The sequence below is a fragment of the Engystomops pustulosus genome, chromosome 6 (assembly GCF_040894005.1).
Source record: "Engystomops pustulosus chromosome 6, aEngPut4.maternal, whole genome shotgun sequence".
NCBI classification, from domain to species: Eukaryota; Metazoa; Chordata; class Amphibia; order Anura; family Leptodactylidae; genus Engystomops; species Engystomops pustulosus.
Window position 1 is genome coordinate 145,588,190 of NC_092416.1, and position 67,983 is coordinate 145,656,172.

Genomic DNA, 67,983 nt, shown 5'->3' on the forward strand with positions numbered 1-67,983 from the left:
TTCTGACAAGTATGCGGCAGTTACACATTGCAGTATAATATTCTGACAAGTATGCGGCAGTTACACAATCAGTATAATATTCTGACAAGTATGCGAGGGTTACACATTGCTGTATAATATTCTGACAAGTATGCGGCAGTTACACATTGCAGTGTAATATTCTGACAAGTATGCGGGGGTTACACATTACTGTATTAATATTCTGACAAGTATGCGGTAGTTACACATTTCAGTGTAGTATTCTGACAAGTATGCGGCAGTTACAAATTATTGTATAATATTCTGACAAGTATGTGGCATTTACACATTGCAGTATAATATTCTGACAAGTATGCGGCAGTTACACATTGCAGTATAATATTCTGACAAGTATGCGGCAGTTACACATTGCTGTATAATATTCTGACAAGTATGCGGCAGTTACACATTGCAGTATAATATTCTGAAAAGTATGCGGCGTTACACATTACTGTATAATATTCTGACAAGTATGCGGCAGTTACACATTGCAGAATAATATTCTGACAAGTATGCGGCAGTTACACATTGCTGTATAATCTGACAAGTATGCGGCGGTTACACATTGCAGTATAATATTCTGACAAGTATGCGGCGGTTACACATTGCAGTATAATATTCTGACAAGTATGCGGCAGTTTCACATTGCAATATGATATTCTGACAAGTATGCAGCCTTACACATTGCTGTATAATATTCTGACAAGTATGTGGCAGTTACACATTGCAGTATAAGATTCTGACAAGTATGTGGCAGTTACACATTGCAGTGTAATATTCTGACAAGTATGCAACGGTTACACATTGCTGTATAATATTCTGACAAGTATGCGGAAGTTACACATTGCAGTGTAATATTCTGACAAGTATGCAGCTGTTACACATTGCTGTATAATATTCTGACAAGTATGCGGCAGTTACACATTGCTGTATAATATTCTGACAAGTATGCAGCATTTACACATTGCAGTCTAATATTCTGACAAGTATGCAGCATTTACACATTGCAGTATAATATTCTGACAAGTATGCGGCGGTTACACATTGCAGTATAATATTCTGACAAGTATGCGGCAGTTACACATTGCAGTGTAATATTCTGACAAGTATGCGGGGGTTACACATTACTGTATTAATATTCTGACAAGTATGCGGTAGTTACACATTTCAGTGTAGTATTCTGACAAGTATGCGGCAGTTACAAATTATTGTATAATATTCTGACAAGTATGTGGCATTTACACATTGCAGTATAATATTCTGACAAGTATGCGGCAGTTACACATTGCAGTATAATATTCTGACAAGTATGCGGCAGTTACACATTGCTGTATAATATTCTGACAAGTATGCGGCAGTTACACATTGCAGTATAATATTCTGACAAGTATGCGGCGTTACACATTACTGTATAATATTCTGACAAGTATGCGGCAGTTACACATTGCAGAATAATATTCTGACAAGTATGCGGCAGTTACACATTGCTGTATAATCTGACAAGTATGCGGCGGTTACACATTGCAGTATAATATTCTGACAAGTATGCGGCGGTTACACATTGCAGTATAATATTCTGACAAGTATGCGGCAGTTTCACATTGCAATATGATATTCTGACAAGTATGCAGCCTTACACATTGCTGTATAATATTCTGACAAGTATGTGGCAGTTACACATTGCAGTATAAGATTCTGACAAGTATGTGGCAGTTACACATTGCAGTGTAATATTCTGACAAGTATGCAACGGTTACACATTGCTGTATAATATTCTGACAAGTATGCGGAAGTTACACATTGCAGTGTAATATTCTGACAAGTATGCAGCTGTTACACATTGCTGTATAATATTCTGACAAGTATGCGGCAGTTACACATTGCTGTATAATATTCTGACAAGTATGCAGCATTTACACATTGCAGTATAATATTCTGACAAGTATGCGGCAGTTACACATTGCAGTATAATATTCTGACAAGTATGCGGCAGTTACACAATCAGTATAATATTCTGACAAGTATGCGAGGGTTACACATTGCTGTATAATATTCTGACAAGTATGCGGCAGTTACACATTGCAGTGTAATATTCTGACAAGTATGCGGGGGTTACACATTACTGTATTAATATTCTGACAAGTATGCGGTAGTTACACATTTCAGTGTAGTATTCTGACAAGTATGCGGCAGTTACAAATTATTGTATAATATTCTGACAAGTATGTGGCATTTACACATTGCAGTATAATATTCTGACAAGTATGCGGCAGTTACACATTGCAGTATAATATTCTGACAAGTATGCGGCAGTTACACATTGCTGTATAATATTCTGACAAGTATGCGGCAGTTACACATTGCAGTATAATATTCTGACAAGTATGCGGCGTTACACATTACTGTATAATATTCTGACAAGTATGCGGCAGTTACACATTGCAGAATAATATTCTGACAAGTATGCGGCAGTTACACATTGCTGTATAATCTGACAAGTATGCGGCGGTTACACATTGCAGTATAATATTCTGACAAGTATGCGGCGGTTACACATTGCAGTATAATATTCTGACAAGTATGCGGCAGTTTCACATTGCAATATGATATTCTGACAAGTATGCAGCCTTACACATTGCTGTATAATATTCTGACAAGTATGTGGCAGTTACACATTGCAGTATAAGATTCTGACAAGTATGTGGCAGTTACACATTGCAGTGTAATATTCTGACAAGTATGCAACGGTTACACATTGCTGTATAATATTCTGACAAGTATGCGGAAGTTACACATTGCAGTGTAATATTCTGACAAGTATGCAGCTGTTACACATTGCTGTATAATATTCTGACAAGTATGCGGCAGTTACACATTGCTGTATAATATTCTGACAAGTATGCAGCATTTACACATTGCAGTCTAATATTCTGACAAGTATGCAGCATTTACACATTGCAGTATAATATTCTGACAAGTATGCGGCGGTTACACATTGCAGTATAATATTCTGACAAGTATGCGGCAGTTACAAATTATTGTATAATATTCTGACAAGTATGGGCATTTACACATTGCAGTATAATATTCTGTCAAGTATGCGGCAGTTACACATTGCAATATGATATTCTGACAAGTATGCGGCCTTACACATTGCTGTATAATATTCTGACAAGTATGCGGCCTTACACATTGCTGTATAATATTCTGACAAGTATGCGGCAGTTACACATTGCTGTATAATATTCTGACAAGTATGCGGCGGTTACACATTGCTGTATATTATACTGACAAGTATGCAACGGTTACACATTGAAGTATAATATTCTGACAAGTATGCGGCTTTTACACATTGCAGTATAATATTCTGACAAGTATGCAACGGTTACACAATGCAGTAAAATATTCTGACAAGTATGCGGTGGTTACACATTGCAGTATACTATTCTGACAAGTATGGGATGGTTACACATTGCTGTATAATATTCTGACAAGTATGCGGCAGTTACACATTGCAGTGTAATATTCTGACAAGTATGCGGCAGTTACACATTGCTGTATAATATTCTGACAAGTATGCAGCATTTACACATTGCAGTCTAATATTCTGACAAGTATGCAGCATTTACACATTGCAGTCTAATATTCTGACAAGTATGCAGCATTTACACATTGCTGTATAATATTCTGACAAGTATGCGGCAGTTATACATTGCAGTATAATATTCTGACAAGTAAGTGGCAGTTACACACTGCAGTATAATATTCTGACAAGTATGCGGCAGTTACACATTGTAGTATAATATTCTGACAAGTATGCGTCAGTTACACATTGTAGTATAATATTCTGACAAGTATGTGGCAGTTACACATTGCAGTATAATATTCTGACAAGTATGCAGCATTTACACATTGCTGTATAATATTCTGACAAGTATGCAGCGGTTACACATTGCTGTATAATATTCTGACAAGTATGCGGCAGTTATACATTGCTGTATAATATTCTGACAAGTATACAGTGGTGCACATCCTCCATTCTTTAGTGTGTCTGGTCAGATGATGGGGCCAAGCTGTCATGGCTGCTACCACTGTAATTATTCCCCCGATCTAAGCTCATTGTCAGCACACAGCATCTCATAGTACTACAGGGATCATGAAGTGTCTGCTTAAAGAGAAACACACTCTGGAATCTTACACTGACCATCACTAAGTGATAAGAGCTACAACAACAATAAAACTGAGTAAAATTGTAAAGTAAGGGGTTAAAAATTATCTTTATTGTGTAAACATTACTAAGGGATTAAAATTTAAAAACTTTCCTTTATGGGCAAACCCCTTTAACATGTCTGATCTTTTAAGAAATAAAAATAATTATACCATACGGTGAACATCGTAACAGAAAAACAGCCAAATATCAGCATTGTCACTTTTTCAACATTTTGACACCCATAATGTTTTAATAAACAATGTTTAAACTGTTCTGGAAGTCCCAAATTGCCATCAATAAAATTGTCAACAGGTCCTGCAAAAAATTACCCAGTTCCGTACAACAAAGTATAAAAAAAAATGAAAGAATAACGTGAACAACATGCAAAATCCCATAATTGTATTTGCTTTAGTATCAGACGCCTGGCACTAATCACCGCCCACTCCAGGGCACTGCATTCTGCCTCCTGAGGAGTGATCTTCATCCCACCCAATGGCAGATGCAGCCCTGCCCTTGGCAATATTTCTTTCAGTCTCTATGTTTGCTGTCTATATGTTTTATACAGGATTTATTTTTTGCTCTATAATCCTGTACAGCCTCATGTTTTCCTGTTTTAGCAACTTAACCCCTAAACGACCAGGCCCTTTTTTGTTTTTTCATTTCCATTTTTAACTCCCCACCTTCAAAAATCTATAACTTTTTATTTTTACATGTAAAGAGCTCTGTAATGGCTTGTTTTCTGCGTAACAAATTGTACTTCATAGTGATAGTATTTAATTTTCCATGTCGTGTACTGGGAAGTGGGCAAAAAATTCCAAATGCAGTGAAAATGTTAAAAAAACCTTGCTACGTTTTTTTGAGGGTTTGGATTTTACAGCTTTCTTTATGCGCCCCAAATGGCATGTTTACTTTATTCTTTGGGTCGATGCGATCACGGGTATAACAAATTTGTAAAAGTTTTATAATGTTTTCATACATTTACAAAAATTAAAACCTCCTGTACAAATTTTTTTTTTTGTATTTGCCATCTTCTGGCGCTAATTACTTTTTCATACTTCAATGTACTGAGCTGTAGGTGGTGTCAATTTTTGCGGCTTTTGATGCCGTTTTCAATTATACCAATTTTAGGACTGTACATGATTGGGTCAAATACACCAGTGTGGTATTGTTCCAATTGTCAGAGCAAATAGGTGAAGGTTGGGAATAAGGTCAAACAAGAATTTATACTGTGATAAAAGTAATGATTTATTGCTTCAATGTTAAATGTTACATATAGTCCAAAGTGGACTAAAGCAGAGTATAAAATCCTGTCTTTGTGACATTTCAGTTTCTGCAAATTACTCACCCTCCAACTGTGCTTTACTGCCACGTGGCAACAGATATTAAGAATTGTTTGGAGGTTGGACATGAGAGTAGCAATATGGGGTGCAGGTTGGATGGCACTCAAAGATTTAAAGGGCCAGCGCACCACTGATTGGCGCTGGCACTTCCGGGTTTCCTTATAGGCCAGTTGTTCCCAGGATTCCCTGCCGGATATTTGAGCTATATGGTGAGAAAAGAAAGCTTCTTGTGCCCTGTGTTTGTTCCTATCCCGTTCCTTGTTTCCATTTCTGATGATCTCCTGTTGCTGACCTTGGACCTTGACCTTGCTTCCCTGCTGCCTGCCCAACTACGTGCCTGTATTCTGCTACCAGACTGCCCGCTGTATCCTTACCTTGACCTTGGCTGCCACCGCGGGTTAGTCCCACCTGTGGAACGACCTGGTGGCACCCTGCCGCAGAGAGTCCATCCCGCTTTGCGGCAGGCTCTGGTGAAGACCAGGTGCCACTTAGATTCCGGTCCCAGGTGTCGGCTAGTACCATCTCCCGAGGTGGTCCAGAGGGTCCACTGACCCTGAACCCTGACAGGAAGATCCGGCAGTGGACCCCACCGAGGTGCCGCTTCCGATACTGGCTGATATTACCAGGGTTGTCTGGGTTTGGCTAACTATTATCGGCACTTTTTTCCCCTCGTGGCAGTCTCCCATCGTGGCACTTACCAAGAATGGTGCCAATCCCCATGCCTGGCCCCCTGCGGCTAAAGAGTCGTTCTGCAGGTTGAAGTCCACTTTTGCCTCGGCTCCTATTCTCACTAGGCCTGACACAGAGAAACCCTTTCATCTTGAGGTGGATGCATCCTACATAGGAGCTGGATGTGCTCACCCAGAAAGGGCCTAAGGGCTGAACCCTCACATTGCGGCTTCTTTTCTAGGAATTTTTTCTCCTGTGGAGAGAAATTATTCCATTGGTAACAGAAAACTGTAAGTGATCAAACTGGCTCAGGAGGAATGGCGGTATCTACCTGAGGGAGCTCTCCATCCCGTGTGTGTACGCAGACCACAAAAACCTCTTGTACCTCCAGGCAAGCCCGTTGGTTTTTCTTACACTTTAACCTGTTGATTCACTTCTGTCCTGCGGACAAGAATGTCAAGGCTGCTGCGCTGTCCCAGAGTTGGAGAGGAGCCAGCCCCTCGGCATATCATCTCTCCTGAACAACTTGTTGTTGAAGCTCTGGTGGATATTTGGTAGCTACCTCCTGGAAGACTTAGGTCAGACCTGTTCTCCAGAAGAGGATTCTGTCTTGAGGACATTCTTCGCATTTGGCTGGGCACCCAGGGGTGCAACGTTCCGTGTCCCTCATCTCCTGCTACTACTGGTGGCCAGATCTGGTCAAAGAAGTCCAGGATTTCGTGGGATCCTGCTCCTCCTGTGCCCGTAACAAAGCCTCTTGTCTCAAACTGGCTGGACTGTTACTTTCCGTTGCCGATACTCAGTCGCCAGGGGCGGACTGGCCATAAGACCCACCGGGAGAAATCCCGGTGGGCCGACTCGTTTGGGGCCGGTCCAGGGCCGGTCTGACATCTGTGGGGCCGGAGAAAAAAAAACAAAACATTAACTCACCTTGGTAAGGATGGACGGACACCGCGCTGAGGACCACAGGAATGGGAGGCCGGGCGCAGCGCGGCAGGGACTTCCCCCTGCTGTGCTTCTGCTGTCTGATGCCAGTGTCATCACGTGACCCGCCTCATGACGTCCCCCGCGCGGGCCGGCATCTCTCCCTGCTAGATTTGGAGGCCTGAGCACTGCAGTCAGCTCACAGAGACCACACAGCCCCCCGCCCCCCCCCCCGCGATCGCGCCCCCCCCCCCCCGCGATTGCCCCCTTCCCTGGTTTGCAAGCAGGAGAAGGATGCAGGATGAAGATGGCAATGAGAAGAGAACTTACAGGGTAAGTGGCTGTATACATGGGAATGTATGGCTGGTGTGTATGCTACGTGGGAATGTATGGCTGGTGTGTATGCTACATGGGAATGTATGGCTAGTGTGTATGCTACGTGGGACCGTATGGCTGGTGTGTATGCTACGTGGGAATGTATGGCTGGTGTGTATGCTACGTGGGACCGTATGGCTGGTGTGTATGCTACGTGGGACCATATGGCTGGTATGTATGCTACGTGGGAATGTATGGCTGGTGTGTTTGCTACATGGGAATGTATGGCTGGTGTGTATGCTACGTGGGAATGTATGGCTGGTGTGTATGCTACATGGGAATGTATGGCTAGTGTGTATGCTACGTGGGACCGTATGGCTGGTGTGTATGCTACGTGGGAATGTATGGCTGGTGTGTATGCTACGTGGGACCGTATGGCTGGTGTGTATGCTACGTGGGAATGTATGGCTGGTGTATATGCTACGTGGGAATGTATGGCTAGTGTATATGCTACGTGGGAATGTATGGCTAGTGTGTATGCTACGTGGGAATGTATGGTTGGTGTGTATGCTACGTGGGAATGTATGGTTGGTGTGTATACTACATGGGAATGTATGGCTAGTGTGTATGCTACGTGGGAATGTATGGCTAGTGTGTATGCTACGTGGGAATGTATGGTTGGTGTGTATGCTACGTGGGAATGTATGGCTAGTGTGTATGCTACGTGGGAATGTATGGCTGGTGTGTATGCTACGTGGGACCGTATGTCTGGTGTATATGCTACGTGGGACCGTATGGCTGGTGTGTATGCTACGTGGGAATGTATGGCTGGTGTGTATGCTACGTGGGAATGTATGGCTGGTGTGTATGCTACGTGGGAATGTATGGCTGGTGTGTATGCTACGTGGGAATGTATGGCTGGTGTGTATGCTACGTGGGAATGTATGGCTGGTGTGTATGCTACGTGGGAATGTATGGCTGGTGTGTATGCTACGTGGGAATGTATGGCTGGTGTGTATGCTACGTGGGAATGTATGGCTGGTGTGTATGCTACGTGGGAATGTATGGCTGGTGTGTATGCTACGTGGGAATGTATGGCTGGTGTGTATGCCACGTGGGACCATATGGCTTTTGTGTATGTTGCATGGGACTGCGTGGCTGGTGTGACTGAGGTGTATGTTACATGCGAAACTGGGGCGAGGCGGCTGTATGTAGCTGTGTTGTTTAGTAGTTTATAATAGTTATATTCTTGTACATAGGGGGCAGTATTATAGTAGTAATATTCTTGTACGTAGGGGGCAGTATTATAGTAGTTATATTCCTGTACATAGGGGGCAGTATTATAGTAGTTATATTCCTGTACATAGGAGGCAGTATTATAGTAGTTATATTCTTGTACATAGGGGCAGTATTATAGTAGTTATATTCTTGTACATAGGGGGCAGTATTATAGTAGTTATATTCCTGTACATAGGGGGCAGTATTATAGTAATTATATTCTTGTACATAGGGGGCAGTATTATAGCAGTTATATTCTTGTACATAGGGGGCAGTATTATAGTAGTTACATCGGAAAGTAGTTGTTTATCGGAAAAGGTAGTGTAGTATTAAGTTGTGTTCTCTTAAAAAAAGAAGCTTTATTCCTGTATAAGGAAGGTAGTATGAATTTCTTTCTCTGTGCTGTACATGTTTATTTAGACCATCTATAAACAGTTTGTAACTCCACCCACATCACATGGCCATGCCTACTTGATTTGACCCCGCCCACAGAATGGGGCCGCTTTAACAGTTTTTTCCAGGGCCACTTTAAATTCCCAGTCCGCCCCTGTCAGTCGCCCATGGTCCCACATGGCAATGGACTTTATTATTGATCTGCCTCTCTCCCTCCTAAGTTCAGTTGATCTTTCTAGGGCACTTAGGGTGTTTGAGGGTGCCTGTTCCCAGACCAGCCCGACTTGTGGGGCTCTGTCGCTTACCTATGGTCTCTTCATTGCTCCTCCAGAGTATTTTGTTTCTCCATGCTTGCCCAAGTGAAAAAGATATTTGAATCTATCTTTGTATTCAGACCAGAGAGTGAAGATTGCTATCAAGAAAATAAATACAAACTGTTCCCTAGGTGGAATAGAGTCCCTCATGTCCTTCATAAAATGTACCTAAAAGTTTCTCTGCTATGTTGGAGATGTGCAGTACTCAAACCTTTCTATTGTGGTAATGAGGGAGCTGACGGACAGATCATTGGGCCAGGGTGCTACTGCACCGTTATGACATTAACCTGGGTGGATATAAGCGGTCCCTCCTTTAACACCTGATTAATGCCGGAAATGCATGTATTCCAGCATTACGGTGATCCTGTGAACCCCCAACCCTATTTCAGCGGCTATGAAATCTATCATATGTAAAATCTCTTACATTCTGTTCCTGATTAAACCCAATGCTTTAAAAAAAAAAAACTGGACGAGGGATTGAGGAGAAGACTATTCGAAATTCGAAATCTCCTCCCAGGACTCACCACACCCTGGCCAGGTAATCTAAAGTAAACTGTTAACTAAAGCTCAAGCTTAATATATATTGCGGAAAAAGACATTTGTGTAATGAACATGCCTATGCTGTTGGAACCTCCCTGATGACAGGTTCCCTTTAAGAAAAAGTTAAATGCAAAAAAATTGTTATTTCAGTTATCATAGTGACCCAAAGAATAAAGGGGATATATCAACTACACCACAATACGAAAGCCCTTAAAAGAAGACCCAAAGGAGAATTGTGCAGTTACATATTTTTGCCAAATCTACATGGCACAAAATATTAAATGGTGCCAGTAGGAAGTACAATTTATCCCGCAGATTATATGACATCCTATAAATCTGTAAACTGAAAAATCTAAAAGATATGGCTTGTGGAAGGAGGGAAGTGAATAACAGAACGGGCTTTACTAAACTTGTAGCATGCAGATAAACTAAGCGTGATACAATTTATATGTTTTGCAAATAATCTGGCGTCCATTTCCTTTAAACTCCATTGACCTTGCCTAGAGACTGTCTAAGGGGTGTGGCTTATTTCAAGGGGTGGGGCTTGGTTTCTTGTCTCTTACTGAAACCAGAACTGCTGTGATATGCGGAGACACATATTGAGGTGCTGTGATTGGTCGGATGAGAATTACTTTTAGCAACATTAGGTAGCTCTAGCTTTTAGTATATTTGACACTTAGGCTACATTCACACTGCCATTGCCCGACACGTAGCACGACAGGCACACGGCAGTTCCAAGGAGAGGAGGAGGGGGAAAGCGCTCACCTCCGCTCCCTCCATAGGAATATATGCCCCACCGTGCCATATTCCATAGAAAGATAGGACATGTCCTATCTTAATATGGGGTGTGGAGTGGTGCTGTGCCGCACGTTGCGAGCACCGTACCGCTCCCGTTGGGCTCCGTGCGGCCTTTGCTGTCTATGGGGGACGTATGTTGGCCGTATATACGTCCCCCATAAAGCAATGTGAATGTAGCCTTAGTGTAGCTGTGTTAATATGTCTTAATATATAAATTATTGAGCTAAACTTGATTCAGTTGATGGGGTAGGTTGTTACTGACATCTGGTGAGAATTTCATGTTAATAGCTTACTCTAGAAATAATATTTACCGTACTTAGAAATCTGTGACATGCTCAATCCTTATTTCACCTGCAGCTCTCTGTGGAGTAGTTCTTCCTCTGTAGCTTTAAGATGTTTGCACACAGGGTAGCGGTGACAGCTGAGAGGAGTGGAGGGGGGTAAGGCTCCAGCGGGAACCAGTCCAGAAGCTTCCTGTATAAATTATCAGGCAGTATCTTTCACTTTCATTTCAGGCTAAGACTTACGCAGCTCCTAATCCTTATCTGGTTTCTCGACTAATTTCTCTAAGATTTTGGATTTCTGCTGGTAAGTTGACTGTTTATTGGTAGCTCTGTGTATTGTGTGCTAGTAGATCTGTTTGTTTAGAAACTTTATATCTATAAGTTGTACCTATTGTCTTATTTCCTTGGGTACAGGCCCAGGTGACATATTCCAGGCTTTGATGTTCATCTGATTATGGATTTTGAGACCGAGAAACCACCCACTTCTATTATTTCCCCTGAAGAAAGCAACTTTTCAAAGGTCATCTTTATAAATGTGAAACAATCCTATCCCCCCAATACTGATGTTCGGTGCAAATTTTGTAAAGATGAAAGCTTTACCTGCAACCCAAAAGACTGGATTGGAATATTTAAGGTAAGTGTGAATGTATCATACACTACACTTCAGGACACATGCCTTTGTATCTCCAACAGATGTATATTGTTGAACTGCATAGGGCAGCATGGTGGCTGATGGGTAGCACTACAGCCTTGCAGTGCTGGGGTCCTGGGTTCAAGTCCTACCCAGTTCAACATCTGCAAAGAGTTTGTATGCTCTCTCCGTGTTTGCGTGGGTTTCCTCCCACACTCCAAAACATACTGGTAGGTTGATTATATTGTGAGCCCCACTGGGGACAGGGACAGATTTAGCAAAACACTTCGTAGTGCTGCGTAATCTGAGTGTGCTATATAAATAAATTATTATAGAGGGAAAGGATATAAGTTACATCTGGCAGTGCTCGTCTTTAGGATAAGTTACATACATACAAGTAAGAATCTGAGTTGAATCATATGATCTCCTGTGATGGACCTGTTGACAAGGTTGGGTTCCCTCTGGATGCACACAAAATGGATTAGCCACTGTAGTCTGTATCTAACCTTGATCCAATCAGAATCATTCACTTTATCTAGATCTTCAGAATACAAAATTGTGGCTGAAGTATGAATTTTTTGAGATTGAGTAACCTCCACGCATGTTAAGTGTGGAGGGGTGTGACCATGTGTGGAGTGGGCCACGGTGCCTGCACAATTTCTAAAAGCCTGTGAGTTTTAAGAAAAAAAAACTGTTTTGCCCAGCAATGTGACCGCCAAACACAGCTCTAACCATCTTGATTCATCCACCGGGACAGGGGGCGTTGGCCTCTATCAAACATCAGCGTTCGTATGTTAACTTCCTCCCTATATTTTTATGTCATGCAAGATAATTTACCGTATATACTCGAGTATAAGCCGACCCAAGTATAAGCCGAGACCCCTAATTTTACCACCAAAAACTGGGAAAAACCTATTGACTCGAGTATAAGCCGAGGGTGTAGTATACAGCCAGCCCCATGAGGTATATAGCCAGCCCCCATGACCAGCCCCCATGAGGTATACAGCCAGCCCCCATGAGGTATACAGCCAGCCCCCATGAGGTATACAGCCAGCCCCCATGAGGTATACAGCCAGCCCCCATGAGGTATACGCTACCCATTTTATTATAGGTTGGTCAAAATGATGTATGCTTAATAATATCTGTATGACATGCTGTGATACTCATGCAGGTCCTGGGGCCCACCAAGCTCAGGGGCCCACCAGTGGATGCACCTGTGAGCCAGTCATAACCTTTCATGTATGGTACTGCGTTGGTAGTCATCAGCCACTAGGGTTACAGGTGGCCTGTAAAGTTGTGATGACAACTAATAAGGAAATGCTTGCCTATTGGTACATTTTTCTTTTTATGCAACATAGAAATTGCTAAATTATTGGCAGCAAATCACTATAGGTAATATAACATACCCCTAGGTAAAGGTATGTTAAGGTGGTCAAAATGACCATTTTAAAGGGTTATTATTTTTCTCCTTAAAGGAAACCTAAGAAAACTGGTGTACAAGACCTGACACAGACTGGTTGCCCACAAGTGAGTTTGTTCTGACAAGCCAACTACAAAGCTTGAAGCTACAGCACAGAACTGATATGCTGAGTTCAGTGCAGCAGTTGTAGGTTCGGTCCCGTCATCTTGTACTCGCACTTGTGGGAACAAACTCGCTTGTGAGTAGCTGGCCTAAGAGAGAAAGTGCTGCTAATGAAACACTCTAGCGAGACTGCCCGAGGGCTGACTAAACCGGTAGCGTGTGGGGTTATTCCCACCAAGGAAGTAGAGACTGCTGAGACTAAGGTGTAAATAACATGCTGTAGTTACTGTCAGTGTGAACAAAGGTGAAATTAAAGTAATCCAAAATCAAAGGCAAAGGCAGCTCTCCTGTAACAGTGGGAATTTTACAGCCAGATTCTTGGCATTGATATCTCCAGAGTAATCAACATGAGCAGCGAGGAAAATATCCAGCAAAAAAAACCTTTTATAACATAATATTAAAAACCTACCATAGCATGACATGAAGATTATAGCTGATTGAGGTCAAAGCAACACCCAAGCATTAGATCTCTCCATGTCTATCCTGGATGTTATTTGGTGAATTGTATTTAATATGTTTTCCAGTCAAAGTCATAGGGGCACATTTACTTACCTGTCTGATGAATTTCACAGAAAATGTATTGTCCGACGATAATGCACTGTGCCGCGATTCACTATATATCCTGCATGTGTCGCTTCCTCGCTCAGGTCCACTGGCGTCCACCTTCTTCTTCCTGGTGCATGTAAGTGCATTGTCTTGCAACACAACTTGAAAGTTAAATCCCGCGCTCATTCCGAATCAGTCGGATCATCCAACAGCACGCCTCCCAATTTGTGTCGCATGGAAGCCAGGGCAACTGCGCCAAAAAACGATCGCGTGCAACACAATCCCAGTGCAGACCTGTTAAGTACCTGTCAAAATGGTGCAATCCCAGAAAAAAGCAAAAAGTCAGATGAAACTGCCATCCGCAACCCTTAATAAATAAGCCCCACAGTGTCGCCTTTCCCCATCACACTATTCCGAAATAATAAGGTGTACTATTATGTAATATATTTTAGCATCTCCTCATCTGCTCATCATGTGACGTCCAAAGAAGAATACATTTGGGGTAACATCCTAAGAATTCTTTGCAGTGAAAGGGTAATGGGTAGACACTGGGGAACAGCCCTATTGTACTAATTACATCCAGGTTACTATATACTTTTGTCTATACCAAATGTAGGTTCCATATATTTTGGCTTTCCACTCATAGGGAACATGGACGGGTAAAGTCTCTACCTTTGTTTGATTACATGTATTTTTATCTTCATTCATATCTTGTGAACTTTGTTACTAGAAGTTACCAGGTATATAAAACAGAAAGGTCAGCAGATTTCTGTAATCCTGTTACACTACAATTTTCGAGAAGTGACAATTGTGCAATAAGGTGTAAAAACTGATATGGCTTATAACCAGCTCTCATTTTATATAAGATCTGTCTTGTGCCTTTCAGTTGAAGGGAACCTGTAATCAGAAATTTGTCTAATAAACCACTAGCAGTATGTTGTAAACCAAATGAACACCTTCTAGATAATGTTCCTTTCATGGCCCAGTGTATTTGTATCATCTAGAAAATCAACTTCAAAGTGAGAGGTAAATTGGTTGTATAAAGTCAAGGAGGTGGAGAATTGAATGCTGAAGTCAAGCTTTCCTTGCCTCAGAACAGCCCTTTCATTCTAATGCTAACCATATCTCCTGAAGTCTGCCAAATGATGTCAATCACAGGGGAAAAAGGGGTAAAAGGTGGGGAAAGCTTGACTTTAGTGTTAAAGTCTCCGCCTTCTTGACTGCATACAACTGCAACATCCCCCACTGGGGCCTAGCCTTTTCTTGGGGCCTGGAGGAAGTCGGAATACCACAGTGGCTGGCAGTTGCGGCCTAGAGAGAAGAGGAGCCGCCGGGACCTACCCCGAAGATCGGAGCCTCGCGCTAAAGATCGGGACCTGCGCCAACAATCCGGACACCGGAGGGTGAGTATTACGTTTTTTATTTTTTTGGGCAGGAGACTGGCTGTATGCTCGAGTCAATAGGTTTTCCCAGTTTTTGGTGGTAAAATTAGGCTTATACGGTATACAGTATATACTGTATATATATTCCAGAAGGAACAAATTCCAAACTATATACAGCGCTGTTTCGACATCATGTGATTAGGCTTCCATGATGATAAGGGGGCTGCCTTAACAAGAGCAAAGTGTTTTCCTTAGCCCATCCTGGAAAACTTATTTGCATATTTCCCAAGTGGAGGAGATTAATGGGAGATTTCACATAAAAGAGGAAAAATTCTAGAAAAGACCTTTCATACCCTACCGGAGGGGGCAATTAGTTTAATGGGATAAAATATGGTGAAAGTGTTCTTTTAACTAGAATAGTTCCCTACTGTTTTGATATTTGCAGGTGTCGCTTGGTGATGTTTGCTTTGGTGTTGAGTGTAGACTATGCCAAATTCCTTAACAGGGTGTGTTGCTAGATCCGATGCAAGAGAAGTTAATGGAGGTTTTACTGTATTAGTGTATTGTAATGTATTAGTATTAGTGTAGTGTATGGTGTATAAGTGTTAAAAGAAACTAAAACAACTTCCAAAATGTAATAAAACCTCTACTTTTCTGAAATGAGACGGCATGGCATTCTGGTCTGGACATTGCCTTGTACATTGTAGAGGGCAAAACTATAGATGCAAATCCATAATAACAAATGATGGGATAATATTACCCAACCCTGTCCCAGCATCTGATGGAAATAGAATGAAATGTCTCTGTGCTCACATGGGCTTATGTCTCTGGCTTAAAACCGAGTCAGCTGCCACCATGAGGAGGAACCCAGGCGCCTGACATGTCTGCTATTAACAACAGTATTTTTATATCAACTGCTTGAAAGAGTTTATTCTTTGGATTCCCCTCCCTAAAAATAGTCACAGACTATCAGATCCACAATTGACCCATTCAATAAAAAAATCCATTAAAACAATTAAAGATGTACAGGCAGTCCCCGGGTTACATACAAGATAGGGACTGTAGGTTTGTTCTTAAGTTGAATTTGTATGTAAGTCGAAACTGTATACTTTATAATTGTAGTTCCCGACAATTTTTTTTTTTTGCCCCAGTGACAATTGGAGTTTCAAATTTTTTTGCTGTAATTGACCAAGAATTATCAATAAAGCTTCATTGCAGACAATTTTAAGCTGATTATTGCAATCTGGGACTATTTTAAAGCATCCAGAGAGCTTCACCAGAGGTCACAGTGGGCAGAGGGGTCCGTCTGTAACTATGGGTTGTCTGTAAGTCGGGTGTCCTTAAGTAGGGGACCGCCTGTACACATAATTAAAGATGTTAATGTCATGTTACATTTAGCATAGAGTGATCTCTATAGGAAACTAAAAATGGTTGGTCCTTAAACTTGCAGAATAGCGATGGATATGCTCCTTAGTTTTACGTAAATTGGGTCACAAGATGTCTTATTGAAGTCACTTCAGGGTAAATCTGACACATGGTAGAGTGTGGATATGAGAACTGGGAGAAGTGTGGAGAATGGGATTAACATTTGGCTGATACATTTCCTGGAGTGGAAAAGATGAAGAAATCACGCAATAAAAGCTACATTGTAAAAGTTGTAGTGTAAGCCTGCATGTTTTGACAAGTGCTAGCTGTTGTTTCAATGGCTATAAAAGGGAACCTGTCATCGTGATGGTTATTTTAGCTGGTGATAGGTTCCAAGAGCTATGTTATGCTGATTTTAAAAATACCTCTGTCATCATTTTGAATCATTACAGTAATTTATATAAGTTTAGTTCACATTACCTGGTTCCCTGCCAGCGGCCTGTAATGAGTCCCAGGGCAGCTGCAGCCTGTGTCAGTCTCCTTTACTCCAGACTCGTGCAACTCCCCCTTCCCACTTTCTGTCATGTGCATTAAGCAGGCAGGGGAGAGAGGGGGATGGCATGGAAGAGAGGAAGAATGCATGAGGATACAGGGGCACACACGGCCTGCAGTTGCCCCTCCCTTGGGAATCACCACATGCTGCTGGCAGGGAGCCAGGTAATGTAATATAAACTATTTTAAACTAACGAAATGATTCAGAATGCTAACAAAGGTGTTTTTAATAACAGCATAGCATAGGCTCTTGGAATCTGTCAACAGTTAAAAATGACATTCATGGTGACTGTTGCGCTTGGGGCTCCTCTGCCATGAGGCAGGATGAAGGTCCCACCTCAGGCGGCAAATGTAAAGCCCTGAAGGGGGCGGCTGAACAGCTGTGGGTGATTTGGACAGACACCCCAATCACCCACCAGCAGTATAGACCTGCCACTGGCATAGTATGTCTTCACACATTTCTGTAAATGGAAAAATAAAAAAGTTATAGCCTTTTGAATGAGGGGAGAAAAAACAGAAACACAAAAACATAGAAAAGTGTCCTGAGTCCTGAAAGGGTAAAACCAGTTGCATGGTACTGAAAAAAATGTATTTAAAGTTTATTAACAAAAATGAAACACATTTAACTACAAAAATTAAACCTATTTTTAAATAAAAAAAGTAAGTGAAACCAAAACTAAGTGAAACAATTCACGTGAAACAAAAACTAAACATACGGTACTGATGTTTGGTATTGCCACAAATGCAATGACCTTCAACATAAAATGTCACAAACTGTACAGTAAAGATAGTGGAAAAAAAGGACACAAAAAGTGAGAAAAATTTAATATAGAAAATTAGAATAAATAAAAACACACCCTGCTAACATAAGCCATAATTTGGTACCTTGACACATATAAAAAGTTAAGATCCTTAAAAAGTAGCAACACAAAATCAAATTATTTCTCAGAAAAAAAGTTTTGGTCCAAATGTCATAAAACATCTTAAATCCAGAGATATATACACACATTTGACTTCACGATATAGGTTATTCAATAAGCTTTATGTCAGACAAATATGAAGCAATTCAAAAACACAGCAGGTCCTGCAAAAAAAAAAAAAAATGTAAAGCAATGCTTGACTATTAAGGTGAAAAATACTTGTACAATGTAACTAAATCCATAATAAATAGAACATATTTCGAATGACCTTGAAACCACCTTCCTGTCCACTATCGTAAAGTGAGGTCTGATTTGTGCTTGTTTTCTATATCTCACTGAAGGTTGGATGGAAAACTACCAGAGAATATTTCACCTGGATCTCAACGCGGAACAGCGTGGAGAACACTGTGCTATTCACAGGTAAGAGACGGGTGTATATCCAGAGTCATAGCAGAGGCTTGTATACAGCAACACAGGTCTGTCACTTTATGTCAGCAGTATGTGTTATCTAGTGCCCCACAGAGTATAAAAAGGTCACAATTTACTCATCAGGGAGTAGCGTCTCCCAATCTACAACAAGGAAATAATAATCTGCTTACGTTTTAGCAGACTCATTCCAAGGTATTTTTTCACATCAGATGCAATCTGCTGAACATTCAATTTTTGTTATTAAAGGCTCAATGTACCATTACCCTTAAAGGGAACCTGTCAGCAGAGTTTACCCCACAACCCCCTCATGAAATGTATGAAATGTCCTTTCTAGATTTTTTTTTCTCTTATGCGAAATCTCTTGTGAAGTCTTTCATATAAAACGTATGGTTCTGTGATGTACATAAACAGAGATACAGGCAGATAAAGGGAACCTGTCAGGGCAGTTAGGGACACTGAACTACCCACTTGTCAATTAGTTTTTCCATTTTTACATGAATTTTGGGAGATTTTCTTTCTAGATAAATGGGTCAAATTTGACATAAAACAGGAAATTCTAGAAAGGACATTTCATACAATAGTATGGTAGTTTATTAATACAGTCAAATTTGGTAAAATTTTTACCAACATTTTAATGCACCTATTTCTTGTAAAGCATGAAAACACTGGCGGGCTATGGAGCTATACAGCATATAGTTGCACAAAAATCCTGCTCTATAAATAGGAGCCAGTCCTGTTAAAGACACTGGATCAGAACTCAGGAGCTCCATCCCACAGTAGTCATAACTCTACCAGATTTAGAGATAAGCTCAAGGGGCTTTAGCTGATTTCGAGAACTTTGCTAAGAAATTGCAGGATATATATCTATTTTTTTTTTTTACTAAATGTTGACCAAAGTTATAAATTGCTCAACACTTACTCATAGATCCAGGCACTGTGACTGTGGTTATCTTTTTAGGTTTGTTATCCATGGCCTTCTTCCTTCTAAAATCAAGTTACCTAACCCTAACTATGCTAATGAGCCTGGGGGACTACCCTGGCTTTACAGGCTGTTATACCGGTTCTCGCCCAGAGCTCTGAAAATGCAGCAGGAAGTGCTAAGGGAGCAGGGTAGAGGGTTAGTCAGTATAAGAGTCTATGAAGTCAGGTAGCCCCTTAAGCTAATTAGCATAATTTAAAAGAGGATTTTAGAAGGAAGGAGGCCATGGATAACAAATAAAATGTTATCACTAAAGTCATGGTATATGGATCTATGAGTTTATCATGCTTGATTTTAGATGGTATATTTCATTTTAAAGAAGACCTGTCACTCTACCTTAATTTTTCTGATATGCAAACTAGCTTACTTGACTCTTTTATTCAAGATATGACTCTTGTTTTCTCCCTGGCTGCCAGTGAACCACACCCCCTTATTTTGACTGACAGCTGTGTGTCTCTTCCAATCACTGCCCTGCCTCCTTGTTCCTGATTAACAGGAACTAGTAGTTAGGGACTGTCTGCCAATATTCAACTACAGACATATACAGCTCTGTTTACTTAAATGACTTATAATTGCATACATTTTATTACACAGTGCCTTACATGGACCAGGGTGATGTCATCTAAGGTTATTTACCCTTTACATTTCCAAAATTTACCCAATATATGTATGTGATTAAGTGAAATCACAGCATGAGTGCATGGAGGATGGGGAGGAGTAGAGGTCTATGGTGGCATGCTACCTGTCTACTCAAGTGAGAAGACATGTGATACATTTGGCAAATGTAAAGGATATAGGACTTTAGATGACACCCTGGTCACATGAAGTGTTGAATAGTAAGGAAGCATAAGAGATTGTGAGGAATAGATGGGAGGGGCTGGTCAAAAAGGACACGCCCGCTCTGATGTCAGGCAATCTACTATAAAGTTGATTTTATGGGGATGTAAGTCAGTCATTAGGGCTCTATGGGAACCCGCCACTAGCTGTATTGGTGCAAATTTGGTGAGAGGTTCCTTTTAAGGAGCAGATTCTACTTTATACTTTTGTGTGCAGTGTATGGGAGATATGATAGCATCTGGCATATTACCTTTAAAAATATGTTTAACATATTTAACAAAAAAGTAGCATTTTCTGCAGACACCTCCCAAATGCAGATGCCTATTTTCAGATGGGGTTTACCCCTTTCAGGCAGAGACCAGAAAATATAGAAAATCCTAGTTCATTTTGGATTATTGTCAAGGTGCTTTTTGTATTGCCTAATAATTTTTTGCTTTATATGTAGGGTACTTGAAAATTAGGTTTCTAAACAAAGAGAGGAATTTTAATCCATGGCCACTAGAAAAAAAATGTTTATACTTGGGGATAAATGGATATTGCACATGGAATCATCTCTGTGATCTCGGCACCTACACTCGTGGCAGTAAATCCAGTTTAGTAGGTGCATCCATAGTAAAGTAAGCGTGTACTACATCGGCTTCACTAATGACTGCACATGGTTGAGAGCTCCGGACTGAGGTAAGTATATCTTCTTTTAAATTGGGGCCACAAACAGAAATAATAAAGTGATTTGAAACACTAAACATCCAGGCCATAAGGACCTTGCGGGGTTTTAAATGGATACTTATTTTAGACATGAGTTTTTCAGTATTACATTAAATATGTAACATGAGTCATGCGTAGTGAGGAGCAGGAACGACCCTTAGGGTTAGGGTCCGTGCAGAACATTGGAGGTTTAGGGTCCTTAACACCTGCAGTTGGAGCTGGCAGCGAGCGCTGATGTTAACTCTTAAATGCCACTTTGCTGGCAGTATATAAAAGGGGAATACCCTCGATCTATGGATGCAACAATCACAGGTATTACTAGTGGGGGTGAGTGTTGGTTACCCAAACCAAACCTTCAGGCTCAGCTGTACTCCTAAACACTTATTCCTAGTGATGAGAGGTTCTACAATAAAACCCCTACTTTTCTTTTTTTTTTCAAGCATACTACCTCCCAAAGGATGATGATGACTACCAGTTCTGCTATGTGGACCATAATGGAGAAGTGCGAGGAGCTAGCACTCCATTTCAGTTTCGTAACAATAATCCAGAAGATGAAGATGATATCATGATGGTGACAAGCGAGGTGCGATTTTGTATGTTTTTTTTTTCTTTGAGAATATCAATATAAACTATTCATGCAGGAACCATCATCATAATACTCAATACAGTGATATGCAAGCATGTGAAGCTACATATAGGGAACCTAGCAGTAAGGGACAGGCTTCAGTGCCAACAGTGTCCCTTCTTCTAAACTTATGGGGGTCATAGAGTCAGAGGTTGAGACCTCTAGAGGATTATTTTGTAATTTATAGGTTCAAACCAATTCTAAGTATTTTTCATGTTTGTGGCAACTAAGCAATATTACTAACAACTAGTTAAAGGGGGTCTTCTGCTTAAAACTGTTGTATGCTGTAGTTTTAGGGTCTCCATTCAGTATATAGTTGAGATTATATAGAACAATTGTATGCTGTGGGTTCTGGGTGTCACATAGGTCATCAATATCATAAATGGCTCCTAGCCAAGAAAACCCCTTTAACTGAAAGATATTCTCATACTGAAGTGTCTAAAAGAATTGCACAAAAATAGTTGGAGAGAGCTGTACACCTGGACAGATCCTTTACCCAAAATTTCAACTATGCCTATATCAAGCTGATGGCTTCTTCCTAGCTTGAGGTCTAGCCTGATATATCTATCAGACCTTCTTATAAAATCAACTTCAGTTTATCCTGAAGAGGATGTGCACTTCCTGGTTGTGACATCATCTAAGGACACTGAGGGCAGAGCATCTTCCCTTACTTCCCATAAGGCTGTCTACTTGCAGTTGTAGCACACAGATCCTTGTAATTACTGAGCAGAGACCAGAACTAGCACCCTGCACAGCCCTCACCACCTCGCTCCATGCACTGCATCTCCTGATCTCTCCTCTTTTACTGTATGGATTTTTCTTAGCAACCAGAATGGCAGGGTAACAGGGGAGGGCAGAAACAACACCATAGCAGAGAAACTTCTGCAATAAAGTAATGAAAGTATATTGAAACAATGTTACTGCAGCTATAGAAAAAAACATTCTAAACTTTGTAAACAGTTGTACTTTAAATATTTTATAAAAAGTCCTTCCGAATATCAGTTCCATCATTGTCTGACTGCAGAGCCGTGTTTAGCCAAGGTAAGAGATAAACTGGAAGGCTCCTACCTCAGCCAATTGTCTTAAAGAGAGACATAATTGTCGCATGTCCCATGTTAAAGGTGCACCAAAAAAAGTTGGTGCACTCTGTCAGGGCAGTGCAGGGGACGCCAGATTCATGAAGAACGTGTGCCACAAATCATGAATCTGGTGCCCTCTGCACACTACACAGGATAACTGCACATACTGCAGTTTGTACTGTTTTGCTAAATGTGGGCCATGGGGTATTGAGGAGCTCCAGCCGAGTCCTTGGGGCACTTCTTGAGAACATTTAATCAGATGAGTACTAAATGTAAAATGAGACAAAATCTGACCAAAAGATAGAAAGAAATGAATCAATATGTATTTATTTTTTCAATGATTAGCTTGTAAATTTCTCTTCATTGGTTAGTTTAGTTTAACCATTAGTGGTTAGTTTATGTATGCATAGGATTAATATAGCTACAATAAAAGTATTTCTGGCCAAATGCATTTATATCAATTTTTTTTTTTATCAGATTGAGATGAAGAAGTTAATTGAAGAAAATGTTGAACTCCAGGTAAGATATTTCTGTTGTAGATTAGATATTTCTGCTGTAGGCCGGGCGGGGGCGTAAGTGCTTCTGCCCTATGTATTTGCTATAATTTACTCTCCACTAGGAACTTGGCAGAGACTATAGCTAAAATTTCAGCTAGGTCAGACCTGGTATAAACGGGTCTGACCAGTCAGAGATTGCTGACGGATCTACTATGAGACCAGAGCTTCTTAGTAGATTTGGGCTTGGAGGGAATATTAAGAATGGCGTGAAAAATGCCAGTCTTAAATCTTCACACATTGCAAATGCATCAGTCAAGACACACAAGTTTACCCCAGATCGCATGCATTGCTATGTTTTGGTGAAACGCAAATGCGTATGCAAAAGCATTGTGTGAACACATCATCAAGTTGAGGGATAACACGTATAATTTGTTCAAGTTGCCACATTAACACAATAAAATCCAAATCGGAACTAAACCGTCCATAGGAAACTAAACTGCAAAGAGTTTGTATGTTCTCTCTGTGTTTGCATGGGTTTCCTCCAGGTCCTCCAGTTTCCAACAACACTCCAAAACACATTGGTAGGTTGATTAGATTGTGAGCCCCATGGGGACAGGGACTGATTTGGCAAGCTCTGTGCAGCTCTGCGGTATTTGTAGGTGCTATATAATTAAAGAATTATTATTATTATTATTATTATTTATTATTATTATCAATTAAACTTTGAAATGTCTTTGGTAGAAACTTGTGACCAAGGTGACCGAGGAACGTTCAGTACTTCATAATGAAAATGAGAACCAGAAGCAGAAGATCCAGAATCTTCAGGATGATCTGGTGAACTTAACAGAGAAGTTACAGCGGCTGGAACCAGAATATATGGTAATGTTCCATGCTCCAATGCCTCATACGTTTATACAATGTATATTTATAGGGGCTGTCCACTGTGGAGCAGGGGATCTCATAAATCAGCTGTAATATATAAAGTCAACAAGTAGAATTTATAGGTTGGACTTGAAGGACTGATGTCTTTTCTAACCCATACTATACTATGAAGGGACTACCTAAATAAATTCTTTATTATTAAATAATTGTGACTAAGTCAAGTGTAATTCATAGGTTCTGATTTAATATAATTAGCCATTGATATTCATTAACAAGTATCACATATTAGGCATTTGTCATGGGTATAACTAAGGGAGGCTCGGGCCCCCTTCCCCTTAGACATAAAAGATACATACTTATATACACATTCATAAACTCATACACACAAGCCAGTAGTGCAATATAAGTACCCATATATGGCTTCTCCATTGGTTCAAGAACTGAATGACAACTTCTCTGGCCGTGACCTAACCATGCAGAATTCACTGCCATATGTCTTAAGCGCCATCAGCATTTCCACACTGCGCCCATAAAGATACCACAGTATGATGTCACCTGGATAACAATCTATATACCCCTCATAAAACAAGTGACTATGCTGTACCCCCTGCATATATCATATGCCATGCTGTATACCCCCAAAAAACATATGTCCATGCTGTATACCCCCAAAAAACATATGTCCATGCTGTGCCCTGCACATACCAATAAGTGTACCCTAGCTCTATAAAAATACTGTTTTCCTGTGTATAATATACAATGTTAACCATCAATATAGTAATATATTCTATGAATATTCAAATCTCCCCAGAATTAATTATATTAAAGAATAAGATGATTGAAAATGTATCCTCCAAAACAATTAATGATATGTACAGGAACAGAATAATGACACATTGTAACCTCCCACCCACCCAATAAAGAATTGCACCCCCCCCCCAATAAATTATGTATTGTCTATCCCACAATATATTGGCCCTCATCACTAATTATAAATTCTAAATGTTTTATACAGTTTTATTATTAATAATTGATATACATGGCCACCCCCGTAATCATAACTTATTCACAAGTCCCCCCTAAAAAATGAAGTGAAGAACCCCCAAATCAATAAATTATTTACAGGGCCATTTGAATATTATATACTGTGCCCCATAAGAAATTAGATTTACAGATACCCTCATGCAATAAATGACATTCTGTATAATTAGTTTATAGTGGCCAGTCATAAAATAAAAATCAAACTTACCTGCTTGTCTCCTTTGCCCCCGATTGTCTCAGTCTGTCCGGGGTCCGGCAGCCCCACACAGGCAGCATGTGGAAGACGTTACCATATTGCGCTGTCTGTCTTAACACCATTTAGAAGACCTAATATTCTTTAGAAAATTCATTTAGGGAAACATTTTGTTTTATTTTAGTTTTGATAATTGTTTTATGTACAATTAGTGTATATATACCTATATTTTGTATGAATTATTATTTTATATACTGCAGGAGCTGACAGTCCAAAGCAAGAATCTGGAAGAGGATAACAAAACAATGAAACAAACCATTCAATCCCTAGACTCAGAACTGCAGATGTAAGTTTGTGCCGATCACTTTGGATGTAGATACATATAGTTCCCTTTGTCCTATTAAAGCTCTGAAAACCCCATTGAGGGATATGTTCCCCATGTAAGGATATGCTTCCATACAGAACCATGTGTAATAAAATACATACAATGCGTTTATCTGTCTTATCCATTTTCATAGGCAAAGGAGACAGGAGGAGAAATTACTTTTAGAAATCAAGGAGATGGAGAAGATAAACGATAACCTGCAGGAAGAGAAGAAGCACTTTGAGGTCAGAGAAGATAAAACATACATCTATATACTATATATAAATCTCTGTGCTTAAAGGAGGTTCCTCATTATCCAAAGCATAGGCAGTGGCTCAGTGGTTAGCACTACAGCCTTGCAGCGCTGGGGACCTGGCTTCAAGTCGCATCTAGGTCAACATTAGTTTGTTCTCTTTGTGTGGGTTTCCTACGGGTCCTCCAGTTTCCTCCTACACTCCAAAACATACTGGTAGGTTGATTAGATTGTGAGCCCCATGGGGACAGGGACCGATTTGGCAAGTTCTGTGCAGCGCTGAGTAATCTGTGTGCGCTATACAAATAAAGGATTATTATTAGGGGATAAATGTATGACACTAGTCTAATGCACACTTCTCACAGAAATCTTCTAGTTGGTTCCAGTTTGTTTTTTGTATTTACAGAAACTGCAAAGTTACATGAAGACGCTTGAAGAAGAAAAGGAGAAGCTGGAGTCAGCGCTGAAGCTGTAGGTTTCTAATGAATTGTGTTCTTTCCATCATTTTTGCAGTTTTTTTTTTTAGTATGTCCATGTTCATATGATTCCTGAACTGGAAGTAATAACCGGATGGCTTATTCCATGCAGACAAACTACAGCATCAGTTTACGATTCCACAATAATACTTTACCCCTTTGCTTTATTTAAGTCGGTCATGGTACATTGCCTCACTATGCCTTTAAAATATACAAGCGCCCAATTTGAAGTGTTTGGCTAGCATTAAGTAATAACGGCAGGATGGACCATCTCTCCATGATCAGTGAGGGCCGATACCCAAACACGGTAGAAATCACAGCCTCCACTACTGATAAGAGATGACGTTACAGCCAATTCTACACAGAGCATGTCTGGAAATTCAGCTCCACTCTAGAGGCTGCTGTACAGTCCATCACTCAAGCAAGTATAGAGCCTTCACTATCATTGTAAACAACCAGGACAACAAACATGTTACAAAAAAAGTTTGATTGTAACGAGTGAAAGAAAAAGGTGATATATTCCCTTTAAAGGGGTTTTCCACTCTTTCGCATAAATTGCCCATGTGCCTATACTGCTAATAACAATCCTTGTATTTCAGTGCCGATTCTAGGCTTTTTGCTGCCTGATGGATACATAATATAACTACTACCCCATATAACAGTTGGCCTGTTTTATATTCTATACATACCCACATTATATGGTGGGTAGTAAGTGTAGTACATGTGTATAAGTGACCGTAATTTAAACCACCACAATCTTTCTGTCCTCTTTAGACACAAAGAAAGGGAAATAAAATATCTATCAGACAAGGAGGAGCTGGAGAAATCTTTAGAGAAGTCTGTGGCTGAGAAGTGTTTCTTCCAGGTAGGTGGTCTGTATATTTGTAGATACTGAAGTTACATTTACAGACAATCCTTGAATTTAGTACACCAGACTCGCAGAGGACTCCTAGTTACAGATGTCTCTGTAACCTCTTGCTGGGTGCTTGTTAAATAGGGTTTACACATGCAAAGTCCTTGTTAACAGCAAATCTCTCAATGTAAGTATCATATATTTTGCCTGGGTCAACAATAATTCATCTTCATACAGTATTCATACACCATAATGTCCAGGCACTGCATAGGGGTCCATTTAAAATTCGGGATATCTTTATTATTCAACATCCATTAAAAATGTCTACAACTCCAACTTTTTAGCTAAAACGGGTTGGACAAATCGTGCAAAGATTTCTATTTTGCATTGAATATTAAAGAGGTAGTATTTGAATGTGTTTTTTTTTTATATGACTGAACACATTTTGGATTTTATATTTATGGGATAAATTTTCCCCTATTCCTATGGAGTGACATTTTGAGTTTATATATGGTTGCCATCCTAGCCTCAGGGCTAGGCCATGCCCTCTCTGGGTAATGGGAACAAAGGCTACTCCACACCCCAGTAGCCTATGTGATCCCTCCTACCTGCACATCCTTGGAACGCTCCTCACACTTCTGCCGTGGTCCCGGCTCCTCCAGAGCTCTGCTCATGCACAATAGCTCTAGCTTCTGAGCCGGGTGCTCCTGTCAGGTCTGAAGTAGGTGCTACTGCTCATGCACAGAGTTACAAAGGAACTAGGACTGAAGTGTCAGGAGCAGGGGCGTAACTAGGAGAGCTTGGGCCCCATAGCGGATATCTGCATGGGGCCCCCCTTCTCCTTCAAAAATATATACATATTTGTAAAGACATGATTATAAAGTCACATGCATTTACGCACTCATATATACACACACATTTATATATTATACACACATAGGGGCACATTTACTAAAAACAGTGCAGTGTGTACTATGTGCAGTTACCTGTTTAGTGTGCAGAGGGCGCCAGATTCAGGATTTCTGGTGCACGTTCTTCATGAATCTGGCGCCCACTGCACTGCCCTGACAGAAAGCACCACTTTTTTTGGTGCACCTTTAACATGGGACATGCAACACAATTCTTTTGAACTCTGTATGACTGAGCACCCCTTCCGTGTAGAAATTTGTGTCGCATGAAGACTAGTGCACTGCGCCACAAAAATGGTCGCATGCAACTCAAATGTGGTGCAGACACTTCTTAAATACCTGTGCAAGCAGTTTTCACTGGAAAGAATGTGCAAAGTCCGACAGAAAAGTGGCACACCGCCCTTATTGAATGTGCCCCTGTGTGTGTATAATGTGCGAACTTGCAGAAAGAATGGGTCAAAGAAGATAACATCTGAAACAATGTATCAAAATTTGGATAGACAAAAAGACAGATGTTATGAACAAAAAGTAACAAGTTTATTTAATGAAGGTCAAACATAGAGATAAAAACAATTAAAATTCCCATGATAGGGAAAACAGTGGACCCCTAGTGTCCAGCCCCAATACGTAGTACATACAATATGTGATAAAAATTAAGTGAAACACCAGAACACAGGTACACAGTACTGAATAGAAAATGTCTAGATCACATTACCAATGGATAGGGTGCCGGGCTGGAGAGACCAGGGGGTCACACATGCCACTGTTTTCCCTATCATGGGAATTTTAATTGTTTTTATCTCTGAGTTTGACCTTCATTAAATAAACTTGTTACTTTTTGTTCATAACATCTGTCATTTTGTCTATCCAAAATTTGGTGTGTGTATAATGTGTGTATATATGACTGCGTAAATGCATGTGATTTTATAATCATTAGAGATGAGCGAACATGCTCGTCCGAGCTTGATGCTCGGTCGAGCATTAGGGTACTCGAAACTGCTCGTTGCTCGGACGAATACTTCGCCCGCTCGAGAAAATGGCAGCTCCCGCCGTTTTGCTTTTTGGCGGCCAGAAACAGAGCCAATCACAAGCCAGGAGACTCTGCACTCCACCCAGCATGACGTGGTACCCTTACACGTCGATAGCAGTGGTTGGCTGGCCAGATCAGGTGACCCTGGGATAGACTAGCCGCTGCCCGCGCTGCTCGGATCATTCTCTGTCTGGATGCCGCTAGGGAGAGAGCTGCTGCTGGTCAGGGAAAGCGTTAGGCTGTTCTATTAGCTTACTGTTAGGCAGGAGTGATTCTCAAAGAACCCAACAGCCCTTCTTAGGGCTACAATAACGTTCTACTTTTTTTATTTTAATTTGCATCTAGTACCATTTTGTGAGGAATTAGCAGGGGGACTTGCTACCGTTGTGTTTAGCTCTTAGTGGCACACATATCCATAGCAAAGACCGAAGTGGGAAAATTTAGTAGGGGTTGGATTTCAATTAGGCACTAACTCAGTGTCATCTCATCTGGCATAGTAGTGTGCTTTGATACTTGGCTAGAAAATAGCCATAGGAGAATACAAAGAGCTTACTTACGCATACAGTAGCGTTCTATATATTTGATTTCTGGTTGATCTGCTGGTGGCTGTACTTTCTGCAGTGCATGTACTAGCCAATTCTGAGCAATTTGTAGTGAGACTTGCGACCGCTGTGTTCTGCGCTTAGTGACGCACATATCCATAGCAAAGACCGAAGTGGGAAAATTTAGTAGGGGTTGGATTTCAATTAGGCACTAACTCAGTGTCATCTCATCTGGCATAGTAGTGTGCTTTGATACTTGGCTAGAAAATAGCCATAGGAGAATACAAAGAGCTTACTTACGCATACAGTAGCGTTCTATATATTTGATTTCTGGTTGATCTGCTGGTGGCTGTACTTTCTGCAGTGCATGTACTAGCCAATTCTGAGCAATTTGTAGTGAGACTTGCGACCGCTGTGTTCTGCGCTTAGTGACGCACATATCCATAGCAAAGACCGAAGTGGGAAAATTTAGTAGGGGTTGGATTTCAATTAGGCACTAACTCAGTGTCATCTCATCTGGCATAGTAGTGTGCTTTGATACTTGGCTAGAAAATAGCCATAGGAGAATACAAAGAGCTTACTTACGCATACAGTAGCGTTCTATATATTTGATTTCTGGTTGATCTGCTGGTGGCTGTACTTTCTGCAGTGCATGTACTAGCCAATTCTGAGCAATTTGTAGTGAGACTTGCGACCGCTGTGTTCTGCGCTTAGTGACGCACATATCCATAGCAAAGACCGAAGTGGGAAAATTTAGTAGGGGTTGGATTTCAATTAGGCACTAACTCAGTGTCATCTCATCTGGCATAGTAGTGTGCTTTGATACTTGGCTAGAAAATAGCCATAGGAGAATACAAAGAGCTTACTTACGCATACAGTAGCGTTCTATATATTTGATTTCTGGTTGATCTGCTGGTGGCTGTACTTTCTGCAGTGCATGTACTAGCCAATTCTGAGCAATTTGTAGTGAGACTTGCGACCGCTGTGTTCTGCGCTTAGTGACGCACATATCCATAGCAAAGACCGAAGTGGGAAAATTTAGTAGGGGTTGGATTTCAATTAGGCACTAACTCAGTGTCATCTCATCTGGCATAGTAGTGTGCTTTGATACTTGGCTAGAAAATAGCCATAGCAATAGGATAGCATTGTTTGGTTTTAAAAACTCAAAAAAAAACATTTTGGTTTGAAACATTTTTGGGACTGCCACATACAGGCACTCAATCTATTCCATTTTACTGCAGGGCCACCTACCTGCTCCTCTGGTTTGAAACATTTTTGGGACTGCCACATACAGGCACTCAATCTATTCCATTTTACTGGAGGGCCACCTACCTGCTCCTCTGGTTTGAAAAATTTTTGGGACTGCCACATACAGGCACTCAATCTATTCCATTTTACTGCAGGGCCACCTACCTGCTCCTCTGGTTTGAAACATTTTTGGGACTGCCACATACAGGCACTCAATCTATTCCATTTTACTGGAGGGCCACCTACCTGCTCCTCTGGTTTGAAAAATGTTTGGGACTGCCACATACAGGCACTATCCAAATTAAATTGTCTCCATAGCAGCCTCCACACGTTGTCTCCATTGCTACCTCCAAAAGTCGTCCATATAGCTGCCTCCATACATCGTCCCTTTATCAAACGAGGTGTGTCAGGCAGAAATTTGGGTTGTTTTCATGGATTCCACATCAAAGTTGTTAACTTTGTCGCCACCCTGCTGTGTTATCCACAAAATATACTGGCAAACTTTTACCATTTAGGGATATTATTTCAGCGCTTCTTGCGCATCTGTTTACATTCCCCTCACCCGCCATATCCTAAACTTATAAGAACGCTACTACACTTGATCTTATACAAAAGGTTCTTAGAAGTGCTGTTTGGGGAGTAGCCTAGAGACAGGGGCTTGAATTGGCGAAAGCTCGCCTGGCAGCGGAGCGCCAGCTCCATGCGCATCATGCGCTTCTTGCGCATCTGTTTACATTCCCCTCACCCGGCATATCCTAAACTTATAAGAACGCTACTACACTTGATCTTATACAAAAGGTTCTTAGAAGTGCTGTTTGGGGAGTAGCCTAGAGACAGGGGCTTGAATTGGCGAAAGCTCGCCTGGCAGCGGAGCGCCAGCTCCATGCGCATCATGCGCTTCTTGCGCATCTGTTTACATTCCCCTCACCCGGCATATCCTAAACTTATAAGAACGCTACTACACTTGATCTTATACAAAAGGTTCTTAGAAGTGCTGTTTGGGGAGTAGCCTAGAGACAGGGGCTTGAATTGGCGAAAGCTCGCCTGGCAGCGGAGCGCCAGCTCCATGCGCATCATGCGCTTCTTGCGCATCTGTTTACATTCCCCTCACCCGGCATATCCTAAACTTATAAGAACGCTACTACACTTGATCTTATACAAAAGGTTCTTAGAAGTGCTGTTTGGGGAGTAGCCTAGAGACAGGGGCTTGGATTGGCGAAAGCTCGCCTGGCAGCGGAGCGCCAGCTCCATGCGCATCATGCGCTTCTTGCGCATCTGTTTACATTCCCCTCACCCGCCATATCCCAAACTTATAAGAACGCTACTACACTTAACTTGGTGCAGGCTGGGACCGAGTCTGACCCTGGGGCTGGTCATATACTGCCGACGCAGAGAATTGCGGGGCCTACCTCGGTCCAGGTCTCAAAGGCCTACTATACCTCCTCCCACCCCTCCTCCACCTCCTCCTCCTCCGAATTACCATCCGTGGGCATGGCGCCATCAGTCGGTAGCTCTAGGCACAGCAGCAGTGCCGTCGCTAAGCGACAGCAGGCGGTGCTGAAACTGCTGAGCCTAGGCGATAAAAGGCACACCGCCCAAGAGCTATTACAGGGCATTCCACATCAAAGTTGTTAACTTTGTCGCCACCCTGCTGTGTAATCCACAAAATATACTTGCAAACTTTTACCATTTAGGGATATTATTTCAGCGCTTCTTGCGCATCTGTTTACATTCCCCTCACCCGCCATATCCTAAACTTATAAGAACGCTACTACACTTGATCTTATACAAAAGGTTCTTAGAAGTGCTGTTTGGGGAGTAGCCTAGAGACAGGGGCTTGGATTGGCAAAAGCTCGCCTGGCTGCAGAGCGCCAGCTCCATCCCAAGATCCAACTAACATAGTTGCAGCACCTTTAATCTACTACTAGTTCACTGCCTCCATAATAATAATAATAATAATCTTTATTTATATAGCGCCATCATATTCCGTAGCGCTTTACAAATCATAGGAAACAAATACAAATGTATTGTAACAGAGCACAACATTTGTATGGAACAACAGGAGTGAGGTCCCTGCTCGCCAGAGCTTACGGTTTATGAAGATGATGGGGTAACACGAGGTAAAAGAATATTTAACGGTCAAGCCATTCTTCTTAGGGAATAGAAAAAAATATAATAAATGGAATTGCTGTCGCTTGAACCACTCAGCCGTCATCTTATATACCAGGTCCAGGGTGAATGGGACTGCAGAGAAGTCTGGTGCCTGTTGGTTGCTGGATAACAGATGGGAGGACGACACAGGACGGGTTAGTAGAAGAGTTAAAACTTCATGCAGTTAATGAGTGTTATAGGCTTGCCTAAAGAAATGGGTTTTAAGAGCACGTTTGAAACTTTGGAGGTTAGGTATTAGTCTGATAGTCCAGGGCAGAGCATTCCATAGAATTGGTGCAGCTCTAGAGAAGTCTTGGAGACGCGAGTGGGAGGTCCGCACTAGGGTAGAGGTTAATCTAAGATCACTGGCGGATCTAAGAGCACGGGTTGGGCGATAGACTGAGATAAGAGAGGAGAGGTAGGGGGGTGCAGCATTATACAGAGCTTTATGGATGAGGGTTATTATTATTTTAAACTGTATTCGAAAGGAGACTGGCAGCCAGTGCAGCGACTGGCATGAACTGTAAGCATACATGGTCCCCTTATCAAACGAGCTGTGTCAGGCAGAATTTTGGGTTGTTTTCATGGCTTCCATGTTAACTTTGTCGCCACCCTGCTGTGTAATCCACAAAATATACTGGCAAACTTTTATCATGTACCGATATTATTTGAGCGCTTCTTGCTCACCTCCTTTGGTTCCTCTCTGACACCCATTGGTTTGAAGCCTGAGTCCAATTAGGGTATGTCGCCATGCCACTCTCTAGCCTGCTGCCGCTGCCTCTGCCTCTGCATGCCGTCCCCTATAGTGTCAGGGTCAATTATTGGATGTTTTACATGCTATCTAGCTTCATTCTGTCACTCTGTCATGGCCATGCTGTTGCCCATAATTTCGGCATAATGGTGCGATTAAGCAGCCTCAGAGGCATCCATGCATGCTGCCCCTGCTGTTTCCTGTCCATTTCCGTGGTGTTTCCATCCTTTTCTGAGGTTCCCAGGTGTTTGGCCAAGCTTCCCTGTGCAGAGCCTTGGTCCCCTTGAAAAATGCTCGAGTCTCCCATTGACTTCAATGGGGTTCGTTATTCGAGACGAGCACTCGAGCATCGGGAAAAGTTCGTCTCGAATAACGAGTACCCGAGCATTTTAGTGTTCGCTCATCTCTAATAATCATGTCTGTACAAATATGTATATATTTTTGTTGGGTTAATGCAGAAATGAAATCCACATAAATACAGTATATACAATATATACATACACTCATACAGCATAAGCATATGTATACACAAATATATATATACACAAGTGGGTGGACCTGGTCAGCACACTGCTGTGCTGTATCGGTCATCAGTGAGAGGGCCACACTGATAAATTCTCCGGCGTCCATACCGGGCCCCTGAGATGCCCGGGCCCTGTAGCAACCGCTATGGCTGCTATGGTGGTTGTTACGCCACTGGTCAGGAGCACGTTGGGAAAGCGCAGGTAGGAGGGATTGCAGAAGGTACTGGGGCATGGAGTATCCTCTCCGACCACTGCCCAAATAGGCTACTCCATGACCCAGTAACCTCTGCTCGAAATGAGCATATTAGCTAGATAAAGTATCTTAGTTTAGAAAGTATTATAGGATTAGGTAAGTTAGATTAGGGTTTAGAACTTTACTGGCAACCTACCATCAGATCTTAACTAGAGATGAGCGAACACTAAAATGCTCGGGTACTCGTTATTCGAGACGAACTTTTCCCGATGCTCGAGTGCTCGTCTCGAATAACGAACCCCATTGAAGTCAATGGGAGACTCGAGCATTTTTCAAGGGGACCAAGGCTCTGCACAGGGAAGCTTGGCCAAACACCTGGGTACCTCAGAAAAGGATGGAAACACCACGGAAATGGACAGGAAACAGCAGGGGCAGCATGCATGGATGCCTCTGAGGCTGCTTAATCGCACCATTATGCCAAAATTATGGGCAACAGCATGGCCATGACAGAGTGACAGAATGAAGCTAGATAGCATGTAAAACATCCAATAATTGACCCTGACACTATAGGGGACGGCATGCAGAGGCAGAGGCAGCGGCAGCAGGCTAGAGAGTGGCATGGCGACATACCCTAATTGGACTCAGGCTTCAAACCAATGGGTGTCAGAGAGGAACCAAAGGAGGTGAGCAAGAAGCGCTCAAATAATATCGGTACATGATAAAAGTTTGCCAGTATATTTTGTGGATTACACAGCAGGGTGGCGACAAAGTTAACATGGAAGCCATGAAAACAACCCAAAATTCTGCCTGACACAGCTCGTTTGATAAGGGGACCATGTATGCTTACAGTTCATGCCAGTCGCTGCACTGGCTGCCAGTCTCCTTTCGAATACAGTTTAAAATAATAATAACCCTCATCCATAAAGCTCTGTATAATGCTGCACCCCCCTACCTCTCCTCTCTTATCTCAGTCTATCGCCCAACCCGTGCTCTTAGATCCGCCAGTGATCTTAGATTAACCTCTACCCTAGTGCGGACCTCCCACTCGCGTCTCCAAGACTTCTCTAGAGCTGCACCAATTCTATGGAATGCTCTGCCCTGGACTATCAGACTAATACCTAACCTCCAAAGTTTCAAACGTGCTCTTAAAACCCATTTCTTTAGGCAAGCCTATAACACTCATTAACTGCATGAAGTTTTAACTCTTCTACTAACCCGTCCTGTGTCGTCCTCCCATCTGTTATCCAGCAACCAACAGGCACCAGACTTCTCTGCAGTCCCATTCACCCTGGACCTGGTATATAAGATGACGGCTGAGTGGTTCAAGCGACAGCAATTCCATTTATTATATTTTGTTCTATTCCCTAAGAAGAATGGCTTGACCGTTAAATATTCTTTTACCTCGTGTTACCCCATCATCTTCATAAACCGTAAGCTCTGGCGAGCAGGGACCTCACTCCTGTTGTTCCATACAAATGTTGTGCTCTGTTACAATACATTTGTATTTGTTTCCTATGATTTGTAAAGCGCTACGGAATATGATGGCGCTATATAAATAAAGATTATTATTATTATTATTATGGAGGCAGTGAACTAGTAGTAGATTAAAGGTGCTGCAACTATGTTAGTTGGATCTTGGGATGGAGCTGGCGCTCTGCAGCCAGGCGAGCTTTTGCCAATCCAAGCCCCTGTCTCTAGGCTACTCCCCAAACAGCACTTCTAAGAACCTTTTGTATAAGATCAAGTGTAGTAGCGTTCTTATAAGTTTAGGATATGGCGGGTGAGGGGAATGTAAACAGATGCGCAAGAAGCGCTGAAATAATATCCCTAAATGGTAAAAGTTTGCAAGTATATTTTGTGGATTACACAGCAGGGTGGCGACAAAGTTAACAACTTTGATGTGGAATGCCCTGTAATAGCTCTTGGGCGGTGTGCCTTTTATCGCCTAGGCTCAGCAGTTTCAGCACCGCCTGCTGTCGCTTAGCGACGGCACTGCTGCTGTGCCTAGAGCTACCGACTGATGGCGCCATGCCCACGGATGGTAATTCGGAGGAGGAGGAGGTGGAGGAGGGGTGGGAGGAGGTATAGTAGGCCTTTGAGACCTGGACCGAGGTAGGCCCCGCAATTCTCTGCGTCGGCAGTATATGACCAGCCCCAGGGTCAGACTCGGTCCCAGCCTGCACCAAGTTAAGTGTAGTAGCGTTCTTATAAGTTTGGGATATGGCGGGTGAGGGGAATGTAAACAGATGCGCAAGAAGCGCATGATGCGCATGGAGCTGGCGCTCCGCTGCCAGGCGAGCTTTCGCCAATTCAAGCCCCTGTCTCTAGGCTACTCCCCAAACAGCACTTCTAAGAACCTTTTGTATAAGATCAAGTGTAGTAGCGTTCTTATAAGTTTAGGATATGCCGGGTGAGGGGAATGTAAACAGATGCGCAAGAAGCGCATGATGCGCATGGAGCTGGCGCTCCGCTGCCAGGCGAGCTTTCGCCAATTCAAGCCCCTGTCTCTAGGCTACTCCCCAAACAGCACTTCTAAGAACCTTTTGTATAAGATCAAGTGTAGTAGCGTTCTTATAAGTTTAGGATATGCCGGGTGAGGGGAATGTAAACAGATGCGCAAGAAGCGCATGATGCGCATGGAGCTGGCGCTCCGCTGCCAGGCGAGCTTTCGCCAATTCAAGCCCCTGTCTCTAGGCTACTCCCCAAACAGCACTTCTAAGAACCTTTTGTATAAGATCAAGTGTAGTAGCGTTCTTATAAGTTTAGGATATGCCGGGTGAGGGGAATGTAAACAGATGCGCAAGAAGCGCTGAAATAATATCCCTAAATGGTAAAAGTTTGCCAGTATATTTTGTGGATAACACAGCAGGGTGGCGACAAAGTTAACAACTTTGATGTGGAATCCATGAAAACATCCCAAATTTCTGCCTGACACACCTCGTTTGATAAAGGGACGATGTATGGAGGCAGCTATATGGACGACTTTTGGAGGTAGCAATGGAGACAACGTGTGGAGGCTGCTATGGAGACAATTTAATTTGGATAGTGCCTGTATGTGGCAGTCCCAAACATTTTTCAAACCAGAGGAGCAGGTAGGTGGCCCTCCAGTAAAATGGAATAGATTGAGTGCCTGTATGTGGCAGTCCCAAAAATGTTTCAAACCAGAGGAGCAGGTAGGTGGCCCTGCAGTAAAATGGAATAGATTGAGTGCCTGTATGTGGCAGTCCCAAAAATGTTTCAAACCAAAATGTTTTTTTTTGAGTTTTTAAAACCAAACAATGCTATCCTATTGCTATGGCTATTTTCTAGCCAAGTATCAAAGCACACTACTATGCCAGATGAGATGACACTGAGTTAGTGCCTAATTGAAATCCAACCCCTACTAAATTTTCCCACTTCGGTCTTTGCTATGGATATGTGCGTCACTAAGCGCAGAACACAGCGGTCGCAAGTCTCACTACAAATTGCTCAGAATTGGCTAGTACATGCACTGCAGAAAGTACAGCCACCAGCAGATCAACCAGAAATCAAATATATAGAACGCTACTGTATGCGTAAGTAAGCTCTTTGTATTCTCCTATGGCTATTTTCTAGCCAAGTATCAAAGCACACTACTATGCCAGATGAGATGACACTGAGTTAGTGCCTAATTGAAATCCAACCCCTACTAAATTTTCCCACTTCGGTCTTTGCTATGGATATGTGCGTCACTAAGCGCAGAACACAGCGGTCGCAAGTCTCACTACAAATTGCTCAGAATTGGCTAGTACATGCACTGCAGAAAGTACAGCCACCAGCAGATCAACCAGAAATCAAATATATAGAACGCTACTGTATGCGTAAGTAAGCTCTTTGTATTCTCCTATGGCTATTTTCTAGCCAAGTATCAAAGCACACTACTATGCCAGATGAGATGACACTGAGTTAGTGCCTAATTGAAATCCAACCCCTACTAAATTTTCCCACTTCGGTCTTTGCTATGGATATGTGCGTCACTAAGCGCAGAACACAGCGGTCGCAAGTCTCACTACAAATTGCTCAGAATTGGCTAGTACATGCACTGCAGAAAGTACAGCCACCAGCAGATCAACCAGAAATCAAATATATAGAACGCTACTGTATGCGTAAGTAAGCTCTTTGTATTCTCCTATGGCTATTTTCTAGCCAAGTATCAAAGCACACTACTATGCCAGATGAGATGACACTGAGTTAGTGCCTAATTGAAATCCAACCCCTACTAAATTTTCCCACTTCGGTCTTTGCTATGGATATGTGCGTCACTAAGCGCAGAACACAGCGGTCGCAAGTCTCACTACAAATTGCTCAGAATTGGCTAGTACATGCACTGCAGAAAGTACAGCCACCAGCAGATCAACCAGAAATCAAATATATAGAACGCTACTGTATGCGTAAGTAAGCTCTTTGTATTCTCCTATGGCTATTTTCTAGCCAAGTATCAAAGCACACTACTATGCCAGATGAGATGACACTGAGTTAGTGCCTAATTGAAATCCAACCCCTACTAAATTTTCCCACTTCGGTCTTTGCTATGGATATGTGTGCCACTAAGAGCTAAACACAACGGTAGCAAGTCCCCCTGCTAATTCCTCACAAAATGGTACTAGATGCAAATTAAAATAAAAAAAGTAGAACGTTATTGTAGCCCTAAGAAGGGCTGTTGGGTTCTTTGAGAATCACTCCTGCCTAACAGTAAGCTAATAGAACACCCTAACGCTTTCCCTGACCAGCAGCAGCTCTCTCCCTAGCGGCATCCAGACACAGAATGATCCGAGCAGCGCGGGCAGCGGCTAGTCTATCCCAGGGTCACCTGATCTGGCCAGCCAACCACTGCTATCGACGTGTAAGGGTACCACGTCATGCTGGGTGGAGTGCAGAGTCTCCTGGCTTGTGATTGGCTCTGTTTCTGGCCGCCAAAAAGCAAAACGGCGGGAGCTGCCATTTTCTCGAGCGGGCGAAGTATTCGTCCGAGCAACGAGCAGTTTCGAGTACCCTAATGCTCGACCGAGCATCAAGCTCGGACGAGCATGTTCGCTCATCTCTAATCTTAACCTTAATAGGTCAATGTCTGATGATAGGTTTACTTTAAAGGAACCATTAGATCTAAAAGTAATTTTCCCAAGAGTTATAATTTATAGGCAAAAATAGCTCATTCGAGACATGTGCAATAGTTACAACCCTTATAACATTACAGATATCAGGTGCTGCTATCATAATGTTTCATGTTTATCTGACAGAATGAAGATGTGGCCAAGAAAAAGGCAGTAGAGAACCTCAATTCTACTGTCAATCAATGTAAAGAAGAGGCCCTGAAACTGAGAGCTGAACACGAAGTAAGCTTTGTGTATGAGTTTACTATATGGTACTTATAAGAGGGCGAGATACTATAGCAGTGATGGCGAACCTTTTAGAGCCTCAGTGCCCAAACTTCAACCAAAAGCCACTTATTCATTGCAAAGTGCCAGCGCAGCAATTTAAGCAGCAATATATTTCTCCTTGTTCTTTGACAACTTTCAATCCTTCAGCCTCCTAAGGACGCCAGCCCAGTTGAAAGGAGGAGGGCAAATTCATCTATCATTGTAGGAAGATTTTGCCGGCAGATTCTTTGAGTTCTGTCTGGTGAACCTAATTCTGGGGTGATGACCTGGGTGCCCACCGAAAGGGCTCAGAGTGCCGCCTCTGGCACCCGTGCCATAGGTTCGCCACCCCTGTACTATAGGGAACATAGGTTGACATAGGTGACAAATTTAATTCTGTTTTAAGGGAAATTAACCACATGGATTTTGTTTATTTAACCCAAAAATACTTATACACTTGCATGTTCCCCCTGCAACAGGATCCATTCTTCATTTAGCTGTTAATTACTTTTTTATGACTTTTAAAAATATATATATAAAAAAAAAAAACTCTGGGGCTACAGAAGCCCCTTGTGACTCCATCAGCTGCTAATTATTCATACCTTCCTTCAGCGCTTATGTCCCCCTCCTCCCTTCCTCTGCCAGGGAGCCGGTGACACTCAGAAGGGGCTTCAGTGATGGGGGCTTCAACATGGCAGCTTTGAAGATTATGGTGACCTTGTCCCTGTGGTCCCATTTGCTGCAGGGTCAATAGCTATTAATAAGAATGTAAATCAATAACTGGCTATTGACAGTTCTTACTTATGTTATTATTATGGTTTCCTGGTGATTTTTGCTCTGTTTTATTACAACACTACAATGTAAGTGCACGTTTTCTCCTTTGATCATTTTGATACTTATTCTCATTCTGCTAACCTGCCTGTTCTCATGCTTTACACTGTCGTTTCATTTACTAAGGTACCTGAGTAAGAGACTAATTATCAGTTCATATATCCTACATAAGCTTCGCTATGTAGGGATAGCGAGGTTCTCTTTTATTACCGCTTTTATTAAAAATAAAATTCAGAACAGTTCAGTAAGTGCTAACTCTGATTTTCCCATACAAGTTGCAGACACTCACCCTGGAAAGAGAGAAGAAGCAGAAAGAGTCTCTAAAGCAATCGCTGGATAAAGAGGTAAAGATGCCTCTGATACTTCTCCAAAGACTAGATGGCATTACAGCAGATCTGTCAGATGGGCCTATGACAGGTTGCTGTAGTGAACTGAGAAGTTTAGGAGGCAGTGGGAGATGGAAGAGAGTCTAGTATGGGGGCAGAAAATTAATATTCTCTATAAAGATATCTAACAACATTTATAATGCTTATAATGTTGTATTGGGAACAATTATTCTTTAATGCTGTGTGTAATATAGGATGATATAAAAGATAACCACATCTGACTGATACAAAATGTCGTAAGTTTGTTAAAGTGGTTCTTCATTGATAACAAATTAGTCCCTATTCACAGGATAGGGGATAACTTGCTGATTGATGGGGGGCAAGCCCGTTACCCCTGATGAAGCCGCGTACTCGGCGAAACATGTTGGGGGGCTCTAGTAGCAAGTTTTAATCAGCAGGGTGCACCAATCCAGTGTGAAGCTGAATACAAAATTATATAGGAAGCAGTGCAGAAATAGAGTTAGTAGTGTGTGGTGTGAATGCATCCTTCAGGTGTATGAGACAATCAGTATGCAGGGTGGTGGAAAATAAAGCGGTACCACCTCACAGGTGCTGATAGAGTAGCCCACCTTATTGATAGGGCAATCGGGGATCAATTTTCCACCATTCTCATAATTCCACAGTTGAAACATTACTGGGTCATACCATTTGGACCCATGCAGGGATACAGTGTAATAAAAATATCTCCTTAATAACCCATCTAGGCAATATGGTGGAAAAACCCTGTTGATTTGACCAGGAGGTGCGGACTGCACCTTCCTGGATCCATTTACCTGCATCGCCAAAAAATATATATATATCCCACATAGGAGCCTCACCTTGTGGTAGGTTTCCTTTAAGGATTTTTTTTTCTCTTTAGTTAAAAAAAGCTTTCGAGCTAGAACGCATGATGGAGCAGAAGAATGAAAAGCTTCGATCTGCAGAAGAGAGAATAACCAGCTTGTCCAAACAGGTGGATGTCATAAAGGTAAATGGTGTGATGTATTGTGGCCACAGTAAAGATGCTGGTGTGGGATATACAGATACATCACAGACAGATACAGACAGTAGTAAACGTTTGAGGGAATCTGTCAGCAGTTTTGTAGACGGTGTTAGTGTTAAGAAATTGAGTGAAATGAAAGAGTGCAGCACTGTGAAAAATGCATTTATATTCCAGGATTGCAGCTAGATTAGGAATATTGTGGTGCACTGCCGTGTGAGATCTCTTCACTATGCTGTTACATAGCCCCCTCCCAAAGTAGCTGTTTTTAGATTCACATAAACAACACAGGTTACCTTATGCTTATCACAAGAGCTACTACCTAACACTGTATGCAGCTTTCTATGGTCAAAACTGCTGACAGATTCCCTTTAACTTAAGTCTTTCATCAGTATTTTTATTCTACATCTTATAAGGGTGACCAACGTGTTGTTATATATTGCTTGTTAAGAGGTACCCAATCCCTGATATAAGGTGCTGGATAGCGGGCTCATTTGTGTCTGGTTTGGGCATAAGACAACTGGCTGGATACAACTGATACACTGAAATGGCACTTAGCTGCGATGGTTGGGGGTAGACAAATCTCAGCCGCATCTGTGGAACAGTGAATATTAAAGCAAATTGAGGAATTTGGATGTGGTGAAAAGTCATTTTTAAGAATTTAAGCAGATTATACAGTAATGTGACAGCTTGGGCCTAACTTTTTATATTGTAGGTGTTGTAACAATGCAATACACCTTGTATTCTGGAGCAGTACATGCACTTGTATTACTGAGTGATTGGTAACAATGGAGTCACATAAAGTACATACTCGTATGTTCTTTTTTCTTTCAACAGGCTGAAAGTGAAAATAAAATGAAGCAGATGGGGGGCTTACATATCACTATTGCTAATTTGGAGGGTGAGATGAAAAGATTGAAAGATGAGTGCAAGGTAATTATGATAAAACTTGAATATAGTAATAAATGAATCGCATGTTTCTCATTATTGATAAACTAGAACTGAAGAGAACTATCAGTAAGGCTCCTTGTACATGATCGTATGGGGTCAGTGGTACGGTTGGGTTGCATAATTTGCGTCTATATCACGGCCCCCATAGAGGTCTATGGCACCTGGTCACGGTGCAGTAAGTACATGGTGGTGAGTGTCTCACCACATCATGACCGAGCCAGGCCTCCGCCATGCATTGAGTATAGGCCACTCAGCTTTCCATGTAGAGGAGAGGGGTGAGGAGCTCTCACCCATCCTCTCTTCTGCATCCAGCTAATTATTCATTAGTGGACCAAACTCACATGTAGACACTGGATAACTGGGTCATGTCAATTATGGATGCAGAGTTTTCGGTTGCTGGAGCCCAGAGACCCTGACCACACAGGGCAGAAGGATAGCCTGCTATTAAGGTATTGGCATATGTTACCCCTGATTTGATGGTCCCTCTGCAGCTGATGGGGGCAGATTTAGCTGCCAGATACATTTTTCATGAATCCAATGCGGCAGAAAAGTTGGATACTTTGAATCTATACTTATTATAACTTGTACGGTTCATTTAGGGCAAGCAAGAATCAGAAAGAACAGTGAGAGAACTAAGAGCACAACTGCAATATATCGAGGAGAAGAATCTCTGCCTGGAACAGCAACTGGTTCAGCAGCAGGTCAATATATATAAGTATTTATTTTTATTTTATTTTTCATTTTTCAAGAATACAAACAGGCAAACATCTGCCTCAGAGAATTACAAGGTACAATCATGAAAAATAAGTTATCAGCATGAAAATATCAACATAGGATAAATGCATCAGCCAGTGATGTTGTAACAACAGAATGATATTTGCCCCACAGTAGCCACCCCCTTTCCCAAGGTGGAGGACACACATTCACTCACTCATTCACACCTCACACATATGGAGCTATCCCTACTCCTCTCCCGAGACAGCCTGGGCAACAGGTCAATATTTAGTAGTATATGGCGTTTCATATCCATCTTCTCCAAAAGACCACCCATTTCCTATCACATATTTCATTTCTACCACATGTTATATAGCTTCATAGAGAAGACCATTTGAAAAAGCAGTTCATGTTCACCTCAAAGACGTTTGACTGTACACTTCAAAGAGTGTGAAAAAAACTGCTGAAACCATACAACTGCATTTTAAAATGTAAGAGACAGAATGATATATTAAAAAGTGATAGTCTATCGTTAATAGAGATCACCTACCTTCTCTATCACCTACTTTACTACTACCCATACACTCAGTGGTGTTGTAATGCGCATGTTACTCTTATTTTGAATGTTTTGCAATGCTAAATCATTGAGTACAGTAACAATGACAGACCCTCTTTTGTGTACAGGACATTCATAGAGAACAGGGAGAAGAAATACTAATGTTAAGGACCACTATAGAACTTCGCGAAGCAGAAATTCAAGACATGAAGGGAATGGAACAGGTAATTTATAACTTATAGTAGTATAGTCTTTGTAGACATTGATATAAATGGGGAATTTAGATGTATCCATTCATGTAACAAGACACCAGTGGGCTCTGATGCAAACTTTGGATTGGGGCCCCATATTCCTACACTTTTGCTGCTACTCCCGTCCTGCACATTACATTTGAGAATAGTTATGCTACACAGACATATACACATAGCATCATACTCGTATAACAGCCTCCACTCATTCATTAAATATCCAGCAGCCTCCATTATTCATGAAATGTTTTGCAGCAGCACCCCTCACTAATAAAATGTCCAGCAGCAGCCTCCCTCACTAATGAAGTGTCCAGTAGCAGCCTTCCCTCACAAATAAAATATCCAACTGCAGCCTCCCCTCACAGATGAAGTGCCCGGCAGCCTCCCCTCACTAATTAAGAGTCCAGCAGCATGGCCCCTAGTAATATATGAAAAAAAAAGCTCTTCTTCCCGCCTACTGACCTCATAGTGTGTGCACAGACGGAGAGCACAGACGTGTCTTACATGCATACAATTGATTCTATTCCCCTATTATGGACCAGCAGTCTGTTGTATTCCTGATGGCAGATGTGGTCCCACTCCATCCCCAGGCCCCATCATTACATGTCCCTGGATGTATCCATGTAGGGAAAGAATTGGCATCAGATATCAAAGGAGTTGTTGCCTGAACCACAGGGATTTGCACCCACCTGTTATTTGGGTTACTACACAATGCTGCTTTGGATCTATCTGTTTAAATCATGTGGTTTAATCCTTTCTAGAATCATCGTATTGAAATTGATGAGCTCCACAGTCGTTTGCTTGAAAGGACACCTGACGTTCCCACCCCTCCTAACCAAAGCTTGATTTTTGGGAATCCATATCAAGGTATCAAAAATTGATATTTGACTTTTAAATGTAAACTATCACTTTAATTTTTTATGAAAATCAGAAAGACATAGTAACTCTAAACCGTGATTCTTTGTATCCTGTTATGCTGACTGAGACCACATCATATCTGTAACACTAGTCATTTAAAGGGAACCTATCACCTGAAAATAGCCCCTTGCTGCCAATGGCTTTTTCCATTATATGTTTGTTTTTCTGTCCCCACCTTCAAAAATATGTATGTTTTTTATTTTTCTGTGTACAGATCTGTTAGAGTGCCTGTTTTATACATAACAAATTGCATTTGAACTATATTATTGTGGGATTAATTGTTACGGTTTTAGCTGTGTGCCCCAAATGCCACCCCTACTTTGATCTCTGGGTCAGTTCGGTTACAGGGACAAATAGGGTTTAATAAATTTAAAATGGGTCCTGGTTGTAATAGCAACTGGTCGGCACCCTACAGGGGGGCGCAAGAGGACACTTGCTAATTTTTATAGCATTTTTTTTACAGTAATCATCTCATTTACATCCCAGACAATACACAGGATTATTACAGTTTATCTAATTCTTTTCCCTGCAAAATAACCTCCGTAAAACACCACTGACCCTTTACATCAATAGATGATGTCACAGCTTATCTCCTCCCATTCCCAGTACAATGACCTCTATATAGATAACACTGACCCATCATTACATCACTGCTGACAATAGATGATGTCACAGCTTATCCCCTCCTCCTCCCTGTACAATGACCTCTATATAGATAACACTGACCCATCATTACATCACTGCTGACAATAGATGATGTCACAGCTTATCATCTCCCCCTCCCTGTACAATGACCTCTATATAGATAACACTGACCCACCATTACATCACTACTGACAATAGATGATGTCACAGCTTATCTCCTCCCCTCCCTGTACAATGACCTCTATATAGATAACACTGACCCATCATTACATCACTGCTGACAATAGATGATGTCACAGCTTATCATCTCCCCCTCCCTGTACAATGATCTTTATATAGATAACACTGACCCATCATTACATCACTACTGACAATAGATGATGTCACAGCTTATCTCCTCCCCCTCCCTGTACAATGACCTCTATATAGATAACACTGACCCATCATTACATCACTACTGACAATAGATGATGTCACAGCTTATCCCCTCCACCTCCCTGTACAATTACCTCTATATAGATAATACTGACCCATCATTACATCACTGCTGACAATAGATGATGTCACAGCTTATCTCCTCCCCCTCCCTATACAATGTCCTCTATATAGATAACACTGACCCATCATTACATCCCTACTGACAATAGATGATGTCACAGCTTATCTCCTCCCCCTCCCTATAGAGTGTCCTCTATATAGATAACACTGACACATCATTACATCACTACTGACAATAGATGATGTCACAGCTTATCTCCTCCCCCTCCCTGTACAATGACCTCTATATAGACAACACTGACCCATCATTACATCACACTGACAATAGATGATGCCACAGCTTATCTCCTCCCCTCCCTGTACAATGACCTCTATATAGATAACACTGACCCATCATTACATCACTACTGACAACAGATGATGTCACAGCTTATCTCCTCCTTCCTGTACAATGACCTCTATATAGATAACACTGACCCATTATTACATCACTACGAACAATAGATGATGTCACAGCTTATCTCCTCCCCTCCCTGTACAATAACCTCTATATGGATATCACTGACCCATCATTACATCACTACTGACAACAGATGATGTCACAGCTTATCTCCTCCCCCTCCCTATACAATGTCCTCTATATAGTTAACACTGACCCATTATTACATCCCTACTGACAATAGATGATGTCACAGCTTATCTCCTCCCCCTCCCTATAGAGTGTCCTCTATATAGATAACACTGACACATCATTACATCACTACTGACAATAGATGATGTCACAGCTTATCTCCTCCCCCTCCCTGTACAATGACCTCTATATAGACAACACTGACCCATCATTACATCACACTGACAATAGATGATGCCACAGCTTATCTCCTCCCCTCCCTGTACAATGACCTCTATATAGATAACACTGACCCATCATTACATCACTACTGACAACAGATGATGTCACAGCTTATCAGCTCCCCCTCCCTGTACAATGACCTCTATATAGATAACACTGACACATCATTACATCACTACTGACAATAGATGATGTCACAGCTTATCTCCTCCCCCTCCCTGTACAATGACCTCTATATAGACAACACTGACCCATCATTACATCACACTGACAATAGATGATGCCACAGCTTATCTCCTCCCCTCCCTGTGTAATGACCTCTGTATAGATAACACTGACCCATCATTACATCACTACTGACAACAGATGATGTCACAGCTTATCAGCTCCCCTCCCTGTACAATGACCTCTATATAGATAACACTGACACATCATTACATCACTACTGACAATAGATGATGTCACAGCTTATCTCCTCCCCCTCCCTGTACAATGACCTCTATATAGACAACACTGACCCATCATTACATCACACTGACAATAGATGATGTCACAGCTTATCTCCTCCCCCTCCCTGTACAATGACCTCTATATAGACAACACTGACCCATCATTACATCACTACTGACAATAGATGATGCCACAGCTTATCTCCTCCTCCTCCCTGTACAATGACCTCTATATAGATAACACTGACCCACCATTACATCACTACTGACAATAGATGATGTCACAGCTTATCTCCTCCTTCCCAGAACACAGCTTCTCTAGAAAACTTTTGCTTTTATTTTTTTCTTTTTCAATCCACTGTTGTCTATGACCCTGTGGATGCTGTAAAGCACATCACTAAGCTGTTCCCAGAGCAGAGGAAAAATGGCAGCCTCCTTAATCCTTCATCAATTACAGAGAATTATATTCAAATCTACAGCTAGGAATGTAACGGATAAGAGAACCATCAGGTTTTATTAAGACAATCAGGTCTCAGCACTGATATATGCAGACTTTTCTAACAGCTTATCAGTGGGGGTCCCAGATGTCGGACGCCCTCCAGTCTGATATTAATAATCCATCCTACAGATGAGTACAGAGCGCTTATACAGGCAGTCCCCGGGTTAGTGTATATGTGGTTTTCTAAAGTGTTTGATAAAAGATCTCTTTCTGCTTATGGGTTAACCCTTTGTTTGCTACCTGTCATTGATATGCATTTTTATGTTCTTTTTTTTTTTTTTTTTTAAGGTCGTTTCCCTAGGGGGGTGAGTACAGTTTGGTCTTTTAACCCTTATAGTGTTTTTAATTCATTAAAATTAATTCCTTAAGTTGTACATGAGGGTTTGCAAACTTTGTTAAAAGTATATGTCATGTCAGTCAACTTCTATTTTTTCCTTTACAGTCTCAAGCGACCAGCACGAGACAGCCTTCAAGTCCCTTGCAGTGTCCTATGTGTCCTGAAACATTTTTGCCTCATCAGCGCCAAATACTTGAGGACCATGTCATGTGTCACCTGGATGGGGATGAAGCTAGGCAGTAACTGCGCTCTCATCTCTAGATACTCTCACATATAGGGGGAGATTTATCATCAAGTTTCTGAGGTAAAACTGTTCTAGTTGCCCGTGGAAACCAATCAGAGCTCAGCTGTGGGAAAATGAAAGCTAAACTCTGATTGGTTGCCATGGGCAACTAGAACAGTTCTAGTTGATAAATCTCACCCATAGAGTAGTTGTATTTGTAGAAGTAATCTGTGAAAGACTTGGGGTAGACAAAGAATACTGAAATCTGCAAGACTTGTGATATTATGATTATATATACTGTATATACTCGAGTATAAGCCAAGTTTTTCAGCACAAAAAATTTGCTGAAAAACCCTAACTCGGCTTATACTCAAGTCACAAAAACTGTACTCTCCTTCCGACGCCAACCTGGCAGGTCCTCTTCCGTATATTGCGGCCCCCCACGTGGTCCGTCGCAAGGATCGTGACGTCAGCTGCACACTGACATTCTAATGTGTGCGCCGGCATCGGCACACACTATGATGTCAGTGAGAAGCTGACGTCATGGTTCCTCTGACAGACCGCACAGGGACACAGAACCGATGCCGCGATAGATAACGGAGAAGGGGAAGGGGGGGGGTGGCGCATCGGAAGGTGATTACACCTTTTGTTTTTTTCCAACAGGCATTATATTGGGAGCAGGGGCTGGCAGGCTAATATACTACATGGGGCTGGCAGGCTAATATACTACAGGGGGCTGGCAGGCTAATATACTACAGGGGGCTGGCAGGCTAATATACTACAGGGGGCTGGCAGTCTATATACTAGCTAATTAGAGGTCTCGATACTCGGGTCGGCTTATTCTCGAGTAAATACGGTATATATCTTAGTTTATTTTTTACCCTCCATACCCAAAACATTTTCAACATTTCTGAAGTACAGAAAGCCTACAGCTATAGTCCATACAGCGCCCATTACACATTGTGAGGAAAACTGTTCAGAACTCAAGCAGTGAATATTAAAGGGGTTAGCCACTTCAAGATTTTTGTTATTTGTATGTTATCCTAACTGTATATGAGTCTACCTTCCAGGACCTTATGATAGTATATATATGAATACAAGCTTACGGTCCTGGAAGGTAGATTGGTCATGGACAGATAGAGATCAAATGACTCTCCATCTGCCGCCATTTTATGGATAGAAATGTTGGCTGATGAGGTAAGAGATTTTTTAAACTAGGTGCTTTACATTACATATCAAGAAAACAGAGCAGAACATTTCATACAAATGCAGTGAAATAAGTATTTGATCCCAAGCTGATTTTGCAAGTTTTCCTATCTACAATGGATGAAGAGATCTCTAATTGTAAGTACAAATCAACCGTGAGAGACAGAATCTAAAAAAGACACATTGTATTATTTTTGAATAATTAATTAGCACTTTATTGCATGAAATAGGTATTTGATCCCATAGAAAAGCAGAATGTTATATTTGGTACAGAAACACATTAGAGGTTAGATGTTTCCTGCATTACTTGACTAGGTTTGCACACAGTGCAGCAGGGATTTTGGCCCAGTCCTCCATACAGATCTTCTCCAGATCTTTCAGGTTTCGAAGCTGTCACCGGTCAACACGGAGTTTCAACTCCCTCCAAAGATATCCGATTGGGTTCAGGCCTGAAGACTGGATAGACCACTCAGGACCCTGAAATGCTTCATACAGATACTGTACACTCCTTAGATGCCCTGGCTGTGTGTTTTGTGTTATTTTGAAAGACCCATCCTCAACCCATCTTCAATCAATCTTCAATGCATTTACTGAGAGAATTAGGTCTTTGTCCAAAATCTTGCGATACAAGATTGGCCCTATCCATCCTCGCTTTGATATGGTGCAGTGGTCCTGTCCCCTTTAGAAAACCACCCCCAAACTATGATGTTTCCACCCCCATGCTTTTGGGAAGGTGTTTTTAGGGTTGTACTCATACTTCTTCTTTCTCCAAACCTTGCAAGTGGAGTTTACACTAAAAAGTTCTATTTTGGTCTCATCTGACCACATGACCTTCTCTCATGCCTCCTGTGGATCATCCAGATTATCAGTGGGAACCATTAAGCGGGCCTGGACATGCACTGGCATTAGCAGGGGTACCTTGCAAGCCCTGATGCCGTAGTGTGTTACTAAAGTTACATTTACACAAATGGCTGAGCACACATGAGCCGCTCTGGAGAAAAATAATTGAATACAATGCCGCATATTATAATATAATAATACGCCCCCCTAACGTTTGTGTGGATGTAGCCTTAAGGTAATTTTTGAGACTGTGTTCCCAGCTGGCTTCAGATCATTGACCAGGTCCTTCTGTGTAGTTCGGGCTGATAACTGACCTTTTTCAGAATCATCCTTACCCCACAAGGTGAGATCTTGCATAGAGCCCCAGAACGAGGAAGACTGATGGTCATCTTCTATTTTCTAATAATTGTGCCAACAGTTGTTGTCTTCTCACCAAGCTGCTTGCCCATTGTCCTGTATCCCATCCAAGCCTTGTGCATGTCTACAACTTTGTCCCTGGTGTCCTTAGGCAGCTCTTTAGTCTTGCCCATGGTGGAGAGGTTGTAGTGTGATTTACTGAGTGTAGGGACAGATTCAATAAATACAGGCAATGAGTGCAGAGTAGGAGGAGCTTCTTAAAAACCTACAGCACTGAGAAACAGAATTCTTGCTCATTGGTAGGGTTTCAAATACTTATTTCATGCAATAAAATGGTAATTATTTAAAAATCATACAATGTAATTTTCTGTATTTTTTTAGGTTCTGTTTTTCACAATTGAAGTGTACCTACAATAAAAATTACAGACCTCTCCATTCTTGTAAAATCGACCTGGGATTAAATACTTACTGTATATACTCGAGTATAAGCAAAAATCTGCTGAAAAACCTCACCCCGACTTATATTTGAGTCAAGAAAAAAACATCTGTACTCACCTTCTGAGCCCCCCCCCCCAGCAGGTCTTCTTCTATACAGCGATGCTCTGGCATCAGCTCCGTGTCCCCACACTGTCCATCGCAGGGATCGTGACATCAGTCGCTCACTGACAATCTACTACTGCGCCGGCATCAGCACACACTATGATGTCAGTGAGCGGCTGACATCATGGTGCCTGCGACGGACTGCGTGGGGCCGATGCTGGAGCATTGCTATATAGAAGTGGACTTGCTGGGGGTGTCAAAAGGTGAGTACACTGTTTGGTTTTTTTTTTTCCTACAGGCATTATATTGGGGGTAGGGGCTGGATGGCTGTATACTACAGGGGGCTGGTTATGTACTACAGGGGGCTGGCTGGCTATATACTGGGGAGGCTGTGAACAATTCATTTCCCACCCTCGGCTTATACTTGGGTCAATAGGTTTTTCCAGGTGTTTTGTGCTAAAATTAGGGGTCTCGGCTTGGCTTATACTTGAGTATAAACGGTATGTCCCCCATTGTATATGCATATTGGAAAGTTGCCTAATATACTGCTCCCAAAACATTACAGAAAAAATGGTCAACCCTGCTGAGTGTGTTATGCCAATTTTACCTGAACTTACAGGGGTACATACAAACATGGAAAAACATAACCAGATGGTCCTGTTATAACAGCTCTAAAGAATATAAAGAGCTATTGGTATACTGTACAAAATAATTTAAAAATTAGAATATTGCAATGGAAACTTCCCAACAAAATAGATGCAAAGTAAAAGGGAATGCATAGGGAAAGGAGTGGAGGAGGGGCAATGGATAGCGAAGGCACCCGACACATACAGGAAGGGTACAGTACAGGCAAAACATAAATGAAGGGTAATTTATGGGTAGACATATGGGAAACATAAGGTTTAGGAAAAGCATACATGAAGGGTAAAGTACAGGTAAACATACAGAAAAGATCAGGTATAAAAAAAAGCTGACATGAAGGGTAATGTCAGTGCTATATATATATTAGTAATATTTTGTTTGCTTCCATTATGAGCTACCACATTCTGTAGCGCTTTACAAATCAAATGCAGATAACTGACAATGGACACTTTATAGTTTCTTTATTATTATTGTATATGACTGCTTCTGTGGAAAGGCACACAGACACTGCTATAATTTACAGCAGAATTTAAAGGGCTCTTCCTGAATTTAAAAGTAAAGTGTAATATGATACAAAATGTAAAACAAAATTGTAACATGATTACATGCTTTGTTCCCCTTTTGTTGGACAAAAACTTTAATAAAGATCAACAAATGACAAAGATGCAAAAGATAAATGTACTCTAGCTAATATCTTTCTGGCTTGCCGGTATGTATTCTCTCTGGGCAACACCTTTGCATCACACGTGAAGGCATACCCCCACTTCTTTCACCACCACATGATGTGTCTCTGGTATGAGAGGGCTCCCACTCTGAATTCTTAGCTTTTGTCAATTACTTGAACTGTGTTAATCATATGAACATGCAGTTTACAGCTGTATTAGGCGACAAAGGGCTAGAATATTTGGATGTGGTGGTGAAAGAAGTGTGGTGGGGGTGGGGGTTTATGTACCTCTGCCTTCTGTAAACCTACAGCGACTAATTCCTTCCTTCACTTTGATAGTTTCCACCCTACACAAACTAAAGAGAGTCTCTTCTATGTATCAGAAGAATCAACTGTGATTGAACAATTTTTGGTCAAGCAGAAGAACCAAGAGGAAGACTTATAGACCCGGGGTACCCGCCTACACTTTTGGATAAGGCTATTAAAAAAAGCTACAGATATATCACATAATGAGATACTCAAATCCACAGGTAGAAAAAAAGACAAGGGGAGAGGTAACCTTTTGCTTTAATTTCAACCTCTGCCATTCTGAAAAATTGGTATATTTTGGAACAAGACCCTGATCTGGCAGCTTTAGGATTGGATAAACCCCTAGTGACCTATCGGAGAAGTAAGGGATCAGTTAGTCAGCAGCAGCTTCTCCTCTCCGCAGGGCACCAGGCTGCAGAGATTCATTCCTGCAGAGATGTACTTCCACTGAGGACACAGCAACTATTGTAATTTCAATGGACAGCTAAAAACTGTAATGCATACGGTGAGAACTTTCATCACATGTCATATTGAGTTTGTGGTTTACACTGTGTACTGCCCCTGTGGCAGGTTCTACATATATATAGGCAAAATGATCAGGAAGCTATTTCCTCGCTTTAGGGAGCATCAGAAGTCTATTACAGGGAATAGGTGCCCACGTCTTATAGAACACATACGTCAACGTCATGACGGAAATCCAGAGAGCCGAAGATTTTCTGTGCTAGAAAGAGATAAACAGAGTCGGACAGGAGGAGATCAATCCCTCTTATTGTTACAACAGGAGAGTAAATGGATTAGAAGATTTGGGGATCTAGGACTCCTAGGCATGAATGATCGTAATGAGTTAAACATATTTGTATAATATAGAATGAGGAGAATGAACCTCAAAAAATACTTCTCCCAAAAAGAAAAAAGAGATAAAGATAATGAGGCCAAGGAAGCGGAAGTCCCACTAGATATAGGACCGCTTGGCTTCTTCGTGACAGGGGAACTTTCAGAGGTGGAGAAAGAGTGTATATTATTTCTAGCTAGCAAGGAGGAGACGAGACCGGAGGGGGAGGTAGAACCCTTTAAGGGGGGCAATGCATCTAGGTTTAACCCCCAATTGCAACAAGGAGGTACTATCGACATCTTCCGGAAGCTAGTTATGAAAGACATAGATGCTTTAATATACAAAAAAGAATGCCAGAACATGACTAAAGAGGAGTGCAGGGCAATAGAGAGTTTGAAGAAAAACAAGGGGCTGGTAGTCAAGCCAGCGGATAAAAGGGGGCAATATAGTGGTTATGGACAGCACATACTATGAAACAGAAGCAAATAGGTTATTGGGGGACGAAAAGACCTACTATAAATTAGAAGGGGATCCCACACACAAATATAGGGAACAATTGAAAACATTCCTGAGAAAACAGGTAGAAAAAGGCATCCTGTCTAAAAAGACAGCTGAGAAATTGCTACCCCTGTACCCCAAGAAACCAGATTGGTATTTCCTGCCTAAAGTCCATAAAAGTCTAGAAAGACCCCCCGGCCGGCCGATAGTGGCAGGTATCGGCTCGGTGACTGAACCGCTGTCGCAGTACGTCGACTGGCTGTTGAGACCCATATTGAAAGATATTCCCTCGTATCTTAAGGATACAAATGACTTTTTGTCTGCCCTGAGTGAGCAAACTTGGCAGGATACTTGGCTTTTAGCATCTATTGATGTGGAAAGTTTGTATACCCGGATACCACATAAAGAAGGAGTACAAGCAGTTAGGGACGTTGTCCAGAAAACACAGAAAGGAGATGACTACACCAATTTTGTTTGTGAGGCCCTACATTTTATTTTATCCCACAATGCATTTGTTTTTGATAGTAAATGGTACGTGCAGAGGGACGGGACCGCAATGGGCACTCCCGTCCTGCACCTATGCCAATATATTCCTCGCAGTCTTTGAGAATATTTACATATACAGTGAGAGAAACCCATATGCTAAATTTATTCAAATGTGCCGAAGGTTTGTGGACGATGTCTTCATACTATGGTACGGCACAGAAGACAAATTTAGAGAGATGGTTGAATCCCTTAATGTAGAGAATGACATAAATATGCTCTTTACATACACGATAAGTGACAAAACACTAGAGTTTTTGGATGTACTTGTTGAAATACAGGATGGGAGGATTACCACCTCTGTACGGCTACGAACGCCCTCCTCCATTTTGACAGCTATCACCCTATACACGTGAAGCGAGCTATCCCATATGGGCAGTTTCTTAGATTAAGGCGAATTAATAACACTGAGGAAGGGTTTGAAAGACAAGCGGGGGAGCTAAAAGAGAGACTCATGAGAAGAGGGTATCCTGTGAAACTAGTAGATGAGGCTTACCAGAAAGTAAAAGAGAAAAATCAACATGACCTCCTTAGGAAGAAAAACAGGGACAGAAAGAGAAAACAGGAAAAATTTTCCTTTACCTTTGACTTCTCCCCGATGGCCAACCTCATAAAAAAAGCATTCAAGGACAACTGGCACGTTATAGAAAACGACAGAGACTTAGCCAAAGTAGCAGAAGGTGGTCCGGTGGTGAGTTTCAGAAGGGGAAAAACAGTCAGATCAGAATTGGTTAGCAGTGCTTACCGATCAACACACAGCAACCCCTGGCTCGAGAGAAGTACAGTAGTGGGAAACTTCAGGTGTGGTAGGTGTAAGTGTTGCCCGTACAATTCAGGAGAAAAAACAGTGCATTTTGGAGGTTTGAAAGTCGAAGTGAAAAGTTTCATAAATTGTAAAACCACCTTTGTGGTATATGTCCTAAAATGCACCTGCCAAAGATATTATATCGGTAAAACGATCAGGAACCTATACTTGAGAGTAAAAGAACACCTTAGGTCAATAGAAACTGGAGTAGGGGCCCCACGCCTTGTACAACATATCAGAGAAGAACATGGAGGGGATAGTAGGGCTCTAAGATTCGCAGGCATAGAGGTCATCAAGCACCCGGTGAAAGGAGGGGACAGGCAGCGCCTATTGCTGCAAGCTGAAAGCAGGTGGATTCTGCGTTCGAACGCCATGGGGCTGGTGGGTATTAATGACAAAATTGACTTTGGAATTTTCCTATAACTATACTGTAACATGTGACATAATCCCAGACAAAATAATGAATAAGACAAAAATACACGGTGTGATTTTAGTGGCTGATTCAGGTGTAAGAACGATCATGTTCATCACCGATGAGTTTTTAATCATTATGTGGTATATGCAACAAACAGCCTTAGGTAGACAATCTCCTGTTTTTAGGCTTACTTCACCATGATGAAAGAGAGATTGTTATATAGGCTTCGTATCACCCTACTGGTTTGTGGTATCTGCTCGCCTTCCTCCCCCCCCCCCCTGAACCTGCCGCAAATCCTTAGATGTGATGACGCTAAACCTGATGCCATGGTAACGCGTCATGTGATCGGGAGGCGCGGCGGGCGGGGTGTGAGTCATGTGATGCACCCCAGGTAACAGAGCGCGCTGTGGGCGGAACGGCATCCCGGCTTCCGGATGGAGGCATGAGAGGCCCCGCCGATCACGCCGCTGCACCGGAGTGTCTGCGCCACAGGATTGGCTGAGCGTCCGCTCACCAGGGTGAGTTTTAGCCTTTATATATATATATGTATATTTCATTGGTGGAACACGTAATGCGTGGCATGTTTACGCCTACTGGGCCACAGGTGTTTCTAATTTGTTGGTTGTTTGACATAGCATTTATACCCTTCATGAATGTATAGTCACTATGCACGGAGGCCGGAAGAAGCGCAACCTGCGCGAAACGGCCGTTGCCTTTCTGTAGCATCACTCCTCACCCCCTCCCTTGCCTGTCCTATATTATGTGAGTATCATTGTTTACCAAATAAAGAAGAATCATCCTTGCAAACTGGACGTGGGTGAGTGCCATCCTTTCTACTTGGTCTTTGCCTGTTTTCGATGTTGATACATACTACTAGTATTTTGAGCACCACTACTTCTTTGGAACTCACAGTACCTGTTCAGACTCCTGTTCCTGTGAACGTGCCATGCGTGTATATCAAGCTTCTCACAAATGTTTGGTAGTGCCGTCAGGGCCGATTCTAGCATATTTGCTGCCTGAGGCGAATATTAAAATGCTGCCCCCCCCCCCCCCGCTCCCTGTTAAGTAAATCCTTAAACTTTATTAACAAGTAACATCCCTACAGACAGCTCCCTGACACTGTGTGACTGACTACAGGATCTGAGAGGCATTAGTGACATCTAGTACCTTATAGATGACAATCTCTTCCATCAGTAGGACTTTATTCCGGGTTCTCCAATCCATGACGTATCACTGCTGAGTTCATGGCCGGATATCTTCAGCTCCGTGCAGCATCTCCACCCGGCGTCCCTAAAAATACCACAGTCACTTACAGTATAAAGTCTCCTGGATAACAACACTGTGCTCCTAAATAATATATACTCCTCACAACACAACTGTCCGCATGCTACCCCACATATAAAACATCCCTTCATTATAAAGGGATAAAATCTTGCCCCACATATACAGCCCCCTCCCAGCTTAGTAATATACTGTATCCCATATACATCCCCCCAGCTTAGTAATATACTGTATCCCATATACAGCCCCAGCTTAGTAATATACTGTATCCCATATACATCCCCCAGCTTAGTAATATACTGTACCTGATATACATCCCCCAGCTTAGTAATATACTGTATCCCATATACAGCCCCAGCTTAGTAATATACTGTACCCCATATACATCCCCCCAGCTTAGTAATATACTGTATCCCATATACAGCCCCTGCAGCTTAGTAATATACTGTACCTGATATACAGCCCCCCCAGCTTAGTGATATAGTGATATATAATATATACAGCACCCCCCAGTATAAAATGATTCTGGCCCCATATAATATATACTGAATCCCCCCCCCAGTATAAAATAATTATAGCCCCAAATAATATCTATAGCATCCCCCCCAGTATAAAATAATTATAGCCCCAAATAATATCTATAGCATCCCCCCAGTATAAAATAATTATAGCCCCAAATAATATCTATAGCATCCCCCCCAGTATAAAATAATTATAGCCCCAAATAATATCTATAGCATCCCCCCAGTATAAAATAAGTATAGCCCCAAATCCCCAAATAAAATATACAGAACCTCCCCCCTGCCCCTAGTATAGCCCCAAATAATATAAATATATATTGCACCCCCCCCCCAGTATAAAATAATTATAGCCCCAAATAAAATACATAGCATTCCATCATCCCCCCCCCCCCCAGTGTAATATAATTCTGGCCCCATATGATATATATAGCGCCCACCCCCCCAGTATAAAATAATTATAGCCCCAAATAAAATACATAGCATTCCATCATCCCCCCCCCCCCCAGTGTAATATAATTCTGGCCCCATATGATATATATAGCGCCCACCCCCCCAGTATAAAATAATTATAGCCCCAAATAAAATACATAGCATTCCATCATCCCCCCCCCCCCCCAGTGTAATATAATTCTGGCCCCATATGATATATATAGCGCCCACCCCCCCAGTATAAAATAATTATAGCCCCAAATAAAATACATAGCATTCCATCAAGCCCCCCCCCCCCCCAGTATAAAATAATTCTGGCCCCATATGATATATATATAGCGCCCCCCCCCCCCCACTATTAATTATTAGCCACATTTAATTAATTAAATACATGAAAAATAATAAAAATCATACTCACCTGCAGGCAGCTGCTCCCTCGGCGCGCGGGTCCCGTCCTCACGCGGCGCTTCCGGCAGCCCCGGCTCCGCACAGTGACACAGGCGCGTGACGTCATGACGCCTGTGTCACTGCTTAGAACGGAGCGACGCAGCTGCCGGAAAGGCGCTGCGTCGCTCCGCATATAAATCGCGCCTGTGTCTTAAAGAGACAGGCGCGATTTATTTAGCTAGTGGGCGATTCGGGCGTTAATGGACGCCCGAATCGCCCACTTTAGAGCGGCGAATTTCGCCGCCCTTTACAGGGACCCGCATTCTGCCGCCTGAAGCGAGATTTTCATCTCGCCTCATGGCAGATGCGGCCCTGAGTGCCGTGATCACCCTTCTCCCCTTTTCTATGTATAATATAGAAACATATGATTGTCTGGTTATATACTATACCAGTGATGGAGAACCTTAAAGAGTGCCCAAATTGCAACCCTGACCCACTTATTTATTGCAAAGTGCCAACACAGCAATTCTAGCATTAACTTATTAAAATGCAATACCACAGCTTTCAACAGTCTGGTGGACACCAATATCATTGACAGAAGGAGGGGAAATTCAGATTGCCATTGGAGCTTCCCTTGACAACCCACTGAACAGGAAGTATGGTGGGGCTAAGAGCAGGAGCTTTACATGTCCACACCTTCTCTTCCTGCAGTCTCGGGTAATAATAATTCCTTTATTTACATAGAGCACACAGAGCTTGCCAAAACAGTTCCTGTCCCCAATGGGGCTCACAATCTACTAAACCTACCAGTATGTTTCGGAGTGTGGGAGGAACCCAGAGGACCCGAAGGAAAACCACACAAACACGGAGAGAACATACAAACTCTTTGCAGATGTTGACCTGGACTATGGTCTATGACACATGTAGAGGCTGATTTACTCCCACCAAATAAACACAAAGCGTATAAATATGTTTGTGTATTTTCTTTTTTAGGAGCTGGGTGACGGCTCCGAGTGATGCCGATGCTCACAGCGATCCTGATCATAGTGTGCACAGTTACCAGAAATGCAGAACTGCCCCCCAGACCAGCTTGCGGCTCCAATAGAAGGTGCTCAGGTCACATGACGTTGTAAAGCAGTGTGCGCTCCTGCATACAGTCTCATTAATTGGATCAAGCTGTCTATGTGACAGCCTGATCCTTTACTGTGATGGGCTGATATTATCCGTCCCCTGTCACACCTGCCCCTGTATATAGTGAGAGGCATGCTGGGAAGATGCTCTATACAGATCACTGATAATATATATGATGATATATAATGGGGCTTATTTACTAAGGGTCTGCGGATCGCATTTCCGTTGCACTTCCCGATGTTTTCAGGATTGGCGCCACTGGGGCAGGTATTTAGCAGGGGATTGTGTCGCACACGATCGGATTTTGGTGCAGCGGCGCCTGCTTTCATGCGACAGAAATCACGGGGCATGTCAGACGCTCCAACTGTTTTGGACTGAGTGCGGGATTTAACATTCAAATTGTGTCGCATTCAATGCACTTACATGCACCAGGAAGAAGATGGTGAACTCCGTCTGACCTGAGTGGGGAAGCGTCACATGCAGGATGTCGGGCGAACGATCTAATTGAATCGCGGCACAGTGCATTCCGGATGGACAATGCACTTTCGGGAACTCCGAGGTCCTTAGAACTGATATTAACCTTAATAAACTATAAAAAATCCCGAACATGTAAGGTATCGAGGAGTCCCAAAATGGCGGATCTATCAAAATATAAAAGCCCGGCGGTGAACTCCATAACGGAAAATGGCACACACATGTCTGCAAGGGTAACTTTTTACACCATTTTACATCACATGAAAAATTTTATAAAAATTGATTAAAAGGTCGCATTGTCCTCAAAATGAAAGCAATGAAAACATCATCTTAAAAAAAAAAAATCACATTTTACACAGCAAAGTATGAAAAAGCATTAAAACACAATAAAACCTACCGTAAATACTCAAATATAAGCCGACCCAGGTATAAGCCGAAGTACCTACCTGCAGAGTGAAGGCCATGTTGTGACTTACACAAAGCTAAAACTAGGACAATTAGTACATTCTGTTTAGATGAGAACAAGGCAATATTCTAGTATATTCAGCAGGCCTATATCATCGCAGTATTTTATCACCTTTGCATGTCCCTATGCAGATGATTTTCTGTGTTTTATATATTCGGATGCGCGCTAAAAAAGATTATGAGACTGGTGTGTCTTGGTTTCTGCTCTCAAATTTCTTTGGCTAAAGAATTTGAACCTTACAACTGAACGGCTGTTTGAGCCCTAGATAATAATCTTTTACAATAGCCAGCCCACCCCCCTCAGTGTACAGCTATCCAGCCCCTTGCCATGCCATGCCTATAAAAAAAAAATTAACACTGTACTCACCTTTCCGATGACCCCCCCACCCAATGTCGGACTGAACCGCCGGGGTGCCGGTGAAAGCCCCGGTGGGCCCCGACACCTTCTGGCTCCACCCCCTAGTCGCGTCGACTCCGCCTCCTAAACGCACTGACTCCGCCCCTTTTTCCGGTTTGCGACTTCAACTGTACCCGATGGAGTGGATAGCAATGATGATGCAGAGAGCTGTGAGCTCTCCACATCATCATTGTGCCTCTCTGTTGCTGTGTACAGCAGGTCGGCAGGCGCAATATGATGACGTCCTGTTGTACACAGCAGCAGAGAAGATGAGGAGCTGCTGGGGAACCTGGAAAGGTGAGGTATGTGTTGTTTGTTTTTTTAAACTTATCTTACAAAGAGGAGAGGGGGCCACACTATAAGGGGGGAGATAAGTGGGCCCACAAAATTATGGGGAGATAAGTGGGGGCCCCATTAAAAAGAGGGAGATGAGAGGGGCCATAAAAAAGGCTAAAATTAGAGGGGGCCCAGAGGATGGGGGGCCTACAATGAGAGGTGAAGTTGCTGGGGACAGAAAAAGTGGGGGAGATAAGAGAAGGAGATACCAGGGGCCCCACAATAAGAAGGGGAGGTACAAGGGGACAATAGTAAGAGGAGGGATGTAGAGGGGCCATAAAGCGGGGGGGGGGGGTGAGAAAGGGGGTACAGAAGATCAGGGGGTCCACAATGAGAAGGGGAGATACCAGGGGGAGAACAATAAGAGGGGGCAGATTTGGGGGCTACATAATGAGAGGGAGATGAAAGGGGGCCCATAATAAGAGTAGGAGATACAAGAGGAGGGAGGTGAGAAAACCACAAATGAGAGGGGGAACAGAAGATGAGGGGGGGGGGCAAGATAGGGGGACATTAGAATGGATTAGAAAAAGAGGGGCAGATGAGGGGGGATACCTGGGGATCCACAATAAGAGGAGGTAGAGGGGCTACATAAAGAGGGGGAGATACAAGGGTCAACATTAAGAGAGGAGATGACAGGCAGCAAAGAAGATGAGGGGGGACAACAATAAGAGCAGGTCAGAAAAAGAGGGGGCGATACTAGGGGGCTCATAATGAGAGGGGGAGATGAGGGGGCTACATAATGAGGGTTGGACAAAGTGATTCCACAATAAGTGGGGTATATACAAGGGGGCCCATAATTAGAGGGGGGAGAAGAGAAAGACCACAATAACGGGGGAAATGAGAGAGACCCACAATTTTTTAGTATATAGCCTGCGACCCCTGCCCCCCAGTGTATAGCATGCAGCCCCTGCCCCTCCCAGTATATAGCCTGCAGCCCCTGCCCCTCCCAGTATATAGCTAGCAGCCCCTGCCCCCAGTATATAGCCTGCAGCCCCTTCCCACAGTATATAGCCTGCAGCACTTGCCCACAGTATATAGCCTGCAGCCCCTGCCCCCAGTATATAGCCTGCAGCCCCTGCCCTCCAGTACATAGCCAGCAGCACCTGCCCTCCAGTACATAGCCTGCAGCCCCTGACCCTCAGTACATAGCCTGCAGCACCGACCCCCAGTATGTAGCCTGCAGTCCCTACCCCCAGTATAAAGCCTGCAGCCCCTACCCCCAGTATATAGCCTGCAGCCCCTTCCCCCCAGTTTTTAGCCTGCAGCCCCTGCCCACAGTATATAACCTGTAGCTGCTGCCCCCCCTGGCAGGTCCTCTTCTCTCCATTGATGCTTCGGCTCCAGTTCCCTTGTCCGATAAAGTCGCTTGCGTCATGACGTCAGCTGTTCACTGACATCATAGCGTGTGTCAATGGCAGCAAGCAGCTGGCGTCATGACACTAGCGACGGCACCGCACGGAGACACAGAACTGAAGCCGACATCAATGGATAGAAGAGGACCTGCCGGGGGGGGGGGGGGGGGGTGGTTCTTGACTCGAGTAAGAGCACTTTCTTTTTGCAGAAAAACTTGGCTTATTCTCGAGTATTTACGGTCAATATTCCCATGTAGCAGTAGGTGGGCCCTCAAAATCAATTTCACTGGTGGGCCCTTGGTCCCCCAGTCCGACCCTGCCCCCACCCCACCCCCATAGGTCCACTACTAGCTTCGGGTGCTCCAGATCAGTCCTTGGGTTCCTCCGGCTCCTCTTCGGGCCTGGCCTGTACACATAATGACGTAAGCCATACCTCCCAACTTTTGGGCGAGAGAAAGAGGGACAAAAAACCCCTCCCCCTTTTTTCTAAACCACGCCCATTGTCACACCCACAAGCATAGTATAATATTGACCCTGATGGTCCCCACATAGAACAATACCCCTTACTTTGCCCCCCTCGTGGACCCGTATAATTACACCTAATGCAACTCAGCAACATATAAAACCCCTCTTTAATTTTATCCTCCCTTTAAATTTGGTTTTCCACTTTTATTTAATCTCCCAAATTTATACATAATCCTATCTGCACTCCTACCCCCACCCCTCCTCACATGGTGTGGTCCCAGTTCTCTATCCTCCTCATTCTGTCCTCCATCCTCCTCCAGTATCCTCCTCCTGTATCCTCCATCCTCTTCCTGTATCCTCCATCCTCTTCCTGTATCCTCCATCCTCTTCCTGTATCCTCCATCCTCTTCCTGTATCCTCCATCCTCTTCCTGTATCCTCCATCCTCTTCCTGTATCCTCCATCCTCTTCCTGTATCCTCCATCCTCCTCCTGTATCCTCCATCCTCCTCCTGTATCCTCCATCCTCCTCTTGTATCCTCCATCCTCCTCCTGTATCCTCCATCCTCCTCCTGTATCCTCCATCCTCCTCCTGTATCCTCCATCCTCCTCCTGTATCCTCCTGTCCTCTAGCCTCCTCCTGTCCTCCATCCTCCTCCTGTAGTCTCCTTTCCTTCATCCTCCTCCTGTAGCCTACTGTCCTCCATCATCCTCCTCCTGTAGCCTACTGTCCTCCATCATCCTCCTGTGCCCCCCTGTCCTCCATCCCCCTCGTATGGCCTCCTGTCCTCCTCCTGCGCCCCCTGTCCTCCATCCTCCTCCTGTGCCCCCATGTCCTCCATCCCCCTCCTGTGGCCTCCTGTCCTCCTCCTGTCCTCCATCCTCATCCTGTCCTCTATCCTCCTCCTGTGCCCCCCTGTCCTCCACCCTCCTCCTGTGCCCCCCTGTCCTCCATCCTCCTCCTGGGCCCCCTGTCCTCCATCCTCCTCCTGGGCCCCCTGTCCTCCATCCTCCTCCTGTGGCCTCCTGTCCTCCAGCCTCCTCCTGTCCCCCATCCTCCTCCTGTCCTCTATCCTCCTCCTGTGCCCCCTGTCCTCCATCGCCCCCTGTCGTCCATCCTCCTCCTGTGCCCCCCTGTCCTCCATCCTCCTCCTGTGCCCCCCTGTCCTCCATCCTCCTCCTGTGGCCTCCTGTCCTCAATCCTCCTCCTGTAGCCTCCTGTCCTCCAGCCTCCTCCTGTACCCCCCCTGTCCTCCAGCCTCCTCCTGTGGCCTCCTGTCCTCCATCCTCCTCCTGCAGCTCCTGTCCTCCAGCCTCCTCCGGTGTCCCCCAGCAGCCTTCACCTGTCCCCCCATTAGCCTTCACTGTCCCCCACCAGCCTCCACCTGTCCCCCAGTAGCCTCCTCCTGTCCCCCACCAGCCTCCTCCTGTCCCCCAATAGCCTTCACCTGTCCCCCAATAGCCTTCACCTGTCCCCCACCAGCCTTCTCCTCCTGTATCCTCCATCCTCCTCCTGTGTCCTCTATCCTCCTCCTCTGTCCTCTATCCTCCTCCTGTAGCCCACTGTCCTCTAGCCTCCTCCTGTCCCCCACCAGCCTCCTCCTGCCCCCCAGCAGCCTCCTCCTGTCCCCCACCAGCCTCCTCCTGTCCCCCAGTAGCCTCCTCCTGTCCCCACCAGCCTTCACTGTCCCCCAGTAGCCTCCTTCTGTCCCCCAGCATCCTTCACCGTCCCCCAGTAGCCTCCTCCTGTCCCCCACTAGACTTCACTGTCCCCCACCAGGCTTCACTGTCCCCCAGTAGCCTCCTCCTGTCCCCCACTAGCAGCCTCCTCCTGTGTCCTCCAGCTCTCCCTGTCCTGTATCCTCCTCCTGCCCCCCTCTTCCTGTGGCCCCCTGTCCCCTCAGGTTCTTACCTCTCCTGGTTCCAGTAATTCAGTCTTCTCCCGGGCTGCGACTTGACTCGCGGAGGGGGCGGGGCCAGCTGGGGGCGGAGCTACCTCTTCACATGACTCAGCAGCAGACATCATGTGAGGAGGTAGCAGGGACTGCGGGGGAGAGGGTGGGGAAGCCGTGACATTCCCCCAGTCGCCCGTGACGCGGGTACAGAGCCCAAAAAACGGGACTGTCACGTCAAAAACGGGACGGTTGCGAGGTATGCGTAAGCCGCTTGCCAAAGTCATTGTGTGCACCACCGGCATCGCATAGGGACCTGAAGAGGAGCCAGAGGAATCCAAAGAGGATCCGACGAAACCTGAAGAGGAGCCGGAGGACCCAAAACAAGGAGAGGACGTGTGTGTGTGTGTTGGCGCGGGAGTTTTGGGGAGAGTTGCGTCAGAAAGGCGAGTGCAGTGCTAATTTTTTAATAGACTTGAGTAAAAGGCGAAAAACTCGGCCTATACTCGAGTATATACGGTATATAAATTTGGTATCACCGCGATCGCACAGAACCAAAGAATAAAGCAGAAGTGTTATTTGGAGAGCAAAGTGAAAGTCGTAAAAACTGAGCCCATAAGAAATTGACACAAATGTGTGTTTTTTTTTAACAAATTTCACCACATTTTGAATTTTTTTCCAGCTTCCCAGTACACGGCATGGAATACTAAATAACGTCACTGAGAAGTACAATTAGTTACACAGAAAATAAGCCCTCACACCGCTCTGTATACGGAAACATGATAAAGTTATAGATTTTTGAAGGTGGAGAGCGAGAAATGAATGAAAAAAAAAAAAGTTATGTATTTGTATTATTGAAAATTTTAATTACTCCTCAAAAACGGTGAGAGTATTATTACCATTCGGGCAAAATGTTAGTGTGAACTCTGTAGCTGGGTGTGATAGAAATGATACTGAAAACTAAATCTTCTGATGGCTTGTCTGATGGGGCACTATGGAGAGAGAAGACAAGAGGACCTAGGACTCTCTATGGTGAACTCCGTCAGCTCCATAGAGATGAATGGAGCAGAACGGTCATGCGCGACTACCTGAGCCCCCCACCGTTCAGCAAGTTAGGCCCTTTCTTGGGATATGTCCCTAACTTTCTTGGTGGGAAAAACCCTTTAAGTAGGGCTGCCATATTGCATGTGGTGTAACTATGACTGACCTGGTCTAGGTGTTCATCTAGTTACAGTAGAAATCACAGAAATATCCTCTAAATACATGGGAAGTTATTACGAGCCAAAACCACTTGTGTAGACCTCACAGATATAAGATATCATTGAAAGATGTGCCCTTGTTTTGTGTGTCTGACCACTCCTGGTTTGGGATCAAAATAACGGATTAAAAAATAAAAAAAAAAAACCTGATGAAATAACCGAGATGTGAACTGGGCCTTAGTTACATGTGTGTAAACTGCCAGGGGAGAGCGCAGATGTGCAGGCATCCCCTGGGTGTGTGCGACCCCTGCTGGTGGTGCCTGGGACATACACATCAGACAGGTTACGTTCTGCCTTCCATTGATAATGGTGAGAAAAACAGCACAGTATTTTATTTTCTGCTAAAAATAACAAAAACACATTAAAAGGGTTGTGTCACTAACAATAATGGACCTCTCTCATTAGGGAATAATATGTTCAACATGTTTGTAATAATTATCAATTTTGCCCAATTCTTAATATACTCTGTCGGGGCAGTGCAGGACGCGCCAGATTCAAGCAGAAAGTGCGCCACATATCATGAATCTGGCGCCCCCTGCAGACTACACAGGGAAACTGCACACGGCTCTGTTTTTGAGAAACGTGGGTCCTTGTAACATCACATTCGGCCAATGTAAATACACAGGGGAAGGGTTTACATTTATTTATTTACATTACAAGATATTGTTTACAAAAATAACTATATAAAAGATAAAACATAGAAAGGACCCTGTTCTGTTGAACCACCGTCACCAGTATATAGGGACTGCAGAGACCTTTCTGGGACCTGCACTGCAGCTTCCCACCAGGTAAGTGTCCTGTGATCCTGACAGCAATCTCCTTCCTTCTAGACTCCATAGAAACCTTTTTCAGGGGAGAAATG

General features: G+C 43.0%; 1 protein-coding gene across 1 annotated transcript; it reads left to right on the top strand.

The window, feature by feature from the left end:
- The first annotated feature begins 11,229 nt into the window (after positions 1–11,229).
- CALCOCO2 (calcium binding and coiled-coil domain 2) lies at positions 11,230–50,102 on the top strand. The gene is made up of 19 exons (XM_072111642.1): positions 11,230–11,387; positions 11,498–11,717; positions 18,403–18,481; positions 21,452–21,594; positions 23,193–23,234; positions 23,954–24,091; positions 25,589–25,674; positions 25,847–25,937; positions 26,352–26,416; positions 27,196–27,286; positions 39,877–39,972; positions 41,103–41,171; positions 42,073–42,180; positions 43,030–43,125; positions 43,743–43,844; positions 44,542–44,637; positions 45,423–45,528; positions 48,812–48,828; positions 48,966–50,102. The coding sequence occupies exons 2-19, from the start codon at positions 11,538–11,540 to the stop codon at positions 49,101–49,103; spliced, it is 1,743 nt and encodes a 580-aa protein (XP_071967743.1). The 5' UTR covers positions 11,230–11,387; positions 11,498–11,537; the 3' UTR covers positions 49,104–50,102.
- The last annotated feature ends 17,881 nt before the right edge of the window (positions 50,103–67,983 follow it).

Bases quoted from the DNA above. Each gene is read 5' to 3' on its own strand.
- CALCOCO2 (XM_072111642.1), top strand. From the start codon at position 11,538: ATGGATTTTGAGACCGAGAAACCACCCACTTCTATTATTTCCCCTGAA. The intron at 43,126-43,742 runs GTAATTATGATA...CGGTTCATTTAG, and splicing joins GATTGAAAGATGAGTGCAAG to GGCAAGCAAGAATCAGAAAG. The intron at 43,845-44,541 runs GTCAATATATAT...TTTTGTGTACAG, and splicing joins AGCAACTGGTTCAGCAGCAG to GACATTCATAGAGAACAGGG.